Source organism: Typha latifolia, chromosome 2 (genome assembly GCF_019914945.1).
Source record: "Typha latifolia isolate L0001 chromosome 2, TyphaL0001v2, whole genome shotgun sequence".
Classification (NCBI taxonomy): Eukaryota; Viridiplantae; Streptophyta; class Magnoliopsida; order Poales; family Typhaceae; genus Typha; species Typha latifolia.
Genome location: NC_133087.1, coordinates 4884589 through 4952570, shown reverse-complemented (window position 1 = coordinate 4952570; position 67982 = coordinate 4884589). Strand labels below are relative to the sequence as shown.

The window sequence follows — 67982 nt, the reverse complement described above, 5'->3', positions numbered from 1 at the left end:
ACTGCTCGATAGAGACGAGTAGGAACAAAGACACACCTCCAGTGAGCCTAATACATACCGAAATAGGAGGAAGAGGGGAGACATAGCGGGAAAAGAAAAAAAGAATCCAAGAAGGGTCATTTGAATTTGCTGTTCAGCAAGAAGTGATTGAAGAATTCCGGAACAAAGAAAGGGCTCCAAAGACAGTTCTTGCTAGTTTATGAGCAAGATATGTGAAAGATGTGAAATGGAAGAGGTACAATGAATTAAGCAACATAGAGTAAATTATAAATTTCTCTATATCTTCTGTTCTAGTTTTTGGGTTGTAATTTGGATTCATTTTGTAGCAAAATTAAAGTATAGTATATGTGAGATATCTATTGCAGATTTAATGCGTCTTTTTCATAGGTCTTACAATAATAGGTGAACAACCTAATAATAAGTAAAAACATTTTTTAATAGTTATTTTGAATAATTCACAATCTATACTTCATTTCTATCAACCATACAATGTTTCAAAATTTTAATTTATTATTTTATAATCCATGACACACACCACAGTACAATATTATAAATTATAATAAACCAAACACTTATTTATTAGCAAACAATCTCTTAAACATATACCCCTAAATACAAGAAAACGCTCCCATAATTAAGCAGCGAATGCAAGTATGATACGGTACATCGAGACTAGCAGCCATACACTTGATCAGCGACCATTATTTATAAACTCACACCTCGTACATATCTCACGATTTAAAATCCTCTCGATGACACAGAAAACTGCTTGTATTCACAAAACACCTCCGCAAATTGAGATATCTGGATTAACTTATTATTAGAAAACAAGGGTCTTAGCAAGATTAAGTGCTTTCTCCCGTCCAAAAAGCTTTTCAACAATGCCGAGAGAGAACTCCATGGCAGTTCCAGGGCCTCGACTTGTAATCAAGTTGCTGTCAACCACAACCCTGTTCTCGCAATCGCTTTGATCTGCAAGTTTGTTACACATGGCTGGATAAGCCGTTGCCTTCTTCCCCTACAAAGAAAAAAATTGTTGAAGTTAAATAACTGCAATTTATCTTCGTTTTGGGTTGTTAGATATTAAGCTAGTTCTTGCAGGTGTACCTTCAGCAAACCATGAGGCTCAAGGGCTATAGCTGGGGAAGCACATATGGCCCCATAAAGTTTATTTGATTCTGCTTGCTTTTTAAGCAAAGCAATAAGCTTCTCCGAGTTTGAAAATGCTTGGGCACCACCAAGCCCACCCTATAAAAAGAGAAGGGGATGAAATATCAATACATGCACATGTAAAAGAAAAGGCTAATTGTTTATCTGTTGATCAGAACTACTTACTGGCAAAACAATAAGATCATATTGCATCTTAAGAGCATCATCCAACAACATATCAGCTAGTAGTTTCACTTTCCTAGATGCCACAATTTCTAGCTTATCTTCAACAGATGCCACTGTGACATCAGCTTTTGCTCTCCGCAAAACATCGATGATGATAACAGCCTCCATCTCCTCTGAGCCATTGGCAACAGGCACAAGAATCTGGAAACAGGCAGAAAAAGAATAACCATTCAGAGCATTGATATCATGGTCCCTTATGTTACTCCTTATCATAGTTGAAATAAGTTACTTCTCAGAAGTAGGGTAACGTGATTTGTGTTCGAACTTTTAACACTTTTTAGGATAAAAAAGCATGTGCATCATTAACTTTGGATAGAGAACCTAATAATTGCAATCAAATAAAAAATCCATAGAGGCTTAATAATACAGAAGAAAGTACAGGGAGTAGAGTGTTTTTTATCCAAACTAAGAGTAAAGATATATTTAACTCTGAAATATCTCAAACATTTAAGCTCCACAAAGCTGAGGTACCCTCCTTAAAAGTTTCTAGAGAGGAACTCAAAAAGTCAAGAGGATAACTAAATGAACCTAATTATTTGCAAGATTATATGATGAAATATGAAATTTACTATGATTATAGGGTTAAGGATCTAGAGAATTAGTTTAAGCTCTAAACAAACATATATTAGGTCGGGAAAAAGTCAGATATGAAGTTGTGAATAGATTATATGATGTTTAGTATGATTAAAAAGTAAAGGATCTAGAACATTAAGTTTAAGCTCTTACCAAACAAATAATTGAATGGAAAAAGTCTGATATGAAGTTCTGAATGTCATATACTTTAGACAATCTACAACTGAGGCATATACAATTGAATAGTGGAAGGCACTCTTTGAATAAAAGTTAGAGGCTTAGGTGCTTCATTGCATTTCCATACTTTGCAGAAAGGAAAAGTGAGGCATACTACTATCATTTTATCACTTACCTTAGGTGCTCCATTGCATTTCCACTCAACAGAGTTTAGTTCCCTCAGCACGAACTCGACATCATGTTGAGGACGCATAACCTGAAAAACCAATTAGTGAATAGTCTTTAGATAACAAGAATACTACTAAGGTGAGTTCACATGCACAAACATAAAGAGAAGAGGGCATGGCGAATTGATAGCAGGCCAATTACTTATTAAGAATCTTCCTCCAGAGGAATATGTTCTCATGGTTTACAACTCAGTATGCATAGTACTATCAAGCTTCACAGGGAGTTTCATGCCATTTAATAAAAAAAATTGAAAACTAGTGCAGCAGAGTCAAATACCTAAGAGGCTTATGTAGACACCTTCTATGCTTCCCTTTAGAAGACTTGAATTCCTACTTCCTAATGAATTGTTGTCAAATATAGCTAAACTAGATTTTAAAGGGTGAATATGCAAATTTCCATTATTTCGAGTTTTTACGTACTATTCCCGTATGAATTTCTTTATCTTCTTACTTTGGATGCATTTGTACTTTTTTACAAGTTTACTCGTATGTTTCAGGCCTTCAGCATAACTAAATATCTTCCACGGCGAACAGTAGTAAAACAGGTGCTCATTGAAATCATAAATATGATTATCAAATTTACAACACTTCGGAATGCACATATTTGCTCTAATTAGTTAGGTAGCCTAATTAGGATAACCAAGTTATATAGCATTTAGCATCCTCTAATATTAGATGTAAATATCAAAAGGATCTAAAATTTGTAACTTTAAATATATATCATCAAGGAGAATCAATTGGCAGAGATGCATTAGGAGAAGACAACTCTTTTAGACCTCTTTTGTGGTCTCGATTTGTTGAATTGTCTTAACAAATATTCTTAAGATTAAGCATGGAAGATTCAACTAGAAAAATATACTTCTGATATTCAATTCTTGTGATAAATAATAAGGCATCTGGTAGGTCAAAATGGAAGAAGAGGATCAGTGCATCACTCATTTTCTTATCACTCACAGTGATAATCAATGTCATTTAGGAAAGGGACTGAAAGATTTTCTTAAAGGCCACTGAGTGCCCTCTCTAGCTTACTGTCAAATCACTTGAATAAGTCTCATTATATAGTTTTTAACATTTATTCTGAAAAAATATGCCAAATCTAAAGATATCAACCTGAAAAACATAAAACCACTGTGAGAGATGTGCAAAAATAAATGAATCTGTTTACCATAGGCCCGGCAACTTCATCAGCTTTATCTTTCCCATATAGTTTCTCCACCAAGATCAAAGAGAATTCTATGGCTGTTCCTGCTCCACGGCTCGTCACTGCCTTGCCATCCACTTGTACCCTTGATTCTACTGCAGTAGCCTCAGAGGGAAGTTTCTCCATGAATGAAGGATAACAAGTTGCCTACAAAAGAAATTGGCCTTAATTAACCATTTATTAATCAATAATCAATGATCCTAATCTGCCATGTAAATTGAGAACCAAATTAGCTAAATACACAATGTTGAAAATCAAATAGGAGGATTAGTCCCACAAGCAATAGAAAAGTATGAAGCACAATTGATATTCAATAACAGGCGTACAATTTAGATCCACTGTATTTGTTTGTTTGATTCAATGTGACTTGTTTGGTGTTATTTCTCCATGCAGTTCAGAGTTAACAATTATACTTTATCACCATTTGTCTCAATTAAACTGTTCTTCGATCGACCTTTATACCTTTGGGTACTTCTTGGGGGCAATCAAATTTTGGCATCGTTGCCGGGGAGATGGTTCAGTGAGGAGCGCTAAAAGGGACAAGCTTATGAAATTGCCGTACCAAAAAGTAGCTTCTCTACTTTATTATTTCTCTGTTTTTCTCTTTTTTAAGCTTTTATGCATTGTTACCAAAAAGAAAAAGGAAATAGAGATATTTATGGATTTATGCAAAGACATAAGGGCGAGTTAGGTAAATTTGCTAGAAGGTCTGAAACAACATGGTTAAAATCACAACCTTTCACTTGGCTTGGGTTGTTTTTGTTGTTGCCTTTCAGAGTTGCATTATTTGAACTTTTGCACCTGCTCTAACATCTTAGGTGATTTCCTTCTAGTTAGGTTATTTATTTATTATTCTTTATGTTTCATTACATAGAGGACAATGCAATGCTTAAGTTGGGTTAGAGAATACATTGTGTATGTTGAGTATTGAGCTTTATTAGGACTTTATTTTATTTCTACTTGCGTTATCATTTCAATACTATGAACTTGGTTGTATTTATGCAAGATACACATGTGTATCACTATGCAAAAATTTACTTTTCCTATTGATAGCATAGTTAATTGTTGAATTAATGATGATATTGTGATTCACACACTTTCATGTCGTATGTTTAAGGGATCGTGCTAAATTGACATAAACCTAACCTAGAACTTGATTTAAGTAATCACCATGTTGTTATACATTGAAAAATTAAGTAATGTCTTACCAAGTACTGAACCTTGCCGCCTCAATAAGCAGTGAGATTTGCATCAAAAGAGGAGCTTACCTCACATTAGAAAAGCAAATTAATTCTACTAAAGTATGGAGTATCATTGCCTCAAGAAGTGGCAAGCATTTGTAGGATGGTAGGATTAATGAAAAAGAAGGCATTAAAAAAATGATCTCTAGTCATGGATTTAGGTGTTTACCTAAAGGGAGGTAGAAGGCTTTTATACATATGACAATCTTTTGAGCACATCACTTAGTTCTCTTTATTTTAGTGGTTGCGATGTTTAACACGAGGGAGTTGATGATCTTATTATCTAGCATTAAGTTTATATTCCTTAAATTGTTTAAATACATGAGTTTTTGAGTTAAACTGTGCTCCCTACGAAAGTGGCATAAATAGTCTACAAGTTTTGTTGTTTTTAAACCATTTGAGTAGGTTTTTTTTTTGTTTTTTACGCTTGAATTGCTAGAGCCTAGCAATAAGCTGGTTCGAGAGTGTGATAAATGCATACAATATTGAGATAAAGAATTTGTCTTTATGTTCTTCTTCATAATTCACAGTCCTTAATAATATAGAGCGACTCTCAAGTCACCGCTAAAAAATTTATAAGCAATCTCTGTGCATCAGTACCATCACATACAATACTCACTCATTTCTCCCCTCATGTGCTTCTAATAAGGTTTAGCAACATTTTAATATTTGCTCTCTTGTTGAAGTAGTGTAGTTTTGAACATATTGTAGCCAGGGAACACAAATCCAGACATATTATTATTTGTTGCAAATTGAAAGGCTCGAACATAGTAATAGGTTCCTTGTCAAATGAAAAGACAACAAAGCTGAATAAAACATTATTACAATCTCACAATATAATTAAATGTGAGCATCAAAATTAAATGACTTTTCAATATGTGTCATTTTTGTTGCTCTTTTTTTTTTCTTGATGTCCCTCTTATATCAAACCTACACCTCCAATTGAGCTACTTGAAGATGCCACTTGCACAAATTTTAGCAAAGGAATTTATTTAGTTATCAAATTTTAAATTATCAACTCGGGCATATCAAAAACCATTTTTATTTCCATAACATGTTCACTACTCACTTTTATACAACCTCTAATTCCATGCCCACTAATATTTAGCAAATAAGCCTCTACTCTATAATATAATCATTTGTAGATTTGTTGACAATAATTGCATCTAAAATTGTGATTTCCTTCACCTTCTCTTAATTTCTCCATCTTAGTAATATATCTCCACAAATGAGCATTATCATCCACAGAAGATACAATATTTTAACTAGAATCAGTATTTTCAATATTCATTTTTCTTCAACCGCAATAAAACTACATTAGTAGAGAAATATATATTAGCAAAATTGACAATTTGACAAAGAGAGAAGCTTCAATATAATTTAACAATTTAATAACAGATGAAAAATGAAAGAAATCATAAGGGTCTAAACTCTAAACAATTTAACTCTCAATTTTTCTGCCTATCAATCTCTCACATTATTAGTTTATCACACCAATAAGAATTTAAAATAACTAACAAAAATTTAAATTTAAGCCCTATCATATTAAAAAAAATAAAGAAAACATAAAAGATTGAAAGGGTTCAAAGGAGAGTAGAGACGTAGGGAAATAGAGAGCGAGAGAGTGAACGAGAGAGGGAGGGAGGAAGTGAGATCAACCAATTAGAACTTGGAAGAAATGAAAGTGGCTTGCGGGGAGAGAGAGAAGAACCTCACCGTGCTCAGCAATCCGTCATCCTCGCCATGCTCAGCAGCCCATCGCCCTCACTGTGCACAATTGCTCGTCACACTCGCCGTTCTCAGCAGCCTGTCACCCTCGCCATGTTCAATTGCTCGTCGTTCTCAACCAATCATCACCTTGGACTTGCTCAGCCGATCGTCGTCGCCGAGGCACTGCCTTCTTCCGCTCAAGGATTTTAGATGACGTGAGGGTTTAAGATGAGGTAAGGATTTGGGATTTTTTTTTTTAGGGTGAGAGGTGTTGATTGGGGCTGAGAGGTGAGGGGGTTTGATTATTTTGTTTTGGGTTTGGATCCGGGTCATTGAAAAATAATTCAAACCCAACCGTTTTGCCTAATAACAGCATGTTGTGTCCACATCATATCTCATTTTATTTTTTATTTTTTTAAAATTAGAATACTTCTAACCCGTGTTGAACACATGTCCGACACTAGCACCTCCCCTAGATAGAGGTATCTGTGCTTCATTGCTAATGCTAGTGGAAGAAATTGACTCGATCCGATAACCTAACATGATAATCCGGCTCATGATCATATTTGGATTTAGTCTAATTGGGTTCAAGTTGTAAACGAGTTAACCTGCCTAACCCGATTAATAATATGATTGTGTTCGAGTTTACATTACTAACCCATTTAAATATATGGGTCGGGTCAACCCACCAACCCAATAATATATATATATATATATATATATATACTCTAAACATAAGCACTAACTTAACTAACACACTATCTCCTCATCTAGTTCTCTCACCCCATGCGCCGTCTTGAGCTAATTCTCTCCCTCCCTGACCTCAACCTCTCGTATATATAACTTGCCAGTTCATCATGCACCGCCTCGTGGTCAAGCTCCACCTCCTCCTCTCCTCCCTCCCCAACCTCGATCTCCCGCAATCTGGCAACTTGACCCTCGATATCCTCGTCGTCGTTGTCGTCGCCATGCTTACTGCAGGCTATGGCAAGGAGTGCATCAAGGATCCAACCCGTCTTCACTAGATCTGACCACATCTTTATCGAATCTGTCTTCTCCGATGAGAGATCCCTCACCAGATCCCTTTTTTTTTTACTCCAGATCATGATAGTAAAGGGCGGCTTGTGACCGAGGAGTTTGAGAAATTTTACTTGATAAGTGGATATGCTCCAAACTCTAGTGGTGGTCTAAGAACATTGGTAGTTGATCTTTTCTCTTTCGTTTCTAATGGCCTCTCGTTATGTAGTTAAACATACTAAAGCATCTCTAAAGATCTGCTTTTCTTGACTACATCTTGCTTTCAGAGTTACAGGATTAAGGCATGGGATTAATCTCTTAGCAGTCACATGAAAGTAAGTTTTACTAATTTTGACTTCTTTAAGGCAAGCATTATTTCTTTATTGCCATTTTCTCATCTATCCCATTGCTTTAGATCATGCTGGAAAGACCATTCAGTTTCCTATTTGTTCATTCTTATGTGACAGTTGACTGATCAAGTACTATTCTTTCTTTAACACTTCTGCTGCAGTTGCTTTATCTGATAGAGTGGTGCCGAATTGATGCAATTCTTTCGTTCTGTCTAGGAGTTGGAGAAGTCTAAACCTGTAATTCTAACTGGTGACCTTAACTGCGTTCATCAAGAGATTGACATCTATAATCCTGCTATAAGAGATTCATTTTTTGAAAGCCTATTGTTGTTTACCAAGGCTATTAATTTCTGTTAGTCAAATAAATTTTTTTTGAAATGTCTTATTATGTGTTTGTTGAAATGTCTTGACCTCTATTATTCACCTCTTTATAAATATTCTACTTATTTAGAGTGAGCTAGGAAATCAATGCCCTCTTATTTATTTCAAATAGGAACAAATGGGTTAATAGCTCTTATTAATGTCATATGATATCTGTCTCTACTTAATTATCAGAGCTTAATTTATTCATTTGAAAGTTGATATGAGAATATAAGCTTTTTCTTTCTCTCTATCTTCCCTATCTTCTCTTTTATTTATTTTTTCGTAGGGTCGTGATCGGACATGATTTTTGGACGATAAAACAAATTGCTCAATGTTACTTTTGCCTATTTATAGTTTATAATGGATTATAAATTTAATGTTGGACATTAGTGGTAGAGTTGTAAGCTTGAAACTATGTTAGACTTCTTGTATTTGTTATGAGATTATTAGATTTGAAAGTTAAAATTTAGAATTAAAATTAGTACTTGGTTTTATTTAATTAATATTAGTGATTGAATTGTTGTATTGATATATTATGAATTGTATTTATGGTTGAAGGCTTAAGCAACACTTCATCCACTGCCTGTCGAGCCCTACTTAAGCAACACTTTATCCACTAACACATGTTTCTTATGCATATCTTTGAAGTGCAACTAACCTCGAAATAACTCCACGTGCTATCTCCAAACTGATGGCAGTGTTCCCAATACTCTTGTTATAGCAAATTGTGAAGTTGTCAAACCAAGGGTTGCAGCTGCAAATCAGTTTACTTATTTGTTTTACTGCTTTGATATGTTTAATTGGTTTTACTTGTTAGATCTGTTTAATTACTGTAATGATTTACTGCAATAATTTCTCACTATCTATATCTTCTATATTTAATATTAATATTTGGTATGAGAATTTCAACTTTGTCTCTCTTTATCTTCTATCTTAGTTATTTACGTTCTCTTTTTATTCTTTTTGACAACCTCATGAACTTTGGACAATAAAATGGAGAGCTTAATATTGTTGTTTGTTTATTTTAAACTATTTGTAATTTGTAATGGATTGTAAAATTTAAACTTTATTCTAATTGTTACGGAATTGTTAGATTTAAGAGTTGGAACTAAAATTTCTTATATTAATTCTTTCTAAACTTTATTGTATATATTTGGACTTAAGAGTTGAAATTTTGTTCTGAACTTTAAACTTTGTTGTATATATTTGAACTTAAGAGTTGGAATTTTGTTCTGAACTTTACACTTTGTTGTATGGATTAGTGTTTTGATGTATCATTAGAATTGTTATTTTTATGTTGTATGAGTTTTGAGTTGGACGGATGCTATTTATTTGTATAGTATACCATTTATATAATATAATTAATAAATATAAATTTTATGTAAGGTTAAAATTGAATGTTATTCATATCCTGTTAAACGGGTTATCTTGTCGTGTTAATACGACCCATTTATTAAACGAGTTACCATGTCGCGTTAATATGTCGTGTTAAAACAACCGTTTATTAAACGGATTAGACGGATCGTATCGTGCTACCTATTTAATAATATGTCGTGTTCGTGTCTACCAAATACAACTCATTTATTAATTGGGTTGTGTTCGTGTTAAAGTGAAGTTGACCCAACCCAAACCCGCTTTAAACGACCTGATTGCCACCCCTACTAAATGCTAACTATATGCTTAATAAGTGATAAAGAAACCATTAGAATTTCTTTAGGTTTTCTTTCGTATTATATATTTAAATCATCTAATTTTGGGCTTTGAGATGTGAAACCTTCAAATTGAATTATAAAAAGAAAGAAATTGAGTAGATAAAATCCAAAAAGTACGAGATACACCTGACACCTAGTTTCTCTTTTTCTAAATTATCTTACTTGCTTACTGTTATTTAAACTTCTATATAAACAGTGATCTACTCGGTATTTCTTTACCTTCTGTGTAGTGTATCCTTTGCCATAGTCTCCCTATGGACTCGACAACCATCAATTGTTCAACAATTGATCGCTATAGTTGTTGCGGGTACTTTTTGGGCGCAATTGGTCATACTAGTCATCATGCATGTCATCTTATTGTAGCTCACTTGTTGAACAACTCGAATATGAGGTGGAAATCATCGACCTCAGCTTCAGTCCAATATACACTATCATACAAATGAATTTCATGAAATAATTAATCAAAACTTAAGGACTTCAACTTTTCAGGTAAAACTTGTGACTGAGCACAACATTTTCATCTACATAGTCTACTGTTACAATTACTAATTGATTGTTCAGAATTAGAGAGAACGTTTTCATTTGTTGACGATTCCACAGGAATTTACAGCTAGAAAAGAAAGCTGTATCAAATATGACTATAATATTCCAGTAAAGCAAAAAAGATAAGTGATCAAGATTTCACCTTCAGCCCGTTAAGTAGACCCCAGGATCCCAGTGCCACAGCCGGTGCCGCACATATCGCCGCATAAAGCCCCCCTTTCTCTGCGTGCTTCTTCACCATATTCTCCAACACTTTACAATCCTTAAGATTAGCCGAACCAGGCATTCCTCCCTGCATCAGAACAAAAGAACCGACCCAGATCAAGAACAAAACCACAAACAAATCAATCAAACAAGCTCTTCCACGATGCAGATCGAATCTTACAGGGAGGGAGATAAGATCGAAGGCCGAGTCAGCGCAATCGGACACGAGGGCGTCCGCCACGAGCTTAATCCCCCAGCAAGCGTCAACGCGGAGGTCCTTCTCGACAGAGGCGACGGTGACGTCAGAGCCGGCGCGGCGGAGGACGTCAATGGTGATCACTGCTTCCATCGGCTCCGTGCCATTGGCGATGGGGACTAAGACCTGGTCGAATCCAACGAAATGAAGAATGGCATAAGAGACTATGAGGGTGTCTTAGAGAGAGAGATGTAAGAATACCTTCTTAGATGGAGGAGATGCCATGGGCGAGATCGAGGAGGAGCGAAGAGGGGGGAGAAGGGTTTGAGTTCGAGGTGGAAGGAGGGGCTTGAGTGGCGAGAGGCTTTTGAAGAGGGGAAGAGGGAGAGGTGCGAGATGCCGCGTGGCCATTTTTGGAGAATCTTCTGGGACTAGAAAGTGCCAGAGTCTGCTTGAGTGCTGTGCGGGTTTAGTTTAGGCGGGTCACATACTAATCCAAGTCCATATGAGGCTAAACTCAGAGGCAGACCGGATCGGTTAGTAATATACTAATATCATCCGACCCGTTTACCCTACAGTTTATGAGGCCACTAATAAAATACCCTTATCAATAACCCAACCCTCCAACCCACTTATTCTAAGTCTTCAAATCCTTCTCCATCGCCTTCACTGTCTTCAATTCCTCCTCCTCCGTCGCCGTCGCCTCTCTAAGCTCTCTGCTTATATAATTACTTCCAACTTAGTGCATTTTCCGTTCTATAGCTTGTCTGTTAAGTTAGTAGCTTGATTCTTTTGAAACTGGCCTAGCTTTCATCAGATCCGGAAAGCTTTTTTTAGTCAAGCTGGTCGAATCCTTTTGTTCAAAAGGATGTTGGTCTAAAATGTTATCTTACTTGTTCATTATCTCTAGCCTGAAAATTTATTTTTTTTTCTCCTACTATTTGTCCTGATGTATGTCAAAATTTTTGCCTCTTATTCTCTCTCTATTTGTCTCTAACCTCGTAGTTTATTTTAGTTTGTTTTGTTTATTTTCTGTTGGTTGGTTGGGAACGGTGGTGATGCTAAATCATGTCATTTGGGTTGGTAAGTCTTGTTGTAGCTTTTCTTTGGCGCTTTGTCATGCTCTTATTTGAGAATGTGATAGATTGTAAATTTTAAGGATAAAATTTGGAGAAATACGAAAGCCCGAACAATAATCGAATTCTAAAAATAGATTAATACAATGAAAAAGTACTCAGTCTTCAGAGTTCTTACTAATCGAATTCTTAAATTTTTCACAAAATGATAAGTCATCATGAGTTAGACGCTCAGTAAACCCATTCTACTAAGAATGTCTAATGACAAATATCAACACAAGATACTAAGAATGTCTAATGATAAATATCAACACAAGATATATATAAGTTTTATTGGAAAATAGATTTTTTTTTGTCTCTCGTGCTAAATTTCAATATCCAATATATACTAAATTGATCGTATACCATTCATAATATCTCATATTAAATAAATTAATATAATAATAATTGATCTCTTTTAAAAGTGTATGTCATAGAAATCCCATAAAACTTATAAATGTCATATTGTCTTACTTTAACTTGTAACCATATCGTACTACTAGTCACTATCGGAATAACACCTGAAATTTTTTTAAATAGTCGATCCGTCTAGGATCCTAATAGGTGCCTCTATAATGCCCTACTAATTTTTCTACCGGTCATTGAGTAAGATTATAGTCATTATAGACAAAAATCTATGAATTATTTTTCTAATTCCGTAAGAATCACTTGCAAGGTTACATTCAAATAATTTATTCTCTGAACTTATCTTCTTAAAAATAAATTAGATTCTAATTCTCACTAGATATTCATTTATTCTGATGCATTCTGAATCTCAAATATCATAATTATTCTATAATCAAGATTTTCAAATCTTCTAATATTTATAAATCTAGATACCAAATATCTATTTAATATATATATATATTAGCAAGCATATAGCATTACGATATTCTACGTGAGTTAAATCTTTCAATGGGAAACAGTGGCTAAGGTTGGAAAAAAAGAAGAAGATTTGAGGCAAATAGGAGTCTTCGAGAGTAGGATAACTCTCTCTTACCATGATTTACTTATCCAAATTAAAACTAAAATTTTTGAAAAAAATTACAGACTCTCTTAATCATGATTTTTTTTAATCTTAATTGGTTATTAGGTGCTGTTTGGTTGCATCTTCTGCTACAAGTGGTGTTGGTTTTATTCTTCAGGAAGATGACTTTGTATTAAGCCAGCCCTACTTCAACAGTGCATGGCGATACAAAATAAAAGATTAGGAGAGTAAAAGAGATTTTCTTCCAAAATGTAATCGGTAAATTATGATGCCCGATCTATATTAGACCGGACTTAAGCTTGATTACGATTATAATAATCTGATCCCATTCGATCTGACTTAATTAAAGTTGAGAGTAGATTTATTTGAAAAGTACATATTTAACTTATAAAGTAATTATTCCAACTCTAGTCGGGCTCAGAGTAGGGATCGACCCGAATAACGCTCAGTCCGTGGTATATTCCGAGAAATTATACTCGAAGTCAAACTCCTCCTTTCTCGTATTTATAATCTCTGGCCGTAATCTCTTCATCTCTTTGTACAATCACGTAAGCGTGCAGCTTCAAACTCTTCGCAAGTATTTTCTCTTTTTCTCTCTCGCAAGCTTTGCATTTTCTGGGGTTTGTTGTTTATCCCTACTTATATCGTTTAGTTTCTCTTGGAATTGTTCAGGAAGAAGCTGTGTTTTCTTACTTTACAATTAGGTTATGAGATATTGTCTTCCATCAGTGCTTGCACTTTTTTCATGTTTGATCTGTTCATCTTTTTGTTGCTCGATTATTTCCAAGCAGTAATAGTCAGGTGATCGACTTAGTAGAGAAGATAATTATGCATTGTCGGGACAAGAAGATTGAAATTTCATAAAATAATTTTGTTTTATTTGAAGGGAGAATTTTAAGTCATAGAAACTCGGGCAATAATTGGAAGTAGAATACAGTTCTTTTATGATATCTTTCTTGTTCAAACAGAGCTTAGTTCCTTATTGAACGTGTGACCGTGTGAGAAGGTGATTTTCACATGTCTAGTTTGTTGTATTACGTTAAAGATTAAAGGAAATTAAAAGTTTACATATTGCATCTGAATGAAAAGATTATAAGAAATTATACCTAGAGGGTCGAGCACTAAATTTCTTCCATATTTGATAACTATTAGGTCTATGGTTCATTGATTCCCAAAAGACTGTCTTAACTCTTAACTGTTAAGGGCATGTTAGCTCACCTTTATGTGGATTCATTTGCTTAAGGGCTTTGTAGGGCTTTATATCTTTTCTCTTCTTCTATTTTGTTTCACACATCTAAAAGGTCACCAAAGATGCAAAAGGATGATTTTGACATCTCAATATCATTAAATTGGAAAACAGTTCACTGGAAGATATTGATAATAGTGGCTATATGCCATAATAATATTTGAGCAAACACTATTTCAATTTTTCCTGCATTCTTGTCAGTGAGTGATTTCTTGGTGAATCAGTTTAGTTTAGTTTACAGCAAAGTTGCATTTCTTCTGTTTTTAAACAAAAAAAAAATTACTGTTTTTCTCACTTAACAATTTTAGTTATCTGCATTCTTTTTGTACCAATTTTCTTTTTTGTGTTTGGTTTAAAGCTGAATTGAAGAACTGTTAACTGCTGTTGAATAGGACACCACATCTGGAAGACCGATATAAGCAAAACTTGAACAATAGAGGAGTTTGACAGAGATTTTCTTGATCCTCCTCGTTTTGGAGGCATTAGCATGGATGATTCGCTGGGATTGAACAAAATTTGCCAGAATTGGGGAAAGGCATCAACTCTTAAACATATAGTTCAGGTCTTTTCTACTTATCATAAGCTTCATTAGGGAGTTCTTTTGATATGACTTGCTTTTACTCATATTCTGGTGGACTCCAGAGAATCTAATCGCTGATTGTTTTTCTCCACATTTGTAAAGAAATGGTATTTATTTTTTTTCTTTTGCTGTGGACAGATTGGGAATAATGTTTGGAAGCTCGTTGATGAGCTCTCTGATAATTGGTTTGATTCCCCCACCGGTGATAATGGAGTGCCAGCTGATGATGCAACAATAGATGGACATCCTATCACCGACATCAACAAGTTGGAGGATAACAGTTCCATGGAAACTTTAAAAACTTGTGCTCAAGCAAAATCAACCATTTCTTCTTTGGAGGATTCAAGTCAAATAAGAGGTCTTGATGTTTTTGACGATGCTTTGAATCAAAGCGTCATTTGTGATGGCAATGGAAAGGAATCATTTGCAACCCAGGCTCCAGGTTCTAGTTTCTGTGCAGAAACAAGTGAAAACTATGTTAATTTTCTTTTAATTCAATGGGTCTTTTTTGAACTCATTAATGCTTCTTTTACCAGCCAATGGATTCCTTGCATCTGAGGACCGTCAAGATGACATGAGTGTCCAGTTAATGCTGCCAAAATGTACCACACCAAATGGAATGCTGGTTGTTGATGTACCAATTAATGGTGATCCTACTGTTCACATCATCGAAAAGTCAGAAGACAGTCTTATTAATGAAAGTGCAAATTGTTCTTTAGTAGAGTTAGCTATCTCTTCTTTGGAGGATTTGAGTCCGACAATGTCTCTTGACATTACTCTTGATGATTCGAGTCGAAGCATTGTCTGTGATGACGATGAGAACGAATCTCTTGCAACCAAGTTTTATCATTCTAGTTTCTTGGCAGATGCAGATGAAGCCAATGAAGTCCTATCTGATGACCATCAAAATGACATGAATGTCGAGTTGACACAGGACAGATGTACCTTGCCAGATGGAGAGCTAGTTGTTGATGCACTAAATGATGGAGACCCTATCACTGACATCAACAAGTCAGAGGATAATTTTAATAAAAGTACAGTTCGAGAAATATCAACTTGTGCTGAACTGGAGTCAACCATTAGTCCATTGGAGGATTCAAGAGATGACTCGGGACAAAACACTGCTATCGATGATAACAGAAAGGAATCTTTTGCAACCAAAGTTCCAGGTACTTTTCTTGCAAATACAAAAATGGAAATTTTGTTGATGTTTAAATTCAGTGACTATTGAACTCATTAATTCTTATTTGACCAGCCAACTGTCCATCTGAGGATCATCAAATCAATACAAATGTCAAGTTGATGCTGACAAGATGTACCTCGCTAGATAGAGCACTCGTTAATGCACCGATTGATGATTCCACTGTTATGAACAACAAATCGGAGTATACTCTTTATGAAAATACTTTTGAGGAAACTGTATCAAGCTGTACACAAGTGGAGTCAATCATTTCCTCTTTGAAGGATTTGAGTCCAACAGCATCTATTGATGTTGCTAGAGATGGTTTGAGTCAAAGCATTGCTTGTGATGACAATGAGAAGGAACCTTTTGCCATCAACATTCCAGGTTCTAGTTTCTTAGCAAACTGAAATTAAATTTTTATTGATATTTAACTTGCAGTGACTTTTTCTTTAATTCATTAATATTTCTTTGACTAGCCAATCAAGTCCTTACATCTGAGACCCATCAAAATGACATGACTGTTGAGTTGATGCTATCAAGATGCTCCTTGCCAAATGAATCATATGGTATGCATTATGCTCTCTACACCGGGTGTTTACTCATTGTACTATTGGGGAGGATTGTTTTCACTCTTTTATCCTATCATTTTTTTATGTCATGATAGATATCTCGACATCTCGAGAATTGATGTTTCGTGTGGAATCGAATAGGAGTGAAGATGAATGGGAAATTAGACTCAACAACTTAGAGACCTTTGAACAACCACAATATCTTGGTTTGTGCTTATCTATTTGAGGTTTCTTCAATATAATTTCTTTGAAGTGAGATCTTCCATAAATCAGTTTGATAATTTTCTTTAGTGAATTTTCATGACATTCACCACATGCATATTATCTTAGTGTCTGATTTTACTTTTTACTAATGTCAGACTAGGGTATGCTGAATGTTTTGCTCTTGACTGAATGTTCTCCCTTATTTATTGTCCTTTCATTGATAACTTGTAACTTGCTTAATCAGCAAGTGTTTATGGATAGTTTTGAGTTTATTATCTCTATTTCCTGGATAGTCATCTTTAGCATACAAACAAAACTGGTAATTTGTAGGGAAATTCATAATGCAGTAAGTATGTCCATTTGTTCAATTTTTATTTGTCAAGTAGGTCCCATGTTGAACCTCTTAATAAATTGGGCATATTGCCTGCAATTCGTTCTTCCCATTCATAATAAGACATTCTGCATATAGCTTAAGGATTTTCCTAAAAATTTGAATATATAAATGACTAAATATAATGTTCATTGACCTTTCAAGTTCCTGATAAGTTGCTTCATGGTTGCAGCTATTCGGGAAATCTCATACAGCTCCAGAAATGAAGAGATATCTAACAGTATTAAGACCATTGATCTGAACGCAATGCTAGGAGATCTTGAAGATGTAGATCTTGAAGATACTTGGGGTGATGATGAGAATTATGAACTTGCCTTAGCTTCTTCTATGGAAAGCAGGAAAAACCCGTACTGGGTAATTGACTTTGATGCATGACCTCATAACTCATAAGTTTCTGCTTCTCTTTTACATCTGACTGATATTAACAGTTCACTCGGACAAAGTTATGAATCTATACACTTAAACATAATCCTATGTCTTCTGATACACATAATCTCACCTGCCTTACATAATTGTGATACATTTTCATTTAAAGCGGTATGTTAATGTATACACATCAAACTAACTATTATATCACTCCATATTTAACTGTTGTTATGTTCAAGACTCCTCTATCAAATACAAACTCAATTAGTGTTTGCATAAAGGTTCAGTTGTAGATTATTTGCTCTTTTATCTGTTATTCGTTGTTCCAATGATCATTGTTCATCATTGATTAAAGTTAGGTTCTGCTTAAGCTGCACCAGTAATTAATAGTCTTAAGTTGAGAGAAGTTTGAATGCAGCATCTTTTCCCCTTTATGCTAACCCTCCCATAAAGTTGAAGTCAATCTTTGGATCTTTCTAGCTCTAGGGATCAGAAACTACAAGATAACAAGGATCAAGCACATTCTGAACACAACCTGAAGTATCCAAATTAAGCAACACTTATGATGGGATACACATGACAACTCGATTATGCCCTGATGTATTCTGCTTCAAACACATGCTAGGTTTTATTTTCGTCTCAGTTGTAATTATTTTCTCCTACTAGGTTTGGCATCTCGCATATTCTATTACAACTGTTTCCTTCATCATCGTAGACTATCATATAGGTTATCTTATTATTTATATGAAGCATCTTTCTTTCCGTTGTGTGCGTATTTGCTTACATTGTAGCACAATTCCGAGTCTGCATCATGAACTTTATTTATGAAGATCTTCACCAAGTACCTTTTTCACAGGTAAAACTCAAAGCATCCATTATTTCAAACTTGAGATGGTTAAAGGAAAACAAGCAGTTGCATAATGCTTATAGGAGTGTCTATTTACGAAAGCAACACAAAGAAAGAAGTCACCCATCATCAATTTCTACCTTATCACATGTGCATGATTCTCTCTCGTCAGATTGGGAGCTCCTGTGAATTATTTTCTTGTAAGTAGCAAATAATCTTCAGTCAAGCTTAAGCTTTTTCCCTGGCAAACCTGGAGAGAGGTTATGTTGGTACTATGAGTCAGTCTAGTATAACTGATAATAGGCGGTATTGCTTTCTGCAATGTGTTATGTTGCCAAAAGTACTTATTATATAGTTTGTTAGCTCAACATTTTTGGGGTTCATTTTTTTTTATACTTATTGGTGATATTTGATTATAGTCTTTATGGGGGAGATTATATACTTGTGATCTGTACTTGTGATCTAGGTTGCGACAAAGTCATATACTAATTCTAGGTCTTTTATGCCTATGTATCTGTCAGGGCTGTGCTCCTTGTTGTATAATAATTTTATCTTAGAGTTTGATATCCTATTTTACTTTGTTGTGATGCTTACTATTGGCAAATCCATTTCTAGTTAAATGACTACTTGAATCTAGGGCTTAAAAAAAGAAAATTGAAAATAAAAGGAAAAAATTGTTATGAAAATAGCAATTATAATCTTCACCTTGCCCAAACATCCAACCAAATGCAGGGTTAGTAGACCAATTCATGCACTTGTTAAGGCTGGTAATGGATATGCCAATTTGACTTCATGAACAATATATTCTGATCAGATCGGTGACTAGGTTGCATTAATTTCACGATTGGCTATTAGATAAGTTGCATTAGGTCATGAATGCATACCATGTTAAGAGCTATCAATAGATATGATCAATTTGACTACAAAATATGGTCTACAAGGTCTTTTTAGATTTTTTTTTTTAAAAAATTGCATACTATTTTTAGGTCAGGAATTGCATCATTATTTCAAAGAAAGTTGTATGCCTTTTTAGACTTCTGAAAAATAGATCATTTCCGGGGGAAAAAAAAGAAAAATCTCTAGTTAAAGGACTACCTGAATCTAGGACTTGGAAAAAGAAAATTGAAATTAAGTAAAAAAGATTGGGATTATGAAAGTAACAATTATAATCTTAAAGAGGGCCCTATGGAGAATGTGGTCGATTGCGGAGATTAGACTTCCCGCGGGGTAGCAACCTTGTCACATATTTAAGTCTTGGGTTTAATACCGATATTTAAGCTTATCCAACCAAACGCAGGATTGGTAGACCAATTCATGCACCACGGAGAGCTGGAAATGGATATGCCAATATGACTAGTCAACATGAATTATATTAATTCTGATGAGATTGGTGACTAAGTCTTTTCATTCTGATCTAATAGTATATCATTCTTTCAGAAAATAAATAAATCTAATAGTATATCCGAGTGAAAAGATAAGAGTTTTTGAGCAAACTAGCCCTCTCATGTTTTACGGTTCTAATTTTATATCTATGATACTAGGTGCGTTTTTAAAATCGTTGTCTCAATAAAGTAATTTTTAAATATAAGTTGATAATTGGATCAGTAATTTATATGGAATTTTTTAAATTACTCGAAAATTTGCAAAGTTTGACAGAAATTTTTTTCCCATATAATTCGCTTCCCAATCAACAATTTGTATGAAAGTTGCTGAACCCAAAAATAATTTTATATGAAGTTTTTTCTTGGTTCTTGGCAATTTTTTAAGTGGATTTAGAATTTCTATGTAGATTGTTAATTTAGTCAGCAACTCATATTTAAAAATCATTTATTTGAATATTGATTTTAAAACATTACCTAATTTTGTGTATAAATTTTAAAATAAATTAGATGCATATTCAAAGTAAAGTAGACGTATAAAAAATTTAAGAGCAACCATAAAATACTCAAAGACTTTGAAAAGATAGGGTGAAAATAAGCTTGCGAAGTGCAGGTGCAGTGGAAAAAGAGGAAGAGTCCCATAAAAGATAAATAAGGATTTGAGAAAAACCTTATAATTTAACCCTTGTAAGGTTCTTATAAGGTTCAAAGGACTAAATCTTTTTACATATTTATTATTCATTATTATTTTAATGTGAATTATTTCTTCACGTTATTCTTAACATCTTGGACACTTTATACGTGGAAAAGAAATATATTTGGTTAAATATTTTTTGTAGATAATGCATTAAACAGACGCCACTAACAAATAACTATCAAATAAGTATATTATCTTAACGAAGATGAACAGTTCTGTGTTTTGGCATCAGCGTAATTGAATGGATACCAAAATTTATAAGTATATTAGCTTAGGGGATACATCATATAAATTCTATATTTAATTACAATATATATTGAAGCAGCATCTTTAGAAACATGACTCCAAACAACCCCTTAATTTATATAATTTTGATATATAAAGAAAAAAAAAGACAGTTTATAACACCTCTGATTTCCCTAAGATACTCCACAAACCAAAGAAAGCTTAAATTTAATCCATTGAAAATTACTTTTATTCCTTTTTTTTTAAGCATTCCGCTTACTTAAGCACATCATCCTCTATTTAAAGTCATAAGTAACCAAAAATAATATAGAGGATATCCATGCAAAAAACTTTAAAAGTTATGCATCTAAAGATGCAATTCAGAAGAAGTCAGGGACAATTGAAGGATTCGCACAAACTTTTTTTATATATATTAAAGCATTAGGTAGGAAGAGCACGTTATGGTTTACTTCTTCAAACCGCGCTCGAGCACCAAAAAGGACTGCCAACTGTGTTATCGAGGCGGCTACGCCTCGATCCATTGACAAATACGAAGTCTTTCTGCAACTACCAAAAAGATTGACGAGTTCTTATGCAAAAGCCTATGTGTGTCTATATAAACCCCATCTAATAGCTAGGGAGCTTATAACCTCACAGACAAATTAAACAAAAGCCTTCACAGTTCTCATGGCTTCCTCAGTTCGTCTCTTAGTTCTCTTAGCTCTCGTTTGTACATTCTGGGCTGCTTCTCCTGTAGCCTCCTTTGGCCTTGACGATATTGATCAGGGCTCACTCGTGAAGAAGTTTGAGGAGTTCATGAGTAAATATGGCAAGGTTTACAAGGACGCCAAGGAGCAGCTGAAACGCTTCCAGATCTTTAAGGACAACTTCCAGTACATCGAAGCATTCAACAATGGTACCGGAAGGTTCAACCTCACCCTCGCCATTAACGAGTTTGCCGACATGACCAATGGGGAGTTCCTCGCCACTCACACCGGCTATAAGCCTCTCAAGAGTTCCGCACCGCCGACGAAGCCGTTCATCTACAAGACGACGAGCCCGTCCGCAACCATCGATTGGAGGACTAGGGGTGCTGTGACTAATGTCAAGAACCAAGAGCAATGTGGTAAGAATATGGTCAGCTCTTATGCCATTTAATTAATTTACTAAGAAGAGAACTACAGATAATACAAGGCTTTTTTTTTTTTTTCATATGTATACTCCTCTAGAATATCTTATTATGGGTATACCCCTCTTTATGTGGATATATACCCCCCTTATAAACCTTATTTTTCGTTTGAATAGCCCTCAAAGCTAATTTACTATTAAAATTTGGTCAATTTATAAGAAATTTAAACCTTTATTCTTGTTTTCATTTCAAGATTATTTTATATATTATTTTCATCGGTTAAATAATTGATATTTTAATTTATAATTCTAAATTTATTTCTTTAATAATATTTATTTTAAAACTATGACTTTGAAAGCGTATACAACCAAATAAGGATATTCTGAATGCTATACAAGGAAATTAACCCATTTTCCAATGATAATCTACTTTGCAACTAATACGGTTGGGCCTACAGATGTAAACGAGCTGAGAGTGGACTTTATTTTTGAGCCAAAATTTGGTATTGGATGATGTTCAGTTCAACTCAATCCGAGCCCAACCTGAGTCGAGTCACAGCCGAGCTCAATTCGAGTTTAGCTCGATCTAACTATTACATATTATACATTTATATATATATATATATAATTTTGTTGAGCTGAGCCTAAATGAGCTTGTTTTAACTCAACAAATTTTTTTCAAGCATAAATTAACCGCTCAAAATCAGCTCAACTAGCAAGAGCCAAGCTGCTCATTTATTTTGTCAGCCGTAGTCGTGCCTTTCATGGTTCATGCATAAGACAAATATTAGGAATTGGAATCATTACGTATACTATAAATTCTAGTAGTTTTATTTTAAGTAATCAACAACAACGCAAGTAATTATATACATATATATATATATATACCTTTTTGCCTTCGATGCTGTACTAAGCATATGTGCTACATATATAGGAAGTTGTTGGGCATTCTCCGCGGCGGCAGCAATGGAAGGGATCGTTCAAATCAAAACAGGAGCATTGATATCCTTATCAGAGCAGCTACTTGTCGACTGCGATAATACCAACTATGGATGCAACGGCGGTTGGCCCGCGAAAGCCTTCTCTTTCATCATCGAAACTGGTGGTCTAACAACTGAGGCTATCTATCCCTACACTGGAGTTGAAGGCACCTGCGATATCTCAAAACTATCTCAACCTGTAGCTTCTATCATCGATTACAGCATTGTACCTGAAAACAACGAAGAATTGCTCATGAAAGCTGTGTTCCACCAACCTGTATCGGTTGCGATCGATGCAGGCGGTCAAGAGTTCCAATTCTACAGTGGTGGTATTTTTACAGGACCGTGTGGGACTGAGCTTAATCACGCCGTTACAATCGTTGGTTATGGAGAAGGTATCGATGGAACGAGCTACTGGATAGTGAAGAACTCATGGGGCGAGTCATGGGGTGAGGGTGGTTACATACTAATGCAAAAGGATGTGGATGCTGAAGAAGGGTTGTGTGGTATTGCCATGGAAGCTTCATTCCCAGTTATGCAAGGATTCAGTAAATGATTTCTCTTTCTTTCTCCATTGATTGTTTTATTTGTATGCTTGTTTAGTTGGAATAAAGGAATATCGAACTGCTTAAGATTATTGTACGTGAAGGAAATTGTCCCTGTTTGACTAGTAAATAAATGTGCACGTTTATCGTTTTATCTTCCTTTTCCATATTGCTACCATCTTAGGCCTCGTTGACATGTAAAATATGATTAAAATAGAAATAGTAATTTTTATTTGTTATTATTTAATATAGTAATAAATACTTTTATGTTCGCTTATATTCTGAATAAAAATGTAATAATTAATTACTTTTAATATGATATAAAATAAAAGAAAATATCTATTTAATTTTTATAAAATTATGATAAATATTATTTGATTTGATATAAAATAGATTAATGGGATAGATATCATGGATAAATTAATAATTAGTTTAATGTGTGGTATAAGATGTAATTTTAATTAATAATATTTGTATTCTAAATTATGTCTATTATTATATTACTTGTTATTTAGGATAATAAAAGTATTCTAAATTAAAAAAAATATATTATTAAAGTTAACGGGGCTTAAGTTATAACCTCCTCCATTTTCCCACATTTAGCTCTTATCTAGGAGGAGCAAAGATGTCTCTTGTCCTTGTGTGGCTCTGTTTTTTTTCTCTTCCTCTACGTTCTTTTATTTCTTTATTCTTAGATCGCACGGCAGTTTTCGATGAAGGGAGGATTCTAGTGCACCACCCCTCACCCTCATCATTGGTCTTCTCCTCTCTCATCTCCTCCCCCTTCATCTCTTCACCCATTTTGGTCTCGGTCGTCCTTAGTGCCGCTTGTCGATACGATGAGATACAAGAGGGAGTTGCTTTGGGTCTCTCCACCTCCTCTCTCCCTTTGTTCCTGTTGTCCTTTAGCTGATGTGTGGTGGAGGGAGGCAAGAGGAGCTCCGTTGCCTCTTTCGTGGGCTCTGATCGGTTGGGATTGGTCTTAGGTGTTCTATAGGTTTGGAGTTTTTTTGTGGCATTTCTTCCTGTTGTACTAGCAGGGCTTAGAAACTTGCCTTCCTCCCTTCTGATCATTCTTTGATGGATAGAGATTATCTACATTTTTTTTCTACTCTCCGTTGCAGTATGGTATTGTAGGGTTGTTCGTACTTCAGTCAATGGAGGTCACAATGATGCCACTGGACATTGAGCCCTTTATGCCTGTGTACTCCTATTAGGGCCATTGCTGCCTCTCGCCCCCGTAGTAGAAGGTGAATGACAGCTTCAAAAAACTAACGTTGTACAAAGATATGAAACAAGCTAAAGCGTTGTACATAGAGATATGAAACATGCTTACCCTAACACTTAGTACAGGTTTATCACTATGTCATCATAGGAAAGGTGTAGGAAATTTAATTCCTTAGTGATTTCAGAGAACGCCCCCACAACTCGGTTGTCCCTTTGAACCTAGATCTTGGGATCTCCAGTCAACTAGGTTGGGTTGCCGTTGTGTCGTTACTCTAGGTGGTAGGCTTCAAACCCATTCCCCTCGATGAACAATATACTCGATCTCTTGTTAAACCCTTAGTTAATGGATCCGCGATGTTATCCTTTGATTTTACATAATCAATGGATATTATACCATTTGAGATCAATTGTCGCACTGTATTATGCCTACGACGTATATGTCGTGACTTACCGTTATACATCTGACTCTGTGCCCTTCCTATAGCCGATTGACTATCGCAATGTATGCAAATTGCGGACACAGGTTTTGGCCACATAGGAATATCTTCTAAGAAATTTCGAAGCCATTCTGCTTCTTCTCCAGCCTTATCTAATGCTATGAATTCGGATTCCATAGTAGATCTAGCTATACATGTTTGTTTAGAAGATTTCCATGAAATAGATGCACCTCCAAGTGTAAAGACATATCCGCTCGTGGATTTGGTATCTTTTGTATCAGATATCCAGTTTGCATCACTGTACCCTTCAAGTACTTCTGGATATCTTGAATAGTGCAATCCATAGTTAGTGGTGTATCTCAAATATCTGAGTACCCTAACTATCGCCTTCCAGTGATCACTGCCTGGATTACTTGTATATCTACTCAGTTTACTCACAGAGTACGCAATATCCGGACGAGTGCAATTCATGATGTACATCAAACTACCTATTATCCGAGAATATTCTAACTGAGATATACATACACCTGTATTCTTTGTGAGATGAAGATTCACATCTATAGGTGTTCTGGCTATATTGCTACTATCTTTATCAAATTTATCGAGTATTTTCTCAATATAATGTGATTGAGATATAACATACCCTTCAGTTGCCTTAGTGATCTTTATACCAAGAATCACATCTGCAACTCCCATATCTTTCATATCGAACTTTTTAGCCAACATGTTCTTGGTAGCTTTAATGACATTAATATTACTACCAGTTATTATCATGTCATCCACATATAGACATACAATGACATAATTATCTGAAGTGCATTTCACATAAACGCATTTATCACATTCATTAATGTGAAAACCATTTGACATCATAACTAAGTCAAATTTTTCATGCCATTGTTTAGGTGCTTGTTTAAGCCCATAAAGAGACTTAACTAATTTGCACACTTTTCTCTCTTGTCCTGGAGCCACAAACCCTTCGGGTTGTTCCATATAGATTTCTTCATTTAATTCACCATTCAAGAATGCAGTTTTCACATCCATCTGATGTATTTCCAGATTATATAATGCCGCAAGAGCAATTATTAATCGGATAGATGTTATTCTTGTTACAGGTGAATATGTATCAAAGTAATCTATTCCCTCTGTTTGTCTATATCCTTTGACTACAAGTCTCGCCTTGTATTTGTCAATTGAACCATCTGCTTTCATCTTTCTTTTGAATATCCATTTGTAACCCAAAGGTTTACAACCCGGTGGAAGATCCACCAATTCCAGGTATGATTTTGCAAAATGGATTCAACTTCACTATCAATGGCTTCTTTCCATAAAGGAGCTTCAGGAGTAGACATTGTTTCCTTATAACTCTGAGGTTCTTTTTCTAACAAATATGTTAGAAAATCAGGACCAAAAGACGTAGAAGTCCTTGCCCTCTTACTTCGTCTAGGTTCAATATCATTTCCTTCTTGCATAGACTCTTGGTCATGCTTATTTTCATAAGTTCTTTTGAGAGAACTTATTTCTAATGTAGATTTATATGGAAATGTATTCTCAAAGAATGATGCATTCCTAGACTCAATAATTGTATTCTCATGTACCTCAGAATTATCTGATTTGTGAACCAGGAATCGATATGCACTACTGTTATGAGCATAACCAATGAATATACAATCAATAGTTTTAGGTCCAATTTTTGTTCTTTTAGGAACTGGAATTGCAACCTTTGCTAGGCACCCCCACACTCTTAAGAATTTATAGCTAGGTTCTCGACCTTTCCATAACTCATAAGGTGTTTTATCCAATTTCTTATGGGGTAACCGGTTGAGAATGTGATTTGCAGAAAGCAAAGCTTCCCCCCACAAATTCTGGGGTAAACCAGAACTTATTAACATGGCATTCATCATCTCTTTTAGAGTTATATTCTTACGTTCAGCAATACCATTTTGTTGTGGAGCGTAAGGAGCCGTTATTTGATGAATAATTCCATTTTCTGCACATATTTGTGCAAATGGTGACTCATATTCACCACCTCTATCACTTCTTAGCATTTTAATCTTTCTGCTAAGTTGGTTCTCAACCTCTAATTTGAAATGTATAAACATTTCTAATGCCTCATCTTTGCTTCTTAGCAAATACACATAACAGTATCTTGTGCAATCATCAATAAAAGTAATAAAATACTTTTTTCCACCTCTAGTTTGAATAAATTTCAAATCACATACATCAGTATGTATAAGTTCTAGAGGTTCTGTACTTCGTTCGACAGAATGAAACGAAGTCTTAGCCAATTTGGCTTCAACACATATTTCACATTTTTTATTTAAATCAATATAGAAATTAGGCAATATGTTATGATTAATTAATCTACGTAATGTACCATAATTAACATGTCCTAATCTACCATGCCAAATTTCATAAGACTCAAGCAAGTAAGAAGAAGATTCTTCTTTATTTATTTTTGGAGTTACAGTCATTACATTCATCTTAAAGAGGCCATTTGACAAGTAGCCCCTTCCAACATACATGCCATTTTTGATAAGTACAAACTTATCAGACTCAAACACCAACTTAAACCATTTCTTACTCAATAATGATCCCGAAACCAGATTCTTTCGAATGTCGGGCACATGCATTACATCATTAAGAGTAAGTTCTTTTCCTGAAGTCAATTTTAACACAACCTTTCCTATTCCTTCCACCTTGGAAGTTGCTGAATTGCCCATGTAAAGTTTTTCATCTGTCGCAGTTTGATAAGACGAAAACATCCACCTATTGGCACAAATGTGTCGAGTAGCTCCAGTGTCTACCCACCATTCTTTAGGATTACCACCAATCAGGTTTACTTCCGAGACAACAGCAGAGAGGTGCATATCATCAACATCAGAACGAAGGTGTTCTATTTCATTGGCTTGTGGCTTCTTCTTTTCAGAGTTCTCCTTCTTTGAGTTTTCCTTCTTTTTCCTCAAGCGGCAGTCCTGAGCACGATGCCCTTGTTTGTCACAGACGTAACATTTGCCCTTGAACTTCTTTGCATTGCCACTTTTAGAGCCTTCGCCAGTGTGCTTCCTTTTCTTGTCCTTTGTGGACTCCACAACATTTGCCTTTGATACGTACTGGCTTCCAATTTTCTTTTCAGCAGTACGATTGTCTTCTTCAATCCTCAATCTGACAATAAGTTCTTCAAGTGTCATTTCCTTGCGTTTGTGTTTTAGGTAATTTTTGAAATCCCTCCAAGATGGTGGCAGTTTTTCTATAAAAGCCGCCACTTGGAATGATTCATTAATCACCATCCCTTCAAAGATGAATCTCATGAATTATTACTTGAAGATCTTGCACCTGGTTAATCACTAGTTTAGTGTCAACCATCTTGTACTCAAGAAATTTACCGACTACAAATTTCTTTGCACCGGCATCTTCTGTCTTGTACTTCTTGTCTAAAGATTCCCATAATTCCTTAGACGTTTTTACTTGAACTATACACGTTATACAACGAGTTGTCCAGTCCATTGAGGATATAGTTTCGGCAAAGGAAGTCGGCATGCTTCCACGCATCCCTTTGCAAAGAACTACTTGCCTATCAGTTTCCTCCTTTCGGAGTTCAGGCACATCTTCATGTAAGAATTTAGCCAAATTCAAGGTGGTCAGATAAAATAGCATCTTCTGTTGCCATCTCTTAAATTCTGCACCACAGAATTTTTCAGGCTTTTCTCCATGAACTGTAGGTACTGGAGGAGCAGTGATAGGGGAAATAGTACTCTTTACTATTTCAGCCATCTAAAAGAAGGTTGGTCTTAAGATTGTTGGCGATAACAATCTGATTCCAAAAAATCCGATCAAAATAAATTAAAAATAAACTTACAGATTTCAGAATATAAATTCTGAATAGTATCTCCTTAAGACCAATTCGCCCTCCACCGATTGCTTCTGGAGAACCCGTATCAGGCAAAAAATAAAATTGGACTTTGACCCATGCGTGCGAACCGAACCGAACCTAGCCGAGCCGGGCCGGGCGGCGCGCGTGTGTGTGTTAGGTTGCATAGTAACCTTTACCCACAAAATAGGTACCCCTTTTGGGGCCCAAAGCCCATAGGAAGTTTGTTGCTTATATACCATACTAACATTTCTCAAATATCCAATATGGTACTAAACTTACTTTCCTTTATTTCCCATTGCCATGATACCCACTTTAGAGCCAATTATCATTCACTTCTCTTCATGAATTTGATTAAGTGAATATATGACAATAAAGTATGCTTTGAGCTAAATTGATTCCACCATTAAACCATTATAAATAATGTGTGGGCCCCACTTAAAACTTAGCTCAAAATTAATAAAATATTCATGTCAAAATCATGAAATTACCAACATCTACATCCACGGACAGAACAATCTTTTTTATTTTGTAAATCTCTCATTTACAAAGAGTTTAACAATTCTAACCACTCTCAATATAATGGTGACTCAACTCTCATAAATGTTCTTCCAACTACCAAGTCCTAAAAACACACTTTAGTATTTATAGGCAGGTTCAGATTTGAGGGTTTTCTGCGTTGCGTTCGAACGCCTTCGGGGGCGCGTTCGAACGCACCCAATAACAATACAGCAGAACCAAAGGGGCGTTCGAATGTCTGCATCAAAGACAGCTCTCGGGTTGGGATTTGTGTTCGAACGCGACTGGGCCGTTCGAACGCCTGCATCACCTAGTCTCTGTCTGGAACCCGCGTTCGAATGCCCCCAGGGTCCGTTCGAACGCACTAGCATACAAATACTGATACATGCTGAAATTGTTGAAAACTGAATTTAAATCAATTTTTAACAAAACCTAACCCATTTAGTAGGGAGCTTCAACCACACAAACAAACTAAACGAAATCCTTTTGGGCTCTCATGGCTTCCTTGCTTCGCCTCTTAGTTCTCTCAGCCCTCGTTTGCACATTCTGGTCTACTCCTCCTGTATGTAGCCTCTCTTGGTCTTGACGAGATATTGATCAGGGCACACTTGTAAAAAAAATTTGAGGAGTTCATGAGTAAATATGGCAAGGTTTACAAGGACCCGAAGGTGCAGCTAAAACGCTTCGAGATATTTAAGGACAACTTCCTTTACATCCAAGCATTCAACTATGGAACTGCAAGGTTCAAACTCATCTTCGCCATTAACAAGTTGGCCGACCTGACTAACGAGGAGTTCCTCGCCACGTACACAGGTTGTAAGCCTCTCGAAAGTTCGGCGCCATCGACGGCGCCCTTCATCTACTCAACGACGAGCCCATCCATGAGTATCGATTGGAGGGCCAGAGGTGTAATGACTGACGTCAAGGACCAAGAGCAATGTGGTAAGAACATGGGCCTTCCAGGTTCCATGCATTAGTGAATAATAAGTAGAGAATTTTATAATTTACAACCTATACTTTGCTCTTGTTATTACTTCTCATTCGACCCTTGAGGTTTGCTTTTGTTATATTAAAGATACTCTGAGATAAATTTAGCACGATTGCAACCGATGGAATAGAGATATCCCGTCCCTTTCAAAATTGGCAGGAAATAGTAGAAGCATCGGACGTGGCTTCTGAGTTTGACCTTTACTGCTTGTTAAGGCATTGCACTGCCCCTGTTTTGGCCTTAGGAATTGTTTCCTCTTACATTTTTATCCTTCTCCATCCTTTTATCACCTTAGTAGTATGAGGGTGACTAAAACGAGAATATTTAGATCAACCTCGTCTCTGTGCTAACTCTAGATTAGGCAGAATAAGACTAGGTTGTTTCTGCGGAAATGAAAAAAAAATTAAAAATAGGAGTTGAATGATAAACACCAATATAGTATAATGTTAATAATAATAAGAGAAAAATATAAATGATAGTTTTATAAATTTCCCTAAGAAGTATAATTTTTATGTATATATATATATATATATATATATATCGACATCTTGTTCCAGTAATTTTACCATCAGTAATCAATAAATATAACGTTAGCAACATGACATATATGCACCCCTTTTGTCGTAGTTTTGTACTAATTAAGTATATGTGCCATATATAGGAAATTGTTGAGCATTCTCCGTGGCGGCAGCAATGGAGCTAGGGAATTCTCCAAATCAAAACAGGAACATTGATATATTTATCAGAGCAACTACTTGTCCACTGCGATTATACCAATTGTGGATGCGAAGGCGGTTGGCCGGAAAAGGCTTTCTCGTTCACCATGGAAACTGGCGGGCTACTGACCGAAAGTAACTATCCCTCCGCAGGAGTCAACGCACCTGTGATCTCTCAAAACTATCTCAACCTGCAGCTTCTATCACCGGTTATAACATGGTGCCTGAGAACAACGAAGAGCTGCACATGAAAGCCGATTTCGGTTGCGATTGACGCAGGCGGTCAAGACTTCAAATTCTACGGTGGTGGTATCTATCTATGCAGGAGCTTGTGGGACTGAGCTCAGTCACGCTGTTACAATCGTTGGTCATGGAGAAGATACTGATGGAACGAGCCACTGGATAGTGAAGAACTCATGGGGCGAGTCATGGGGTGATGGTGGTTACATACTAATGCAAAAGGATGTGGATGCTGAAGAAGGGTTGTGTGGTATTGCCATGGACGCTTCATTCCCAATTATCTGAAGATTTATTAGTAACTAATTGATGAAGGGCTTGGCTTGAAATTAGGATTTGCAGTGTAGATTGGCAAATTGCATATTTCATTTCGGTTTCCTTCTCTCTCGAGTGATTGTTTTATTAATCTGTATATATCTTGTTTACTTGGTAATCTAAAAAATGGTATATAGGACTCACATGTAAAGTAGTGTTGTGTGCTGGATTAGTAAATAAAAGATGTGCATTATATTAGTATAACGTTCATGTTTGGAGAAAATGTCAAAAAAGAAACTTCTGGGCCCGCGAGCTGCTCAAACTCAAGTTTATTTCTAGACACGGGTGAAAATAGGTAGGATCAAATTTTACTTCATATTTAAGCTTTATTGAGTATGAACTAAAAGAATTACATGTGTCTGAATATATACTCGATGCATACACAGTTTATAGCATAGTATCTGAAGCAATATTAGATTTCAATATTGTTTAAAATATTATAAAAATAGTTTGAAAAAACTATTTTGTATCTTTACATGAAAAATCTTCTTTTTATACATATTTTTACCATAAATTCCTATAGGTTTAAAAAGCAATCAGGGATACGTCTGATTTAAAAAAGTTTCCTACCTCGATCGTTCCAAACAAGAAAGATTAAATGTATTTCATTTTTGTTCCGTTCGGTTAAATTTATTTCTAAATAAAATTAATATAATTTACTCCAAAAGTAATTTATTGAACTCCATTGCCTAAGAAAAAAAGTAAATGAATCAGTTTATTGTTTTCAACTCTTAATTATATTAATAACGTAAAAATTCTACATATGAAACGGTAGCGTCAATGTTCATATTAACCAAACTAGTACTCCAGACATATAAATTAACCATTACTATTCTCACCTTCAACGTATCTAATTCTCTTCCTCATAACCCAAAATGGGATTCGGTTCTCCTCTCCTCTTCTACATTGCTTTTGCTTCTTATGTTGCTTCTGTACAAGGTTCGATGCCAGAGGTCAACATGCCCAGCGGCAGTGGAAAGTGTAACCCTTTCAATGGGAGCTGGGTCTACGACTACTCCAAACCAGTGCTCTATGACTCAAAGAGTTGTCCCTTTATTCGTAAGGAGTACGATTGCGTTAAATATGGCCGCCCTGATAGAGAATACCTCAAATATCAATGGAAACCCCACACTTGTGGACTCCAGAGGCCAGTTTCTTTTCTATCTCTCTCTCTCTCTCTCTCTCTTCTTATTTTTTGGCAGTTAGTATATGATGTGATGAAATAAATGATAGAAAATTTGTGTGTAGGCTTGATGGCAGGCAGTTTATTATGAAGTGGATGGGGAAGAGAGTAATGTTTGTTGGTGACTCGTTGAGTGTGAATCAGTACGAGTCGATGCTTTGCGTGATTTATGCCGTAAATCCACGTGTAAAATATACTATGATCACAGAGGGCGACGTCACTACTGTCAGATTTTTGGTGGTGTCTTTACATCTCTGTACGTAGTTAAATTGATCCATTACTCGATATTAATATTGATATTAATGCCTGGATGCAGAGCTATGACATGAGCGTTATACTCCATCTCTCCCATTACTTGGTCGACATCGTCCAAGAGCCAATCGGACGAGTTCTCAAGCTTGATTCCATGGCAACTGGAAACGCAATATGGCGCAGTGCAAACGTCCTCATCTTTAACACGTGGCATTGGTGGACTCGAGTTGGACCCACTCGACCGTGATTACTCCGACCCCAATTATGTACGTTAATTAACTTGATTAGCTTCGGGATTACTTACTTGTGGTGTTGTAGATGGGATTACGTGCAACATGGGAGCATGATACTCAAAGACATGGATCGCATTAGAGCTTTTTGGATGGCACTAGGAACATGGTCCAGATGGGTAGATACTACTGTCGATACAACTACTACCAAAGTCTTCTACTTGGGTGTCTCTCCCTCACATCCATAGTAAGTTCCCACATACTTGATTGTTATTATTCCATGAACCTTTAAATTATTTTTGTCCTATATTTTTTAGATATCCTATAATAGTTTTTAAATTTTTTTTACAAATTACAGCCTATATTTTATTTCTAATTAACACCCTATCTTGAGGATTTTATAATTTGATCTCTCAATTTTTTTCTATAATTTTCATGTAGAACCATAGCCAAGAATAAGAGTATTAGTAAAGAAATATATTATGTTAAAATATACTAAATAATTTATAAAATATCTAGATTAACTCTTGAGAAAGAGGGTTTAGTTTAGGGAAGGAGATTTTAATTTTGTGGGGGTAGATTTTAATTTTAAGGTAGCGGATTTCGATTTAATAGGGTAGGATTTAGTTTTGAGAAATATAATTTAGATTTAGTGGGACAGATTCAATTTTGGGAAAGAGGATTCAGTTTATTTAGCTTAGGGAAGATGATTATGTTTAATGGGATATGGCTTAGTTTCTTGGGTTAGATTAGAACTTTTAAAAGTATTTTAGTAATATAATATGTACAGTTATATAAATTATATAATAGAATTAATATCACTTAGTTAAAGCAACGTAGAATATTATATAAAAATTATAAAGAAAAAAAAAGTAGAGTTACAAAATCTTTAAAAACAAGGTGTTAATAAAAAAATAAGAAAAATATAGAGACTTATTTGTAAAATTCTCTAGGTTTTATTTTGTTTTCCTTAAAAATCTATTTTAGAACTCCTTTTTTTTTAATTCGGCTCCTATAATTTTTTTTTTTGTTTAATTTCTTGATTTTTATTTGCTCTTCGTTTTATAAAATTTAGTGTACAAACTTGGGGGGAGGCAAAGGCAGGGACATGCAAAGGACAAACACGTCCATTGTTAAACGCATCAAGATACCCTACCGGCCCTATGCCGCAAGAAGCCATTGTGAAGCAAGTGCTGAGGAAGATGGCAAAGCCAGTGCATCTCTTGGACATTACCTTCCTCTCGCAGCTCAGGAAAGATGCCCATCCATCAACATACAATGGAATACGATCTCGCAACGACTGCACCCATTGGTGTCTTCCTGGCCTTCCAGATACATGGAACCAACTATTTCAAGCTGTCCTTGTTAGTTTGGACCCGCGAAGGAAGTAATATTTATAGGAGATCTTAGGAAATAGCCAAAATCTTCCTTCCATTCTTAGATGCCTTCAATTCTTAAAAAAAATTATAAAACGGCAATCTATCTGAATCAAATCATAAATATTATAAAAATAGTGATATAAAAAACTATTTTTGTACTTTTAAAGAATATCTTCGACTAGAGTGTGCTACTTGTTTAGTCTTTTTAAGAGTTATTGAGAGGAGGAGACTGCGTATGCTATAAAAGAGGCCATGTAGCATGTAATGAAACAAATTAATTCCATATATATAATGCACTGAGTTCAAAGTTATCTCCAAGGCTCCAAATACAGCTGCAGGTTGTACATCTCCAATAGCAATTGGCCCTTTACCCCTTTTCTCTTTATTCTTCTGTTTCGCAAGTCAACAAAGACCAAATGCAATGGGCTGTAAATAGGTGGGTACGTCCAAGTTCTTCACATGCTTGCATAAGGGCCCAAAAGATTTGGACATATTAGATATGCCTTAACTAAGATTTAAGCTGTGGGCATCCATAACTACATGACTTTTGCCAATCATTGTTCCATTAGTGCATCTCATATATACGGTATCAGAATAAAGTGAGGACAAATAGAGGAAGCGTATCAATCTTCATGCACTTTCTTCTAAGTAATGTATCTGGCCAAGCAAATCTTTCACCATAGGAAGGAATGGGAAAGGAGATTCACAAAAAAGACAGTGTTTGTCAACATCCCAATCCACGTCGACGAAAGGAAGCAGAGCTGATCAAAGATATTAGATTGAGTAAGTGATGATTGGCTCGCTGTTTGTTACGCCAATTAAATAAAATATATTCCTGCCTTCCACTCCCACATTATTCGCACCTTTCACCAAACTCGCTACGCCCATAAGAATCCAATACCGAATACGTCCGCAAATGGCTACATACCGTAGACTATATATCGGACAAAACCCAGCCAATTTGCCCACTTCTCTCTTTATCTCTCTCTCTCTCCCCTCACCCCCTTCAATTATGAGATCCAAATCCAACATAAGCTTGGGTTCTCTTCTCTTCTTCTGCGGTCTAGTATCTCTTTCTCCATTCTTATTTCAACGTGGAGTTGCTTCCAGGCCCTCTAAGAGCAAGGGAGTGATCTCCGATTGCAACCCGTTCGCTGGAAACTGGGTCTACGACGAGTCATATCCAATATATGACTCTTCAAATTGCCCGTTTATCCGCAAGGAGTTCGATTGCATAAAGTATGGTCGACCAGATAAATTCTATCTCAAATATCGATGGAAGCCCAATTCGTGTGAGCTGACAAGGTTGGTTGCTGATGCTAAACTCGTTGCAATTTTGATGATTTCCGAAGGGGATCAAATTTTGATTGTTTTCTTCTCTCTTTTTTTTTTTTTTGCGGATAGATTTGATGGGAAGGAGTTGCTGAGGAGATGGAGTGGGAAGAGAATAATGTTCGTTGGTGACTCGTTGAGTGCGAACCAGTACGAGTCCATGCTTTGCTTGCTGCACTCGGCGGCGCCGAACGCAAGCTGGACCAGCTCGCCTGGGATGGGAATACTTTCTTCCATAAAGTTCGAGGTAGGTGTAAAGAAACTCTATTGATATTTTTAAGACGTTTTTACCTTAAACCATAAACCTCAGTTAATCTGTGAGTATTTCTATCATCCGATGTCTATGATAAAGTTAAAATGATACATTTAACTAACATCACACTAATTTTGGAGTAATACGTAAAAGGAAGAAAAATATGCAATTGCCACATGAAGCATATATAGAACTAACGCGTCACAAATTTGTGGCTCATATGGACTGCTACATCATCTGTATCACGTCGCCATCCATCTCGTGTGAGCATAAACTCATGATTAGATGATCAGTTAATCAAAAATGTTGTTAAAGATATTACTTATTAGGTAGGAATGTTGGGATATATAATCCTATCCGAATTCACTTATTAGTCTGGTGAGGATCTAGTCACGTCCGAGTTTAAGTCATTATGATGCAAACACAAATATAACCCATATATTAAATATGTTAAAAAATTTAAATATGAATGCAATTTATTTATTAATCAAGTTATACACGTCATGAATTATTCAACTTTAAGTCATTCAAATTATAAGCGAATTTATTTGAACTGTAAATTAGTTTTTTTTTTTTTAATTATAAACATATTTAATTTTATGTTATAAACAAATTAATGGGTTCATAAATATGTCCTCGTGTTATAAATGGGCTGGCCGGTCGGATTTTTGTCCAAAGAGAAATTAAATCTAGGATAGTGACTTCTTAGCAGCCATATTAAAAGGTGGTTTCCACTTCGCACTTCAATGTTTTACATTTAATTTAATTAAGTAGACTAGTAGTTGATATTGTATATTTCTTTGGGACCATTTTTTTCTTCTTTTGAGCATCTTTTCTCAGTCAATTAAGTGGTCACAAGATGTTGCCTCTAGAAGATAATATTAATAAAATAAATACTTATTTTCTCTAAAATTCTATTAGCCTTTCTTTGACTAGTAGTTTGGTGTAGTTTTCTCAAAACATAACAAGGGATTCTTATTCATTTAAATGCTAGATGGTAATAAAATATATAGTGTGTTCATGACAAAATGTTATGAAGCACAGTTCACCATGATTCATGTGTGAATTGGATGTTAGTGTCGGCAGATGTGCATCATATTCCTCCAGCATCCACCAATATATAATCCTTCATGATGTCATCCGGTGCATGAGAAGGACATAGTATATGCATAGTAACCTACTTCATGCACATTTTGTAGATCCATAAGTGTTACTCTAATATTGCGTATATTTAAGAGAAAACATTCTTCTATGGGCTAGCTCTCCTAAAGTATAATCTTATGCTTAATAGCTATCCATAGTTAGGAAGACGAGCCTGAGCAGTTTGTGCTCTTGGTTTTCTTGATCACATATATATATTAAGAGAAGGAATTTACGTTGTAGGATTACAATGTTACCATGATGTACTACCTCTCCCATTACTTGGTGGACATAGTGAGAGAGAAAATTGGGAGGGTGCTCAAGCTCGACTCCATCCAAGCTGGTCATGTATGGCTCGGAGCAGACGTGCTAATCTTCAACACATGGCATTGGTGGCCTCGCCGTGGGCCCTCACAACCGTAAGTACGTGAGCACTAGCTACTACGTTGATACATGTAGAAATGCTTAACAATATGATTTAAATTGTTTCGAGTAGATGGGACTTTGTGCAAGATGGTAAAAACATAATGCCAGACATGGATCGAACTGTGGCTTTCTCCAAGGCATTGCAGACGTGGGCCAAATGGGTAGATTCCAATGTCAATCCTGCCACCACTAAGGTCTTCTACCAGAGTGTCTCTCCAGATCATTACCAGTAAGTGTACATCACCAGTTCAGATGGAATCTGTTGTCTTTAATCAAACATGAAGACTCTGGACTCAAGTTCACATGCCATGCATTTATTATGTCTTAACCTTATACCATATGCACGATTTGTCTATTTCCCCTCCTTTGGTATCTTCCCATATGTTTCAAACAAAAGCCAATGTTAGTTGTCCATTGCCTGCTTTAGAGATCTATATATAAATCGCTTGATTAGTTGTATGCTATATAAAAGAGAAAGAAGAGAACGATGCAGGTATTTACAAGCACAGCAAACCAAACGGGCCTCTGTCTGATACACGATTCTTTTGTCTTACTGCTACATTCCAGTGGGCAAGATTGGGGCGAGCCAGGGCAAAGTTGCGCAGGACAAACAAAACCACTCAATTCCTCAACTTATCCTGCAGGTCCAATGCCACAAGAAGCCATTGTGAAGAATGTGTTGCACTCCATGTCAAAGCCAGTGTATCTGTTGGACATATCATTCTTGTCACAGCTCAGAAAAGATGCTCATCCTTCTAAGTACAATGGAATCCAGTTGCGTGAGGACTGCAGCCATTGGTGCATTGCTGGCCTTACTGATACGTGGAATCAATTATTATACGCGGCCATTCTTTCTTGGAAGTGAGGGCAAAGTTATAGGAGAATATGAATAAGAAATAAACATTCTTATACATCATATATCTCAAGAAGTGATATTATCCGTCTAAGATCTTATGTATTTAACAAATAAATTGGCCAAATCAAGGACGATATTATTGAATGATATTACTAAATTGTTCTTCTTGTTGTTGGCTTTTATTTTTCCTTCATTCAAGTGCAATTCTATGAACGCACCATATGTGCATTAGTATATCAATGTGCATTTGAAGGTCATGATCGCATCCCAAATAAAGTATATAAAGGATTGTAAGATTAGAGTGCGTGCGGTCATAAGCATCATATGCACACGATAGATGAGTTAACATGCCCTCAATAATATGCTCAGATTAATTTGAACAATGTCCACCCACACTAAATCCTAATCCTGTCTTCTAGTTTCCAGGAAAACCAAGTCTAAAGAAAGTGTTAGCCAACAGTGTCAGTTGTAGGATTGTTAAAGAAAAGGCCCAATTATTCCTTTCTGATTTTCTCGGCCTTTTTATCCATCTCTAACTGCAATACGGCAGCCCAGTGTACATGGTATTTGTTCTAAAGAGTAAGCCACCACCTTCTTTATTATCAAATCAAATCACCATATTAAAGAAGAAATCACCCCATTAGTCCAGAACTCAAAACATATTAGTGATCTACTAATATCTACTGGCCTAGCTCTTACTGTAATCAATTTGGAACCTACTAATTAATAGACATGAGTCTCATGCTTAGTCTAAAAGAAAACCACATGTATGCATTGATCGAGTAAGATTTCTGCTACAGTAAGTGGAGTTTATCTTCTAATTTAAATCATGTCAGAAGCTAATGCATCTGTATATATAGCTTAAAGAAATATGCATCCCACCAAACAAAATATGGATTTATATTTGACAATATTCGGATGTAGAGTGGATTAATCCAACCCACCAACTTATACTTCCTCGCTCTTATCATCTGTTCATCTCCATCATGAAATCGTCCACTAGTGAAGTATCCTACGTGATCTCAATCACCCCCATGCGTCGCATCACTCATCCCATGAACACGTGTGCTTCTCCCTCCAACACGTGTCAACTCGGAGTCTCAACAGCCTCTCCAAACAGCTATCGTCCCATCTTCTTAAAACGTCTTCCCATTTCCATGACTGGATCCCATCCTTCGCTGCCCATCCATCAACGTACTACTACGTGAATAGTCGGTAATGGCTTCACAGCAAGAAATCAAGAAGGGCTCTTCGGAGCAAGAAGAGCGCACGACTCAACAAACAAGTATGTCTCCAGAAGAGATCGGCCAGTATCGAGGCCAAGCGCAACAGAACTCTACCGAGTCCATTCGCGCTGCGGAAGAGCGCTACGCCAAAGCCAAGGAGTCGGGTTCGGCTGCACTCCACGACACCAAAGAGACCGTCACCCACGCCGTCGGCGCCACGACGGCGTACGTGGCGGCGAAGGGCACCGAGGCCAAGGCGTCGGTTGTGCAAGGCGTGCATGTCGCTGCGGAGTACGCGGCCGAAAAGGGAACGCAGGCGAAGGAATTGACGGTGGAGAAGGGTCGTCAGGTGTTTACTCTAATATTTTTCTCAAATCTTATGTGTTTTTAATTCCTTTTTTTTTCTTTTTTTTTTGGTGAAAGCTTAACGAGAGTTGTTCTGATCTTTTGCGATAAACTGGATTGTTTTTTTTGTATTGTAATCTTACAAGAGAGCGGATTTGATATCTTGTGTTCTAAATTAGGGATTTGAAGTGGCCAAGGACACTGCATCCCATGCAGCAGTGAAGGCAAAGGATGTAACTTTAAAAACCGGTGGGACTGCTGCAGAGTATGCAAAGGAAGGAGCAGTGAAGGCAAAGGATGTAACTTTAAAAACCGGTGGGGCTGCTGCAGAGTATGCAAAGGAAGGAGCAGTGAAGGCAAAGGATTTAACTTTAAAAACCGGCGAGACTGCTGCAGAGTATGCAAAGGAAGGAGCAGTGAAGGCAAAGGATGTAAGTTTAAAAACCGGTGGGGCTGCTGCAGAGTATGCAAAGGAAGGAGCAGTGAAGGCAAAGGATTTAACCTTAAAAACCGGCGAGACTGCTGCAGAGTATGCAAAACAAGGAGCGGAGAAGGCAAAGGATGTCACTCTAAAGACCGGGGAGACCGCCGCAGAGTACGCAAGGCAAGCAGCCGTCAAGGCGAAGGATGTCACTTTGAGCACAGGCAAGACCGCTGCAGAGTATACGAAGGTGGCGGCTGAGAAAACCAAGGATCTCACCGTGACCGTTGGTAAATCCGCCGCAGAGTACACGCAGCAAGCTGCGGTGAAGGCGAAGGACATGGCGTCAAGCGCCGGGGAAACCACCAGCGAGAAGTTTGCTACGGCCAAGGAGACAACGGGTGAGAAGGCCGGGGCGGCAACGGAGGCGGCGAAGGAGGCGAGTCGTAGAGCAATGGAGTATGCAGGGGAGAAAGCAGAGCAAGCGAAGAGTTCTACTGCTGAAACTATGCAAAAAGCTAAGGACTATGCGGCGGAGAAGACAGAGAAGGCAAAGGATACTACTGGTGAGTCTGTGCAAAAAGCCAAGGAGATTGCTGCACAAAAGGCAGAGGAGGCGAAAGAGGCAGCGAAGCTTACAACTGACAGAGCAAAGGAGACTGCAGAGCGAAAAGCAGGGGAAGTGAAGGAGAAGACGACAGAATTACCTCAGAAAGCTAAAGAAGTTGCTCTGCCAAAACTTAAAGAAGCTAAGGTATGGTCAAAAATATGAAGAATCTAAGGTATTCTTCTTTTGTTTAGACAAAGTTGTCAATTGGTATTATTTGCAACTTTTTTGTTTTGCAAAATTGCAAACTGCATTAAGCTTGGGGAGCAGGAGAAGGAACCAACTGGTCGAGAGGAATACAAGAGACACGAAGAGCAGCGAAAGGAGGAAGGAGAGGAAGGGAAGCAGTGGCAAGGAAAAGAACAGGAGAAAGAAGAGTTGGTTGCGGAGAAGCCAGCAGTAGTGATGGTGGGAGTGAAGAGCACTGAAGGCACAACTATTGCTGGGGATGTATGCGAAGCTGTGGGTGCTACTGTGGTTGGAATTGCTCAAACTGCCAAGGAGATGGTTGTTGGAGAGGACCCTTTGGTTAAGCCTTTCAAGGAGATGGTTATTGAGGAGAAGCAGGAAGAGGCAAAGAAGTGAATAGGTAGTTTGTAAGAAGCTTTCAGCTTGTCTCTACTTTGGCGTGAATGCTTGTTTCCAACTTCGAATAATGTAAATAAAATGGTGGTTTTGGCAACCAAGTGCGGCTGTGATCACGAGTGTAGGAAGCTTCTCCTGAATAGGAAATAAGCTACTTGGATTGGTGCACAACTATAACATGGGTCTGGTTGAATTTGGGCTGAGCCTAGTTTTAAGCACAATTTTGCTGAAGAGGCCCAATCAGACACACCATTTGAATTTATTTCGATTTTTTTTCAGCCGAAGATCAGTGTCCAATGAAACTTAGAAATAAGAGAACTAATATATCAGGAGTGAAAAACGTAAAAATAGGCTTCCCTTTTATATCAGTTTCTGGGCACAATTTATTTTACTCATAGCGTATTATGTGGTATTTCTAGTACATCCTTTTTCATCTCTTGTTCATAGGCTAGCAAGTAGCAACTAACATCCATTAATCATAAATGGGAACCATCAACTATCATCAATTGGCTAAAAGACTAGTTTATGGATCTTGTGGTTGGTGGATGTTCTCTTTGTTCTTGTCCCTCTTTTTTTTTTTTTAAAAATCCATGTCTAATTTTATTTAACTCTTCCAAGTCTTTACATCGTGTATGCATCACGTTAGACCAAGATGGTGACCAAGTAGGAGGCAGGAGGTACACTCGTACATCTGGTATTGCACCAAGATATGAGACCAACTAGGATCCTGAGTCACACGATAAACTTAAAAGCTCAAGGCTCTATATCTTATTATGATCTTATCTTGGGGTAATCTACAGTGGCATTTATTTATTAACCTGCTTTAATCCTTCGTATATTATTCTTTCATCCAATCTCGGGCTAAACCGCAAATGTCTCTGAACATTAAAATTTACCAGCTCATCACTCGTCACAAATGCATATTACAGCAAGACCCACAGCTTCACCTTCACCTTTACCAACTAAACAAGATAAGCATAAGAAAATGGGTCCTTCTACAGAAACAATCCTAAAATTTTTTATGGATAAATGGGCTTGTCGGCATTCTTTAGCGACGTTGTGATCTCATAATAGGTGGATCAGCAAAGGGACCATTAAGCCAACCTTTGGCTATGAATCCATAAGCAGCTTCAGTTAAGTGAATGCCATCCCAACTCCAATGTTTTGCTGGGTCCTCACATGCTACTGAACCTGGGTCACCACATTTGTATGTAAGGTTGAAGTTGTAAATGCCTTGACCTCCTGCACCACAGCAAGCTTTGGGTAGCTGCTTGTGAAATCCTGCAAATGTAAAGGAGAAGAGTCATTTCCCTGCAAGATATTCATGCCAACTGCAAGTATAAATTAGTGCCCTTAGTTTTCCTACTTTTTAAAGATTTTGATTTAGCCTCCGGATTTGAGTTACTACTATTGTTTTCTTCTTTTAATTCTTTGACACACAGAGAGAGAGAGAGAGAGAGAGAGAGAGAGAGAGAGTTTCGTTGACCAATATATACTGTATGTACTACAAGAGAAGATGATTAAAGAATGACCAAGTGGGATCTTCTATATGATAAAACAAACAAGTTAGATGGATTGCAACCACTTAGAGGGCAGATCGTTTGCCAACTGCATTAATTATCTCCAGTTTATTAAAGTGAATTAAGTTAAAAACTTTTGAAATTGGTATGGTAGCTAATTAGTCATGCATCAAGCCCTCCTGGAAAGGAAAGCATCTAAAAGTATGGAGGATAATAGATTGGGGACAAGGCCAAAAGTTTGCCTAGCCATCCAATTTCCTCCCAACAGCCCTTCACCTACCTGAAATGGAAAATTCCATCAAATTTAGGATGGATTGGGCGACCCTCCAATTCATGGAAATCATTGGGCAGATCGATGTACTTAACTCCATCAGACAGGACAAGTTCTGAAACAAAAACTCAGTATATTTCTAGCTACGAGAAAGGGGGAATTGACTAACCATATTTTTCAGGTTGAAGCATGAATTGGACGACCGGAGTATAGTAATCGGCGTAGACTATTCTCGCCGCCGGATACTTATCCCGGAGCCGGTGGATCGCCCGTTGAAGCATCGAATTATGTACCCATGACAAAGTGTTGAACTTTCTTAGGCAGCCACTCTGTGGACCATATCCATCTTCTTTAGCTCTGAACAAGGTAAGGTACACAGGGAAGCATCCTATGGGCAAAACTCCGGGCACCACAAGATCTACAGCTCCTTGCTCAATCAATTTCTATAGAAAAAAGGAAAAAAAAACAGAAGAAGAAAAGGAGAAGAATGAGAATTTATAACCATCAATTTGATGTTTGTTAATTTGTAGAAGTAATTAGTTTAACTAATTAACAACCTCTATAGCACTAGAAATGGACTCTATGACATGGGGAATCATAGTGTGCGCTTCCATCATGTCCCTGCCCGCAAACAGAGGCGAGTTGTAATCGTTTCCTCCGAATTCACCGACAATAAAGAGACATTTCCCAAAGAATTCCTTGCACTCTAGAAAAAGAATTGCAAACAAGGATGTAAGAAACTATGCAGGGGTTTGACCAGTATAGGATTTGTCTCATATATACCTTGAGGTGAGCTACAGACTGAAGGCTTCATTTCCTCAAACCATTGAAGCTGGGTGTGCAAGGACCCAGAATTCCATATGGTCTTGCCCAGTCCCCTCGCCTCGAAGAAGCCAATGTCGAGCGCCGTCGCGCCGGTGATCGCAAAATTCGCGCCGCGCTCAAAGGTCGCGTTCTTCGCCTTTGACGGCGGAAGCAGGGGGAGCCCGAAAGCTTGGGCTACACAGAGAAACACAAAACCGTTTTGTAACTCCCATGCATGACTTCCCTTTTGTGGGCTTTTTGCCAAAACTAGTCATCTACATATTTGAATAGATTTCTATGAGGCTGAATTAAGATTGGCAAATATGTACCAATATAGTCGATCACCAAGCGGCCATCGGAGCACCGCCCAGTCGGGTACCCAAAAAAGGTCATGCCATACGGCCACCGCGCGGTGGCGAGATAGGCTGGGATGCCATTTACACAAAGGTTGCCGGCGTCGACGAGGGAGTCGCCAAAGTTATATATAGCCGCATACTTCTCCGCTGCGAAGGTGTGAGAAAGGATGGAGGAGAGAAGGAGAAAGGAGACGAGGATGGAAGGCTTCATGGTAGGATAGGATGAGAGGAAAGGGGCAGAGGTGTTTGAGACCTGAGAAAGCCTTGAAGGCTCTTTAACTTTGTTTTTGATGCCTTCCCCCAACTTCCACTATACAAGAGCAGCTTTGATTTGGTCTCTTTGCAAGGAGATGGACCAAAAACAATCATTATTTTAACTGCTCAAAGGAGCGCATGATATACAACCACGTCCCAAAGAGTTCTCCGGTTGGTAGGCGATTCCTTTCATGGATACATATTATTAACGTTTGATTAGTAGATTTTTTTTATTTTATTATTCAAGACTCGGAAGTCTAGATATAAGAGAGACAAAGTGTCTCCGTATCACCTTTGGCTCCGTTAGAAAATGGTAATTTTTATATTTTATATTCTAGCAAAGTTATCTCGCAGTTGAGCCAGTGAGCTAAGTCACCAAATAATTTTTTTTACAATAATCATTTAGAGTCAGAGTCATCTTACAACTTTTTTAATTATACGAAATGGTACATATTAATTCTACTAGAATTGATTGATATATTTAAGTACAATAGAATGGAAAATATGAGGAAAGGATTATCTAATTTTATGAAACTTTCAGTTGATCGGTTGCCGAGTCATCTAGGCGGGTAAAGTAAAAGAAGAATTTTGCAGCCAAATCCCAAGTGTATACTTGGACTATGGAAAGATTTATGCAACCATGAACCAGGAAGGTTGCAAACCACCAACAGGGTCCGTGTGCAAGGATGTAGGTGAAGTGAAAGCTGTCGAAGCCTAGTTGGCTTAAGCTCAACAACGATAGAACAGCTGATCCGATGAGCTATCAGGGCGGGGCTGGTGCCACGGTCAGGTTAGATCAGGTATCGCTAGTTGCGATTGCACGATAGGCTACGATGAATGATTCGGCCATCTTAGTTGAAGCATATGGCTTGAGGCTGGGATTCTAGCCGGCTAAAAGCCATAGTGGCAAACAACTAGAGGTGGAGATGGACTCTGATCTCTAGTGTAGACCTTATGTGGTGAAACTACATGCCCAATGGAGGATCAAGTCGGTGATCATTGAGTGTTTGAGTCTGATCAAGGCTTTTGAGGGAGTCCAAGTTAACCATGTGTTTAGAGAAGAAAATAGGATAGTGGATCTCGGGGCGGGAGAGATTTAGGACCTGCTATGGAGTTGTGTCGCAAGAGTCTTAATCTAAACTGAACACACCTTTATTGTCTCCCAGAAAAAAGAAGAAGAAAACCATGAACCATGTGAGTAATATTTGCTTTCAAAGTCAACCATGTGAGTCGTATAAATATAGTTAGTTAATGGGACGTACGGCCAACCGCAGAAAGGGGGTTGAGGAATTCTTCATTTTTTTTAACTACTACGCTGCTAATTTAAATAAATAATGAATGGCATTAGTTGGAGTTTGACCTATTCAATTGGTTTGCAAAGTAAAACCTCGAAACCTCCAGATTCTAAGCTCACAACGTGACGATCTATCTTCAAACAAAGTTACAACTATCCGATAGAATTGTTTATAAGAGAAGATGCGATTAGTCCCTAGATCGGCAATCGAAACTATCAACTGCCATGTACAGTGATCATAACAGTGGAAAATTAATACCGTATAAAGAAAAAAGTTATTCGAATTTGAAAATATGTATATAATATAAGTGCCTTTAAATATCTAATCATAAGGTTATTCACTGTACAAAGAAAAAATTAATACAAAAATAGTGGATAGTTGGTCTAGATTTATTTTTAAATCAATTTAGTGAGCTAAATTGGTTTAAGATAAAATGAGTTTACTACAACCTATTTAAATCTCTTCTTCTCTCTTATCTTATTTTTTTTAAAGTTCTCTTATTGTTTTATCCATCCATTATAAAGATTATTTTAGTGATTTAACGCTGCATCAAATATGATCATAATATTACTAAACTGATTTACAATTAAACAATATATTTTTCTAAACGGATTTAAACTAACTAATTTAAGTTTAAAAAAATGAGAGTGGTGTACTGGATTTAAAAGTTAAAACTATATCCAAATGCCAGACAAACTTGTAATTCCATTTTATTTTCTTCTTGGTTGGCTGTAAATCACGGCATATTATATGGATCACCAATGAAAACGTTAGATCAGTACAAGTGGTACTATAGTAATGTGTTCATTCATAAAAAGATCGTTTTTTTTTCTTCAGATGCCTTTGTCTCACCATCAATTCAGATCAAGCTCAAAAGCTTTGACTTCTCAAATGAATTTTATCTATTAATCTTTATTTTTTGAAAAATAGTCTATTGACTAGTTCATCCCATTGAAGATAGGTTACCGTAAAAGTTGACGGACGGTTTGATCCACCATTTACTACATTTGTGTAGAAATGCAAATTTTGCTAGTATAGCATACTCTTAAAAACGAAACCTTTGAGATCCAGAGAAGGCATTCATTGATAGAGGAGCTATTTGCCAGTTTGGAGAGTTTCAAGAAGGATTGTTGATTGCAGTGACTAGGGTCTAGCAATCACAGAAGATCCAGATCTTCTTGCCATTAGCCAACCTGCTTGCCTCCTTGATTGCGGAGAGGAGAGTTACAGATTCCCCATAAATTGCGTTCTAACAATGGTTTAAGAAAATTGCTTTCCCACACTGATGGGGGAGGGGTGCATAGCTAGGGCAATGCCAATCCCTCTTGAGTTAGAGCCACACCATGAGGCATCTGACCATCCTATAATATCTCCCTTGCTAGGGATAAGGTGATCAGTGAGAGAGACGAGATTGACAGAGGTAGGGGCAAAGACGAGTTTCCACTGAGGGGTTCACGTTGAGGTCCTCAAAGATTGAGTCCGCCATGCAAAGCACACATAAGGGGCTCGACCTTTTTTCTTCAAAGTAATATTTATATCTGCATCTCCGAATAGACCAAAGAACAATAAAGCTGTAACGGAATAAGTCTTTATCAAGAATACTGTGGCGTAGGTGGATTAGCCATTCATCCAATGGAAACCTTCTTATTTTACATGTATTTTACCTTCTTTGCATTCATATACACGAAGAAAACATTTATGTTTTAAGCAAATACTATATGTACCGAAGTGAGACGATTCAAATTTGCGACCATGAGATAAAACTCTCGATAAGAATAACCTAAATTGCAAGTTAAATAAAAGAAATATAAATAAAAATATTTACGTAGTTTGGTTTATTACTAAGATTCATGGGCTGAGACAAATCGATATGATTCACTATCAATATAACAGAGTATATAGTGGAGATAATCACCTAGAACAATGATTTTATTCTAACATAAAATATAGCATACAAAAAAAGAGCTATTATAGAACAAAATAATTTATCCTAATATCTCTCTCAATAAGTTCAAAATCAAAACATATCCATCAGGATCCCAGGTTCTTTCGACCGGTCTTAGAACAGTAGTCTACACAGCTACACATCAAAATACACCGCTTCAAATGGTGTTAATTGTTCTAACACAATATTATTATTTGTTTTAGTGGAGTGGAGAGTTAATGGTGTCCTACCCTTCCAGAGGTTTGAATCTGAAAATATTAATCCAATATAAAATTCTTTAAGTTAAGTTATCTTAGTACTACAAGTAAGGAAATATTATTGGACTGCCAAATCCATGTACGAAGTATTATTTTAATCGTCAGGTCGACACCCAGTTCTGCAATAATTCATTATTCACTATTCAGCTGCGTCCTCTTCTTCTAGAGGCTCTCTAGTGGAATCTTGGAAGTTTTCTTCAGTTGTCGTTCTTATTGATATATTCTTGGCTCTGAACCATGTGCACTAAGTATAAATTGAGTGCAAGACTACAAACTACCAACATCAAGCTACATTTAACCCGTGGAGTTAACCCCAAGGGATTCATTTGACAGCATCTCAATTTGATTGACAAATTAACGCAGAAGTTATCAATTTACTGTTGTGCTAAATGCCCAATGTGAGGGAGGAGGAAGTAAAATCTTTACTCCCAAATGTAACCAATAGAATAGAAATGGCAAAATCAAATAAATTTGGAAAAAACTCTAATATGATATTAATAGTGATGAAATAGCAATAAATAATTTATAATCATGTATTTGACATCATAATACAACTAATCTCAAGAATAGAAATAATAAAGAAAAGAGAGAGATAAGATTTATATGGTTCGGCGATGTGCTTATATTCATGGGCGAAACAATCTTCTTCACTATGCAAATCTTCTAATTACAAAGAGTTTCTCAGCTCTAATCTTCCCTAATACAATGGTGGCTAGCTCTCTTAATTTTCCTTCAAGGATTAAAAGCCCTAAAAAAACCCGCTTCAGAATTTATAGGGTTGGGTTTAAGTTAGGAAATCCCGCGGGGCGTTCAAACGCTCGCGGGGCCCGTTTAAACGCCTCCGAAATTCTGATAGGAAATATAGACCGGCATTCGAATGTCATTGTCCCGTTCGAACGCCTACAGAAATGTTTGATTTTGGAATATTGCGTTCGAATGTTTGCAGAAACATTTGCTCTTGGGATATTGCATTCGAACGCCTCTAGAACTCGTTGGAACACTCTGGCACAGTAAGACTGAAAAATACTGAAAAACTGAATTTAAGCCGAACTTCAATATTTACATGTGAAATTCTATAAAAAGATATCAAAATTTTCAAGGTTGTTGGAAGCCTAATTGGCAAGGTGGTCCTTCTATACCTATTATATGCTGCTGGCTTAGCTAGAAATGGGAGGAATGGAAGCCTAATAATTAATCCATTTGGTTTCTTGCCAGTAGTGCTGTAGTGGGTTGCATTTATTAGTCTCCTGACAATGTATGCATATTTGTATTGATACTAAACAATACGATAAGAAGACAAGTTCAATAATACAGCTCCAGTAGGTTGGCAGTTTGCAGAGAATCCAAAAAAAATGGGGATGCTAATGTGGAGAATCTACCCAATTGGCTTCCTTGGGATCTGCCACCGTGTTGGAGGAATATTATTCGCTATTTGCTTTTACTTACCTAACAAAATTAATAGCATATCGATTTTGATTATATATAAGGAATGAGAGTAAAAGATAACACCACCACAATAGAGATGGATAGAGATAGATAGAGATAGATAGAGATAGAGAAAGAGATTACAATGAAGAGATGCTCTCTCTCACAAAAAAAAAAATTGAAAAGGAAAAAAACAAAAGAAACCGTGACCAGACGTGACAAAGCTAGATTTATTAAGAAAACATGACAAGAAACACTAATCAAGCATGAATGGGCATCAATGATGCTCTATGCTTCCACATGGCCAAGAGGTCTTTACATTATATCTTATAGTGCTAGTCTGATAAATAGATTAGAGTGACCTGAATAGATATATGGGTTATAAGTGCGTAGATAATCTAATGAGGTTCATCTAACTCTTACAGTATATGTTTTACAATATATCATGGATAAATTGGCGTAAGACCATTATTAGGGATGTTGTAATGTCATAATAGGTGGATCAGCAAAGGGACCATTAAGCCAACCTTTGGCTATGAATCCATAAGCAGCTTCAGTTAAGTGAATGCCATCCCAACTCCAATGTTTTGCTGGTTGCTCGCAGGCTTCTGCACCTGGGTCACCACATTTGGCTGTAAGGTTGAAGTTATATATGTCTTGCCCTGCTGCACCACAGCAAGCTTTTGGGAGCTGCCTGTGAAATCCTGCGTATAAAAAAGTAGTCATTTCCCTGCAGGATAAAAAGATGGCAGCACTATTTGCACACAGGAATAAAACATCAGTAAACATGAAGAATGAAACTAAAGTTGGAGAGAAGCAGGGGATGTGATCTTAGATGGAGAAGTTATACCAATTGTTTCTTTTTCTTTGAGAGTTCGTTGACCGATTACTTCTAATATGGAGGCAGGGAAAATGGTAAAACAAAGAAGTAGAGACTTTCCTTTTGATAAAATAAACAAGTGTGACTTTGTTTGCAACAAATTAGAGGGCAGATTGTCTGCAGGTCTAACTGCTTGTATTTTCTACATGTACTTTCCCATTTGGATTGGGTCAACATTTCAAAGTCTATGCATTTATCTCCATCACAAAGGACTAGTTCTGAAACAGACACCGGCATATTCCTGGCTACGAGAAAGGAGGAGTTGTTGACTCACCAAAATTTTGAGGGTGGAGCATGAATTGGACGACCGGAGTATAGTAATCGGCATAGACTATCCTCGCCGCCGGGTACTTTTCCCGGAGCCGGCTGACCGCCCGTTGCAGCATCGAATTATGCACCCATGCCAAGGTGTTGAACTTTCTTAGGCAGCCACTCTGTGGTCCATAGCCATCCTCCTTACTTTTGAAGAAGGTTAAGTACACAGGAAGGCATCCATTGGGCAAAACTCCGGGCACCACAAGATCCAACGCTCCTTGTTCTATCAGTTTCTATAGCAGAACAGAAGAAGAAGAAGAAGATGATGAAGAGAAAATTCTAATTTGTAACCTCCAGTTATTCATGTTTATTAGGTTGCAGAAGTACTTTGGTTAAATTAAAAAGTTAGTAATATACCTCGACAGCACTAGAAATGGACTCTACGACATGAGGAATCATAGTGTGGGCTTCCATCATGTCCCTGCCCGCGAACAGAGGCGAGTTGTAATCGTTTCCTCCGAATTCACCAACAATAAAGAGAGATCTCCCAAATAATCCCTTGCACTCTAGAAAAGAAATGGAAACAACTTCATAAGAAACTATATGAGTTGGATGTCACAAGGTGTTTGATCCAATATAAGGTTAATCCTATGTATACCTTGAGGTGAGCTACAAATGGAAGGCTTCATTTCCTCGAACCATTGGAGCTGGGTGTGCAAGGACCCAGAATTCCATACCGTCTTGCTCAGTCCCCTCGCCTCGAAGAAGCTCATGTCGAGCGCCGTGGCGCCGGTGATCGCAAAATTCGCGCCTCGCCTGAAGGTTGCATTCTTTGCTTTCGACGGCGGAAGCAGGGGGAGCCCGAAAGCTTGGGCTACACAAAGGTAAATTCGAACGTTGCTTTCCAATGTTAATTGGAGGGAAAGGGGGGGCATAAAGATTCGAATTATAAGACATATATTACGTTGGGCCTCCTCAGGAGAAATTTTAGTCAGACTCAAATTAATAGTTTATCAACGTCTTTGATTCTTAGATGGATTAGAATAAATTAAAAGTCCATATAAAGGTAAAGAGGGATATCTTAGGACAGGGAATACAGTCATAGAGGCAGGTGAACTGACAGACGTTGGCGAATAGCTCTCAGATCCTCACATAGAGGCATGGAGAGAGTGATGAAGGCAAGTTTTGAGACCAGAATTGCTTTGGTACTAAAAAGATATGATCTAAGTAGCTTTGATACCAAATTGATGCAATTCAACTAGTTCTAAAGATCCAAACTGTTCTAATAAAAATTAGTACGATTTTAACATCTTTGGTACCACTAATGACGGAGTCGACACAACTTTGATACCAAATTGATGTGATTCGGATATCTTTAATATCAATGATGATGGGACCCCATGAAAGGTTGCAACTAAATTACTCCTAAACTACAAAAGAGCTTCAACGGCCTACTGTTTGGATGCGGTGAGCATGGAACCCGATGAATGCACACCTGATTAAGGGTTGTCAAACCCGATTTCTAAAGGTGATGTGCACTAAGCTCGACAAGTATGCACTATCATAGGACTAAAGAGCTGGTTTGACTGATTTGGCTCTGCATATAGAGTTTTAAGTAGTGCCTCGAGGATTGAGAGAGACAAATTGGTGGCAATTGGACCCCAAAGTAAGACTGTGGAAAGCTTTGCTAGGTGGTATGAAGATTAGGGTTTGGATATTGTAGATGGACGGCTAAAGCTAATATAGACGATGGTAAAAAATAATTATGACCGGAGATGTTATGCAACTAGAACTAGTGATGGAGATTGGTCGTGTGGCTAGCGGATGTAGTAGATGGTTAGCCTGCAGCCAAGGGCAAAAAAGAAAAAATGTATGGGAGATAGAGAGGACTTAAGCAAAGAAAAACGAGGGAAGAAAAGTACCAAAAAAATGACTTAGACCAAGGGAGATAAAGATATAGATAATGAGATATAGAGAGAGAGTGCTAGAGAAAAGAGCAGTCATTTGATAATTCAACTCATTCCTAAGATACAAGCTATAAAATCTTATTCATAAGAAATGAAATAAAGAGTCCTAACATAGCTAAAATCAACTAAAATCTGGTGCAGACTCAGTTCAGACTTAGAACATAACAGGACAAGAGTTCCTGTGGGTTGCCTTAAAAAAAATATTATACTAGGTTGTATAAACATTGTATATATAGTTGATAGCGTATACAAATTGATTTATCAGAGATGATTTAGATTTATAATACTATGTATCTTGCTTTGCTCTATGATTTTCTCTTTTGGACTACAGTTTGCTATGATTATTTTACTTCTCTTTGTGATTTGGCTATATTATATCGTATATGAAGTGCACTTTACTTCTAACTACTAGTTTTAGACTACTTATAATAAGTGCATAACAACTTAGTATCACAGCCAAATAGTCATGCCATAGGATAAGGAGGAATCAAGATAAAGAAAACATATACCAATAAAGTCGATCACTACGCGGCCATCGGAGCACCGCCCCGTCGGGTACTCAAAATATGTCATGCCATATGGCCACCTAGCGGTGGCGAGATAAGATGGGATGCCATCAACACAAAGGTTGCCTACGTCGGCAAGAGAGTCGCCAAAGTTAAATATAGCTGCATATTTCTCCGCTGCAAAGGAGAAGCAAAAGATAGAAGAGAGAAGAAGAAAAAAAGACGTATGAATTAAAGGCTTCATGGTAGGGAGGACGAGAGGAAGGGAGAGAGGTGTTTGAGAAGCCTTGAAGGCTCTTTGATTTTTTTTCGTAGCTTCTATTCCTTCAAAGTCTTCCCCTAATTTGTTCCTTTTAACTTCCACTAATGATATCAGCCTTTGATTTAGCCCTCCTTGTAAGGAGTTGAACAAAAGAAATCACATTTGTAACTACTCCATCGATGGAATGCATAGAATACAACGACGTCTTGAAGAGTTCTCCGGTTGGTAGGCGATTCCTATCATGATCGATATTATTAACTTTTAATTCTGGGAAGTCAACACCAAGTGCAAATACTTGGACGGCAGGAAATATTTACCGCCAATGAGAGAAAGGTCCTCCACTTAATTTAAATAATGGCATTAATTAAAGTTGGTTAATTTGCAAAGTATAACCTCGAAGCCTTTTGTTTCTTTTAAAGATAGATGGGTATATTATATTAAAATAAATAAAGAGATCAAAGCACGGAATAATTTTAAGTAATATTCAATTTTTACACAGCTTGGAAAGTTATTCCATCCTCCAAGCATCTTCTTTGTGTTAATTAGTTAACATATTTAGATGTCAAATTTCAATTGAATAATTAAGGCTTTATCTACAAACACTATAGAAACTTTGATTTATCTACAAACACTAAGTCATATTACTTATTTATGACTTAGCGTCGTTAGCAATAAATCAGAGGATTAATGGCAGCGTAATAATTAAGCCATTTGGTCTCTTGTCATTAATGAGTTGCTTTAATTAATCTCCTAATACTTTTCCACGTCCACGATATCCATCTCTCCAGTGACTACCAAGTCCTAAATATACGAAAAGAGATTATTGAAACAAAATCATATAAGTAGACACTATCTATCATCACTGGTTTTGTAACATAATGTTTTATATTCGTATTTCAAACTTCAAACTAAATGAACACACAAATAAAAACAATCACAGGACAGCATGAAATGGGAGACTCGCAAATCCTTTTTCCTAGACATTAGTTACTAAAATTTGGGTTGAGGAAATTAAAATTTAGTGTAACTATTCTAATTTTTTTTAACTTTAGTTATACCTCTAAAATAGACATTTTCTTCTTGAATGTAAATAGACATTTAGTAATCCTTTTTTTTTAAATTACAAATATAATTTTAATATATTATGAAGTACAGTTATAGTCATATTACATTATTCAGTCAGAATCTAAATCATAATATACCACTACATTTTAATATATCATCAAAGAGCAAATAGGTAATTTAGATTTATTCTAACTAAAATGTGAAATAGAGATATTTAAAAAATAAAAAAATATATATATATATTCTATTTTCCTATTCTAAAACTCACCACACCTATTTCCGAATAAAAAATTAGTTTATTTTGTTTTATAAAAAACTTATTCTATTCGAAGAAACAGGGTCTTCTGTCCTGTTACGACAGCTCTGCTCTCCATTAGCTTCTCGGTACGAGAAACTCGTCCAGTAGTAGTTTGAAATACCATAAGCTGCAACGTTTGGATAGATTAGGACTACCATACCATAAAATAGTGGATAATGCCAGTATGCCACATACCATGTTCGCTTTCCAAGTGCAATCAATTCATGTCTGTCCCTTTCTTCCAACTGTTACAAGTATGGTAGTCAAACACATTAAACAACTTGGCATGCCCACATATGTTAATCAAACTGCCTTTAGATGAATGAAAGAATTGAATTACGTAGCTTTGCAACAATTGTTGATATCCAAATCCAATCTCTATCCAACCTTCCCCTTGTTTCCTTTTTGGCAATGATGCTGCAGTAATAGGTTGTCTATCTCAGAATTGGTGGGTCAGCATAGGGACCTCTAAGCCATCCATTAGCTATGGAATTGTAAGCCGCTTCAGTCAAGTGAATGCCATCCCAGCTCACATAACTGGAAGGGTTTGGGCATGCCATGACTCCCTCCTCACCACACTTGGCCTTCAAATTGAAGTTATACGAGCCCTGTCCCTCTGCTCCACAGCAAGCCTTGAGAATTCCGCCACTAAATCCTGTGAAAAGTTATCGTTTCTTTTTCTGTTAGAATATACAATATAAAAATTATCATTCTCTAATGACTTAAAACTTTTAGAATAATCGGTGATATACTCGGTAACTTTAGAATATAATTAATTTAAGCTTTTAAGGAACGATGAGTTCACCGTAGATAATTAGAGACTCACCGAATCTTCTGGGAGTGAGGACGAACTGCATTGTAGGGGTGTAGTAATCGCCATACATGATCCTTGTCCCTGGATGCTTGCTTTGGAGCCTCTCCAGCTCCTGGCGAAGCAACGTATTGTGGTAGAAGGACAAAATGTTAAACCTTCTTAGGCATCCAGTCCGAGGGTTATATTCAGCTTTATTACTGCTATTATAGAGTGTCAAGTACAAAGGGAAGCACCCTATGGGTAGAACTCCGGGCACCACCAGATCCACTGCTCCATGATTGATCAATCTCTGGGTATACATAAGGACTAAAACTACGTTAAGGTGTGCTCGATGTACATTTATTGTTTCTATTATCTAAACATGTTTTATATCTCATGTGTACCTCAATGCCGCTTGAAATGGAACTAATGACTTGGGACACATAGGTCCTGACTTCGGACATTCTTTTGCCCGAGAACAAGCCAGCATTGTAATCATTTCCTCCAAACTCTCCAACTACAAAGAGAGACTTGCCGAAATAGTCCTTGCAGGCTGTGGTCCATTAAGATGTCAACATGGTAAGTCAAAAGGAGAGCTAAAAGATATTTAATTGGTGATGACCAAGAGGCTCCACAGAGATGAATAACTACACCTTGTTGTGTACTGCAAAGTGAAGGCTTCAAGGACTCAAACCACTGGAGTTGGGTGTTGAAGGAACCAGTGTTCCATATTCTATCAAGTAGTCCTCTAGCTTTGAAGAAGGGGGAATCAAGTGCAGTGGCACCAGTGATGGCAAAATTCGCTCCTCGGTAGAAGTTGCTTCCGCGGGCTTGCGATGGGGGAGGTAATGGAAGTCCGAAATGCTGAGCTACATGATGTTCAGGCAAACACGCACAAATCTCAGTTGATGAAGACTTAAATCTTTACAGCATTTTAGTTGCAGGACATATTTCTTAGCTATAAGTTGCGAAGAATGGAGGAAGAAAAGATGTACCAAGGAAATCCACGATCAAACGTCCATCGGAGCACCGCCCTGTAGGACGGCCAAAGAAGGTCATGCCATAAGGGCTCCTAGCGGTGGTAAGCGTAGGAGGAGTGCCATTAACAATTAGGTTGCCGGCGTCGGAGAGCGAGTCTCCAAAGCTAAATATTGCATGGTACTGTCGAGAAGAGGTGGAGTAGAAGCATGAGAAGATGAGGAGGACGAAGAGTGAACGTTTCATGGCAATGGAAGGGAAAGAGATAACCATGTACATGGACAATGATGTGCTAGTTGTAACGAAGGAAGCCTTCCTTATACTATTATTAGATATATCCCCTTCCTTGACCCATTTCTTTATCACATTTGCAACGCCAACTCACACCATTTTTAGCTGGAAGTGCCTCTTTTGGTCCGATCGTTGATGGTTGCACCTCAATCATACGCCGAAAAGCTAGGCACGAACGTAGCTGTGCATTTTAAAGAGTAAACTTAACTTGGCGGTTTAGTAGTTGGGTAATTAGTTTGGACAAGGTCGATGTAAAAAAAAAAAGAGCCTTTGCAAATAAGATTCTTATCAAAGCAAAAAGTAGTTCAGATTGGAGAAGAACTAGAAGAATTTGGTCAGTTGAGTGCAAGGCCAGCTGGAAAAGAATCCAAAGTGACTTTATTTACATAGCTCAAGCTAGTTTAAGTATATATTCATTGATAAAGTGGAGCCAACCAGGCTTTCTTTCAAAAAGAGGAGAATAAGAATGCTCCAAATTCCTGCAATGCGTGTCCAGTATCCAAGTTGGCGTGTAGGATAAATAACATATTTAGGACAAAGGTGGTCAAACAGACATGATGCAGAAGTCTATCTATCAAACTAGCAGAGAGCTTGATCAAGTTCAAACAATAAACATTGCATGTATTTTGTAACTTATTAGTGTTCAATAATGATCATGAGATCCGCCAGATAACACGTAATAGAGCATTTGAACAGTCTACAGAGACTATTATTAAATGCCATCAATGTATTAATCACTCCATAAGATTTGTGAATGATGTAAAGGCCGATACGAGATCATACCATATAATTATAAGGTATTACAAAGCAGAGCTATAAACAGGAATATTCATGAGATTTGTGAGAGGCAAAGGCTTGAATGCTAGGCTCTTCCGTATTAAGATTTAGTTGGGCTGTTCCACGGGTAAAAAAAGTCACAAAAAAACTAATGTAACACAGTAACAGTAGAAATCCTTTCTACGCACAGCTGTTAACTTTCCATGGGGTGATGAACGAACTATAAGAGAGAATAGCATCACTATATGCACAGTAACAAGTGATTCCTGCAGCCTAGAAAAGCAGAGAACTAAGTACAATACAAGAATGATCTTGCTCAGCTAGTACTCGTCTTACTTAATACCCGAGCATTAAATATCTCATATTTTATGACCCCAAGAGAAAACCAGATCTCTGAGTTTTACCATTCATCTGTCTTTGACACATTCATGTGGACAATCTAACAGTGTAAAAGATTAAATATATTTATCTCCAAGCAGACTGAAATTAAACTATCCTGTGACTTACCATATGCTACATACATAACAGAAATACATTTGAACTTTAAACTTTAAATATTGACAAGTACACAATTGAGATTGCACCTTCCAGTGGCTACTCTAACCACTATTACAGGAGACAGGAGACTTAGCCTCAGTCCTGAAATGGCATAGAACAGTGAGTTTCCTGGAAAGCAGCTCTGATAGAACAATCCAAATCCCTCGCAGGGTGGCATCATGCCAAAATCTGAGTCCACATCTGATGGAACTTGCCTATGAGATCTGCAATTAAGGAGGAAATACAGATAAACAGACAAGGCATTAGTATAAAAGCAGACGAGTATTCACAATTATATACTAAAGTTGCTTTACACTATAATAAGTTTTATACCATTATCTTGCTGGATGTTGGTTAAAATTTTAAACTGGTTTTGTATCCTTTAAAGCATACAATTCTAAGTCCACCACGTTGGCATCCCACCATCACAAGGGCAAAAGTGATGATCAGATTTCAAGACAGAATGATAGAGACAAGGCACAAGTTGTAATGCGCCAATTTGCGGATAATTGAACATACATTGTTTCATTTCTTCCCCTTTCTACTATCTAAACTTTCGTATCACTTTTAGTTTAGCTTCTTCCATCAAGTTCAAAGATATCATATTCAGACTCCATTTTTTGTCAATCATATATGAAAGAAATATAGCCAACATATCTAGAAGTTCCTAGAAGCCATATCATTTAGGCATCATTAAAGAGAAAGAGATAGGGAGATCACTAAAGAGAAAGGGATAGGGAAGTTGCCGGAGAAAGGGATGATAGGGAAGTTGCCGGAGAAAGGGATGAGGTGGAGAGGTTGCCGGAGAGAGGAGAAATGGAAAAAGAAAAAAAATGAAAAGAGAGAAAAAGGACTTACCTGAGGTCCTTGGAGTCAATGTAGTCAAATCTATTAGAGGAGGAGCTTGTCGGAAATCTGTTTTAACGGATCGTCAGAGGACTTTGCTGGGGTGTTTCAAGATATGAGGTGAATCTCGTATCCAGGTAGTTTCAATGGGATAGGGTTGCCTCTGATCCAGTCAAAACGGGTTTGATCTGAATGAGGTATCAAAGGATCCGACTGCTGCCCCATCGAAACTAATCAATAGACTGGTTTTGAGGTGGTATTGGGATCAGTCACTGAAACCTTACACCTAACACCCCTTTCCAAAAACTCGGGTAGTACTCTCTATTTGGCAACTCTTGCACTACGCACCTAGACAACCTTTAAATTGTATTGTTTACATAGACATCACATATCATTCTCATTATTTAAAATTTGCCGAACAATCTTTCTATACTAAATTTTTTTTATCATTCGGAAAACAACTTTGTTAAAGGAACAGTTGGTAATCACCATTCTAGTTCCATGAGAATCTGTTGGTTAAACCCATTAAACCCTACAAATACTTATATGCCCCCTATACTATGTCATTAATAGCAACATGATTTTTTTACTATTACTTCTTAAATTCCTTTACACTAGCATCTAGCTTTCATTTCTGCCTTAGACCCAACAAAGAACCAAGATGTTGCAGTACAGGGAGTCAGATATCGATATTCCAAGGTCCAGATTTTTTTTTTTTTGTGAAATCCCAAGATAACAAATATAGTGCAATATTTTTTTTTATTTCAATTTCTTCCATCTATCAATATGTCAACTCACCAACTACTAAAAATATAACCTAACAGAAAATAGCGATTTTTATTCTATTACCCTCTAACACTCTTCGCTTCTAAGTTTGAGAAAAATTTTAGAGACCTAAGAAATGGACTTGACTTAAATATAAAAAGATTTTATATCTAAAACCGCAGATGGACCTAACAGGTTCGAACTTAAGATCTCCGCTCTAATATCATGTTAACTCACCAGAGTAATAGTAGTTTTTATTCTATTATATTCTAACACAATATAAATGCTGCTAACTAGCACCAAAAAGATATGTTGCTCTAGAAGTACCAACACCCAACTATAGAAAAGAAAATGCAAGCTTGCGAGAATAAATTAGCTGGTTCCAAACTTGGCAACCAAGCAAGTTTGGGCACCCAAGTCTTATAACAATTTCACTAATTTGAAAATCAGACAGCTAATTGAAACAATGAGCTACAATCCCAAAATGCATCATCTGTAAGACTAGATTCTGCACTGTTATAAGTTTTCACTAGCTTGAATTTCTCTCGAAATGCTAGGTCCACTAAACAATCCATGAAAGTCATGCAAAGTGAAGAGGAGCAAGGTAACAACTAATAAGGAGCATACCCATTAATATGGTGTTGCAATGTCTAGATTCAATATCCCCTTTTGCTACGTGTTGTGCATTACTAAGTAGTAGCCTAAGACAATAAGTAGAATTAATGTAATACTTCAATACCTCTCCAAAATTTGCAATCCTAATCTAACGGCTATATAGTCAGTTTTTATACTTGGTACTGATTAATACCACATTATATAAAAAAAGGCATATTAGTCATTCAAGAAGATTACATGCTCCCCAATTGCACGTTCCTTTCTTTCCTTTATAGTTCTTTCTTAAGCTTTAAATGTGATAGATATGATTAGACCTTAATTATAAGATGGAGTTTAATTTAAATTTGATTTCCTATCTCTATAAGAGATATAATTCAATTTAAATTTGATTCTCTATCTCTATAAGAGATTAAGTTCAATTTAAATTTGATTCCTTATCTTTATCTGTTATCAAATTTTAGTTTCAATCAATCTTAAATTAATGAAAAATATATGAAAATAATTAAAAAACAATCCAAGATATAGAATATAATTAAAGTTTCATCAAGTTAACTATAAAAAGACATACCCTTATTCTGGTACATATATTACTCTAAATTAAGGGTATATATGTCTTTTGTCTATAAATTAATAAGAAAATATAATTTTCAAAATATAAGTGAAAGTTATGCATATTAATACGAAATTTAAGAGGATATATACGCAAGTAAAGAATTTTTCGATGGTCTACATGCGATAAAACTCATTAAATAATCTGACTTAGAATGGTGTATATATATTAAATAAGATAATTTTAGAAGGGTATATATGCAAATAAGATATTTTTAGAAGATATTCAACCAGTTATAGCACATAAGTTTTCAATATTCCTATTATATTCTTAAGTATATCAACCATTCGATCTCTTTTTACCCTAAAAAGATAAATAGATATAAAGGATAGGGAAAAAGAGCTCATAGAATTAACATACAGACAAATTCTTAAGTGCACTGTCATTTAAGCAGTATCTCTTCCGAGTACCAATGTAACATATGCTAGATGTAAATAAATATGTCGCTTCAGCCGTAGTCCAGGAATAACTCCATGAGTCTATATATAATTTTGTATTCATGCAAAGAGTAGTTTGCACCGATGTAAGTCTAAAGTCTAAACAACACCGTTGGAATGAAAATGAAAACAAAGGTTATATTCTTTAGTATGGAGAGTGCATCTCAATCATATTAGACTTTGATGGTAATGAACTGGGTAAAGACAAATGATCATAGTCCACTACGAACACACAAATAAGATACATAAGAACAAATTATGTGCTCCATCAAGAGGAGAATAAAGAATAGGTCTGTGGGTTTTTACGATGATTGCTACCATGCAATAATTAAAATCATTCATAATAAATGCATTCATGACCAAATAACTTGATCCAATACACCAACTTAATATCCTAGGTTCAATTAAGGTAAAAGGAAAGCAACTAAAAAAAGTAACGCCTTACAGTTATCCGAAGTCTACCTGCAGTTTACTTCTTCTTAATATAGGTGACTGCAGTATCTGATCCTTATGCAGAGGAACTATCACTGTCAGAATCTGTACCATTCATTTTGAAATAAGTTAAGAGCCCACAGTAAACTCCTAAATGCTTCAATTGGGAATAATGAATACAAGCTCACAAATGAGTATTTCCTTTAAGACAGATTAGTCATGCACAAGGAAAAATTTTACCAGTGGAAGAGGATCCCGGATCACTGCTGGAGCCACTTGGACTACTTGATCGACTGGCATCCTGCTGCATCTTTTCTACTTGATCTGGTGAGACAGAAGCCATGTAGTTCTTGTCACCGACTACATCCAATTCATCCGTAAATATAACATGTGTATGGAAATCAACTTAATATGAATAATTTAGTAGATACTTGAAAGCTAATCTGTCTTACTTATTTTGGAAGCTTCTCCAACATTAAGCTCTGGATTCTGTAAAAGATCACAATAAGCATGATTTAATGAATCTCCCTCAAGTTAATATACTTAGAACAGAAGAAGTAAAACAAGATACTGTTTCTTGTACCATCTGCCGTGGGTTTTGTTCTGCAGCTCCCTTTGCAAGCATGGCAAGCTCAGCCTTCCTCTTATGCTTGCTCAGACTTTTCTTGTAATTAGTCACAAATCTATCAAGCTCCCAAAGAGTCTCCACATCCACGCTATCAATATCAACCTCAATCTCATCATCATGCTGGCTAAGAGAAAAGTTCCTCTTCTTGATAATCTGCACAACGTTATCCAGCTTTTCCGGGGGCAAGTTCTGGAGGTTATTGCTGAGCCGCCGCTTCTCTTCAAACGTCATATCCCTCTTCTGGGGATCCTTTGCCTTCGGCTTCTTTAAAGCCGGTAATCGGCCAGCTTTGGGGTCCACAGGATGCACAGTGGAATCCGACCGCTCCATTATTGCATTAAGAAGGTCCTCAAATTCCGCCTCTATCGCAGACCAATGCTCCTCAAACATCTGCAACAGTTTGTTAGCCATGACGTGCACATCCTGCCCCTTAGGATTATACGTCATGGCATTGTGAAAGGTGAGCCTCACGTCTTCGGCAAACTCTTTCGGGGACTTGTAATGATTTCTGCCGAGCTGCGCCTTCACAGTGCCGAGGTCCATTGGGCGTTTGATGATGGTGAAGTAGTCATGTAACCCGAGCGCCTTGGCGTCCACCGGAGAATTGAACACCCACCCGTGTTTGTGCTTCATCAGCTTGGAGAGCAACAAATCGCAGTTGTTGAACGCCCGGGTGAATTCCTCTTCATGTTTCTTGCCGCAATTGGATTTGGACTTGGGCAATTTGTCCTTCGCAAGGAGGAATTCCGAGTTCTTGTAGTACTGGTTGGCTTTCGGAGTCCGCTTCTCCTTCTCCGCCGCCGCCGACTCCGACACCGTCGTCGCGGTGACAGAGAGCTGAGACTGGGTGTAGCCGGAAGCCGGCGAGGTGAATTCCTCTAGCTTCTTCGATAAAGCTCGAACCTTTTCGAGCTCGGCGGTGAGATGGCGGCGCAGATCTCGGAGGTCTTGCCGGGAGCCGGAGGCAAGGCTGATTGTGACGACGCTGCGGCAGGAGTTGACCTCGTCGGCGATCTGGGGTAACCGTTGGGAAGCAGTGGAGGAGCGTTTGGCAGCCGCCTTGGTGTGAGATTTGCGGGAGTAGACCTTGCTCTCGCCCCACCCGTGCTTCTCGCCGAGAAGTGGGCCAGATGCCATGAAAAATGAAACCCTAGATTGAGATCTCGGAAGGGGAGAGAGAGAGAGAGAGAGAGATTTGTAGAGATGGGGATTTGGAGAGGGGGTAAAGGATTTCAAGGAAATTCTAAATTTCGAAGGAATCGGAGGTCGGATCGGGAGAAAGAGAGGAGGGGAAGGACGAGTGCTTTGGAGCTGAAAGGAATAATAATAATAATAATAATAATAATAATAATAATAGACGAAGTCGAATGGAGAAAGGCGTCAGTTAGAATTAAATTTCGGGTAAATCCACTCTCTTGCGACGAATGGGAGTTTGCAAAAAGATTCGATTTTATCCAAGTCCCAGACATATAAATAAATACCTACCCAGTCCCACCATTAGTTTCACAACTCTCTCTTTTTAGTAAAATGCTCTTTGTAAATACTAAATACTACTAATGAGAACATAAGTAAATTTGTAACTAATTTTATAAGTTTATTAATAATTACTACTCTTATTCATATCACTCGCCAACTTACGTTTTATATCTTGCCACCTAAAAAGACCGTTACTTCCAAATGAGTTTTCTGTTTTATCAAATATGTCCACAAAATAATTTATTATTAATTCTATTAATTATATTTAATTAAAATTTTAAGTCAATTTAACTACACTAAAAACTCAGAATATCATATCAATATCTTTCTCAGAAAATCTTATTAAGAAACTGGAAGAGGAAAAAAATGTAAGAAGAGAAGAATTCACTTTAATTTTTTTAGTCAGATCCAACTTACTAGTCAACTGCACCATTAGTCTCATGGTCTACATGCAAGATGCACACATTTTGAAAGGTTCGTAGTCGAGAAACACACTCGACTACAAGGTTTCGGACCTTCCAAGGATTCTCCGCTTCTCCTAGTAGCAGTTTAACCGTTTCCAAAAAGTCCGATTTGAGAACTAAATTCACCCCAACGTCGACTAGGCTGATCTCTAGCCGCAAGGCCCAAACCTTAATATGGAGGGCAGACACCTTAGGACAAGACTCCCAAGCAGTACAAAACAGTGCACCAGTCTGTCTCAGTGCGGACCACAGCGCTAGCACCAGCTTGATATCCTTTCGTCGCAAAAGCGACATCAGTATTTAGCTTCACCCACTTGGCGATTATTTATCAATCTTGAATATTGTTCTATATTCGTATAAGTACTTATAAACACAAGATAGAATAGAGCAAATCAAATAATGATTCAATTCAAGCACACAAAGGAACCAGCAAACCCGATAACAATTAAACTACCAGAGATCCAATTCGTGGTAACAGCCAGAGAGTTAATAGCCAAATAGTCCAAAAACACGATTACTCCCAGATTATTTACAAAGTTGCACACAAAGGACGAAATACCTACTTGGCCTTCTTGGGTGATTTGGTGGCCTTTGCAAAACTATCCAACCAAATAGTCTAGAGAAGCTACCGCCCCGTCTCTACCAGCGATGAATTTGTACGACCAATTGGAAACTAAACGAGAAAAAAACAAAAATCTCCTCTTTTTTTATTCTCTTTTCTTTGTCTTCTTCCATCCTTTCTTTTCTCGAATCACATTACCCTTTCTTCCCCACTCGCTGATCGAAGCACGAGGGAAGCCGCGAGAACGAGCACCAGAGCCATGGTCACGAAGAATAACTTAGCCATGGCTCTGGTTGCTTCGGAGGAGTTGGATGAGAAGAGCGAAGAACACGGAGAACGAGGTTGCCATAGAAGTCCTAGAGTCGAGCAAGAGAGGAGAGGAAGGAAGAGATGCCAAGCCTAATTCAAGACTTAATCAAGCCAGAGCTTAAATGGAGCATGAACTGAGTCGAGTTTGAACTTCTCGATTATTTTGATCACCCTACTCATTGCCCTCTCGCTGTCGGGCCGCCACCTCTCTCAGCTCTCAGCTCGCTCCACCACCCACCACCCTCCAACCTTCTCCCTCACCCATCAGCTCGAATAAGGGTACGACCCGAATTAGGATTTCTCAATTTAGTCCGAATCTAAGTCCGACCCGAAGGCCATTAGCACCCCCTACCTGAGACTAGAGACTAGAGAGTAGATCGCCTTGTATGGTGTACATTTAATCAGCTTTGTTCCGTTTGAACTATACTACGTACTGAGGCAGTGTCATTGTATATGACTATTTGTGGGGTTGGCAATTGTTAACACTCACTAATGTGAGACTTGAAAACTTGAAATTAAACGTCATAAAATTCGTACGTTGACCTGAACAGGCCTCTCAATCCTGCATCAACTCGCGACTTTCTGCAAGAATGTTGTGCACAATTGGCCCTGTCAACTAAATTCTGCAAATAGTTAATTGCACCCACTTATGACATATCTTCTTCTTCTTCTTCTTCTTTTCACCATGTTGAATAAGTTTTAAATCAGTATATAAAATCACCATCAAATACTCATTTATTATAACCATGCAAACATACCTTGCTGAAACAAAAGGTTCATAAAACCCGATTTAGTTTCAACATTATTCCACACTACTAATTGCAAAATCTCTCTCTCTCTCTCTCTCTCTCTCTCTCTCTCTCTCTCTCTCTCTCTCTCTCTCTCTCTCTCTCTATATATATATATATATATATATATATCACTACATCCTCTCTGAAAGTAACTATGAGGATGGTGGTGAGAGGCCATGGTGCTGAGGATCCGGTCCTCCAGGCACATCTCTCTTCATCTCAGCATCATCCATAGGCCAAACACCTCTTTTACGTGCCAAGGACCCAATGCTTTGCCCATGAAGCGACACCTGCTTATCACCTCCATGAGTATGGAATCGCTGCACTCGAGCTTCCATCATGGAAACCATCACCCCTAAGCTTACTACAAGGACAAGTAACAGCCCAATCCGGATACCCATTTTTTTTATTCCAACTTTACGAGTAGATTAGTTACTCATCAACCTTCCTTCCTTCCTTTATATATAGGTTGGAAAGAGAACAATAGTAGTGAGTGCTATTAATAAGTCAGCTAGGATTAGCTTTTGGAACATGGTATAATGGAGGTCGTTTAGGCAGCGTACCTATCTTTCTAACAAACGCCGCACTCCTCCATGCAGACCAATCCAACACAGCGGAAAGTTATCATGGTATCCTTGAATTTGCTTTATTTATCGGCCACTTCTTATCCATCTTGTATGGCCTCCAAATGTATCTATGGTCACGCCGTGTTTATAGATAAGATCACCCATCAATCACTAACTACAGTAGAAGTGTCTAGTAGCAGTGCAGGAAGACTTCTCTAGTTATTTCTTTTTCTTTTTCTTCTTCTTCTTCCATGCAGCTTTAATTTTAGTTAAGTAGCTAGCCAATCAGGGGCTGTCAAGTACGCCCACAGCCCACTGCAGGAGATTCAGACAGTAGAGGCCGCACTCAATCTGCTACCTCAATGCTGATGACTAGCTTTATCTTTCTTTGATATGATATCCAAGCTAGTTGAGTCTTATTTTGTCTTGGTCCAAAGTGGATTATATGCAATTATACTGATCTATCGGTTGTCACCATTATTGTATATATATATATATATATATATATATAAATATCTCTGTGGTCTCATGTACATGCCTTCTCAAAAGAATTTATATATGAAGATATCTCAATGAGAAAGAAGTGTTAGTGTTCTTCTCGTAAACTGATAAAGGATATATAATAGATATAATCTTTTAAAGATACTAGTGGGGACTGTTGCAATGTACTGTTCTTGATATGGAACCACACACATGCTAAGATGGAAGACAACTAATTAATCCACTATAGTTTGGTAAAAAGGACTTTCCCTTTCTCAGTTGTGGGCTTGCACTATCCAAAATGGCATTATCTACCAGTTAATAAAAGGTCCCACAACTCCTGCTCCAATAGATAACCTTAGTCACG

The 67982-nt window shown here is 37.1% G+C and overlaps 10 protein-coding genes and 1 pseudogene across 16 annotated transcripts; 6 read left to right on the top strand and 5 right to left on the bottom strand.

The window, feature by feature from the left end:
- Positions 1 to 554: 554 nt before the first annotated feature.
- On the bottom strand, positions 555 to 11380 carry LOC140782469 (protein DJ-1 homolog B-like). Its single transcript, XM_073129054.1, has 8 exons — positions 11171 to 11380; positions 10895 to 11095; positions 10652 to 10801; positions 3538 to 3720; positions 2321 to 2401; positions 1336 to 1536; positions 1108 to 1248; positions 555 to 1018 (listed from the first exon to the last, which is right to left on the bottom strand). Exons 1-8 carry the CDS (start codon positions 11318 to 11320, stop codon positions 821 to 823), a joined length of 1305 nt encoding a protein of 434 aa, XP_072985155.1. The 5' UTR covers positions 11321 to 11380; the 3' UTR covers positions 555 to 820.
- A 2061-nt stretch (positions 11381 to 13441) lies between these two features.
- LOC140781169 (uncharacterized) lies at positions 13442 to 18964 on the top strand. 4 transcript variants are annotated; one of them, XM_073127010.1, is made up of 9 exons: positions 13442 to 13560; positions 14651 to 14820; positions 14977 to 15280; positions 15375 to 16007; positions 16094 to 16405; positions 16498 to 16587; positions 16686 to 16796; positions 17358 to 17539; positions 18408 to 18964. In XM_073127010.1, exons 2-9 carry the CDS (start codon positions 14746 to 14748, stop codon positions 18585 to 18587), a joined length of 1887 nt encoding a protein of 628 aa, XP_072983111.1. In that variant the 5' UTR covers positions 13442 to 13560; positions 14651 to 14745; the 3' UTR covers positions 18588 to 18964. The 4 variants fall into 4 exon arrangements, with proteins under 4 accessions (XP_072983111.1, XP_072983110.1, XP_072983109.1 ...); XM_073127009.1 differs by having other exon boundaries at positions 13452 to 13589; XM_073127008.1 differs by having other exon boundaries at positions 13554 to 13632.
- Positions 18965 to 21344: 2380 nt separating this feature from the next.
- LOC140782271 (fruit bromelain-like) lies at positions 21345 to 23506 on the top strand. The gene is made up of 2 exons (XM_073128753.1): positions 21345 to 21825; positions 22762 to 23506. Exons 1-2 carry the CDS (start codon positions 21387 to 21389, stop codon positions 23361 to 23363), a joined length of 1041 nt encoding a protein of 346 aa, XP_072984854.1. The 5' UTR covers positions 21345 to 21386; the 3' UTR covers positions 23364 to 23506.
- A 6532-nt stretch (positions 23507 to 30038) lies between these two features.
- On the top strand, positions 30039 to 31635 carry LOC140781408 (senescence-specific cysteine protease SAG12-like; annotated as a pseudogene).
- A 902-nt stretch (positions 31636 to 32537) lies between these two features.
- LOC140781407 (protein trichome birefringence-like 39) lies at positions 32538 to 33344 on the top strand. Its single transcript, XM_073127356.1, has 3 exons — positions 32538 to 32809; positions 32911 to 33070; positions 33162 to 33344. The coding sequence occupies exons 1-3, from the start codon at positions 32538 to 32540 to the stop codon at positions 33342 to 33344; spliced, it is 615 nt and encodes a 204-aa protein (XP_072983457.1).
- A 2289-nt stretch (positions 33345 to 35633) lies between these two features.
- LOC140782087 (protein trichome birefringence-like 37) lies at positions 35634 to 38881 on the top strand. The gene is made up of 5 exons (XM_073128456.1): positions 35634 to 36011; positions 36111 to 36285; positions 37675 to 37850; positions 37928 to 38086; positions 38425 to 38881. Exons 1-5 carry the CDS (start codon positions 35719 to 35721, stop codon positions 38720 to 38722), a joined length of 1101 nt encoding a protein of 366 aa, XP_072984557.1. The 5' UTR covers positions 35634 to 35718; the 3' UTR covers positions 38723 to 38881.
- A 1068-nt stretch (positions 38882 to 39949) lies between these two features.
- LOC140782417 (uncharacterized) lies at positions 39950 to 42068 on the top strand. 2 transcript variants are annotated; one of them, XM_073128970.1, is made up of 3 exons: positions 39950 to 40288; positions 40464 to 41459; positions 41583 to 42068. In XM_073128970.1, exons 1-3 carry the CDS (start codon positions 40001 to 40003, stop codon positions 41895 to 41897), a joined length of 1599 nt encoding a protein of 532 aa, XP_072985071.1. In that variant the 5' UTR covers positions 39950 to 40000; the 3' UTR covers positions 41898 to 42068. The 2 variants fall into 2 exon arrangements, with proteins under 2 accessions (XP_072985071.1, XP_072985070.1); XM_073128969.1 differs by having other exon boundaries at positions 41571 to 42068.
- A 634-nt stretch (positions 42069 to 42702) lies between these two features.
- Positions 42703 to 45218, bottom strand: LOC140782137 (GDSL esterase/lipase At5g45910-like). Its single transcript, XM_073128551.1, has 5 exons — positions 44822 to 45218; positions 44472 to 44687; positions 44246 to 44394; positions 43858 to 44131; positions 42703 to 43178 (listed from the first exon to the last, which is right to left on the bottom strand). The coding sequence occupies exons 1-5, from the start codon at positions 45057 to 45059 to the stop codon at positions 42946 to 42948; spliced, it is 1110 nt and encodes a 369-aa protein (XP_072984652.1). The 5' UTR covers positions 45060 to 45218; the 3' UTR covers positions 42703 to 42945.
- Positions 45219 to 50241: 5023 nt separating this feature from the next.
- LOC140782114 (GDSL esterase/lipase At5g45910-like) lies at positions 50242 to 54070 on the bottom strand. The gene is made up of 5 exons (XM_073128511.1): positions 53637 to 54070; positions 51819 to 52034; positions 51578 to 51726; positions 51180 to 51453; positions 50242 to 50729 (listed from the first exon to the last, which is right to left on the bottom strand). Exons 1-5 carry the CDS (start codon positions 53875 to 53877, stop codon positions 50497 to 50499), a joined length of 1113 nt encoding a protein of 370 aa, XP_072984612.1. The 5' UTR covers positions 53878 to 54070; the 3' UTR covers positions 50242 to 50496.
- Positions 54071 to 55457: 1387 nt separating this feature from the next.
- LOC140782323 (GDSL esterase/lipase At1g28600-like) lies at positions 55458 to 57436 on the bottom strand. 2 transcript variants are annotated; one of them, XM_073128830.1, is made up of 6 exons: positions 57307 to 57436; positions 57047 to 57212; positions 56705 to 56920; positions 56456 to 56604; positions 56085 to 56361; positions 55458 to 55913 (listed from the first exon to the last, which is right to left on the bottom strand). In XM_073128830.1, the coding sequence occupies exons 2-6, from the start codon at positions 57108 to 57110 to the stop codon at positions 55693 to 55695; spliced, it is 927 nt and encodes a 308-aa protein (XP_072984931.1). In that variant the 5' UTR covers positions 57111 to 57212; positions 57307 to 57436; the 3' UTR covers positions 55458 to 55692. The 2 variants fall into 2 exon arrangements, with proteins under 2 accessions (XP_072984931.1, XP_072984930.1); XM_073128829.1 differs by having other exon boundaries at positions 57047 to 57424.
- A 993-nt stretch (positions 57437 to 58429) lies between these two features.
- Positions 58430 to 64326, bottom strand: LOC140782322 (transcription factor GTE4-like). Of its 2 annotated transcripts, none has more exons than XM_073128826.1 (5): positions 62923 to 64326; positions 62792 to 62828; positions 62580 to 62699; positions 62370 to 62444; positions 58430 to 58858 (listed from the first exon to the last, which is right to left on the bottom strand). In XM_073128826.1, exons 1-4 carry the CDS (start codon positions 64102 to 64104, stop codon positions 62416 to 62418), a joined length of 1368 nt encoding a protein of 455 aa, XP_072984927.1. In that variant the 5' UTR covers positions 64105 to 64326; the 3' UTR covers positions 58430 to 58858; positions 62370 to 62415. The 2 variants fall into 2 exon arrangements, with proteins under 2 accessions (XP_072984927.1, XP_072984929.1); XM_073128828.1 differs by having other exon boundaries at positions 62580 to 62663.
- Between the last annotated feature and the right edge of the window lie 3656 nt (positions 64327 to 67982).

Bases quoted from the DNA above. Each gene is read 5' to 3' on its own strand.
- LOC140782114 (XM_073128511.1), bottom strand. From the start codon at position 53,877: ATGAAGCCTTTAATTCATACGTCTTTTTTTCTTCTTCTCTCTTCTATC. The intron at 51,454-51,577 runs GTATATTACTAA...GTTCTGCTATAG, and splicing joins CCATTTCTAGTGCTGTCGAG to AAACTGATAGAACAAGGAGC. The intron at 50,730-51,179 runs GTGAGTCAACAA...TTTTATACGCAG, and splicing joins GCTCCACCCTCAAAATTTTG to GATTTCACAGGCAGCTCCCA.
- LOC140781169 (XM_073127010.1), top strand. From the start codon at position 14,746: ATGGATGATTCGCTGGGATTGAACAAAATTTGCCAGAATTGGGGAAAG. The intron at 16,008-16,093 runs GTACTTTTCTTG...TTATTTGACCAG, and splicing joins TTTTGCAACCAAAGTTCCAG to CCAACTGTCCATCTGAGGAT. The intron at 16,588-16,685 runs GTATGCATTATG...ATGTCATGATAG, and splicing joins CTTGCCAAATGAATCATATG to ATATCTCGACATCTCGAGAA.
- LOC140782417 (XM_073128969.1), top strand. From the start codon at position 40,001: ATGTCTCCAGAAGAGATCGGCCAGTATCGAGGCCAAGCGCAACAGAAC. The intron at 40,289-40,463 runs GTGTTTACTCTA...GTTCTAAATTAG, and splicing joins CGGTGGAGAAGGGTCGTCAG to GGATTTGAAGTGGCCAAGGA. The intron at 41,460-41,570 runs GTATGGTCAAAA...AACTGCATTAAG, and splicing joins CAAAACTTAAAGAAGCTAAG to CTTGGGGAGCAGGAGAAGGA.
- LOC140782469 (XM_073129054.1), bottom strand. From the start codon at position 11,320: ATGGCCACGCGGCATCTCGCACCTCTCCCTCTTCCCCTCTTCAAAAGC. The intron at 2,402-3,537 runs GTAAACAGATTC...TTGGTTTTTCAG, and splicing joins ATGAAGTTGCCGGGCCTATG to GTTATGCGTCCTCAACATGA. The intron at 1,019-1,107 runs GTACACCTGCAA...TTTTCTTTGTAG, and splicing joins AGCCTCATGGTTTGCTGAAG to GGGAAGAAGGCAACGGCTTA.
- LOC140782087 (XM_073128456.1), top strand. From the start codon at position 35,719: ATGAGATCCAAATCCAACATAAGCTTGGGTTCTCTTCTCTTCTTCTGC. The intron at 36,012-36,110 runs GTTGGTTGCTGA...TTTTGCGGATAG, and splicing joins AATTCGTGTGAGCTGACAAG to ATTTGATGGGAAGGAGTTGC. The intron at 36,286-37,674 runs GTAGGTGTAAAG...TTTACGTTGTAG, and splicing joins TTTCTTCCATAAAGTTCGAG to GATTACAATGTTACCATGAT.
- LOC140782137 (XM_073128551.1), bottom strand. From the start codon at position 45,059: ATGAAGCCTTCCATCCTCGTCTCCTTTCTCCTTCTCTCCTCCATCCTT. The intron at 44,132-44,245 runs GTTGTTAATTAG...TTTTTTCTATAG, and splicing joins CCATTTCTAGTGCTATAGAG to AAATTGATTGAGCAAGGAGC. The intron at 43,179-43,857 runs GTTAGTCAATTC...TTACATTTGCAG, and splicing joins GCTTCAACCTGAAAAATATG to GATTTCACAAGCAGCTACCC.
- LOC140782271 (XM_073128753.1), top strand. From the start codon at position 21,387: ATGGCTTCCTCAGTTCGTCTCTTAGTTCTCTTAGCTCTCGTTTGTACA. The intron at 21,826-22,761 runs GTAAGAATATGG...CTACATATATAG, and splicing joins CAAGAACCAAGAGCAATGTG to GAAGTTGTTGGGCATTCTCC.
- LOC140781407 (XM_073127356.1), top strand. From the start codon at position 32,538: ATGGGATTCGGTTCTCCTCTCCTCTTCTACATTGCTTTTGCTTCTTAT. The intron at 32,810-32,910 runs GCCAGTTTCTTT...ATTTGTGTGTAG, and splicing joins CACACTTGTGGACTCCAGAG to GCTTGATGGCAGGCAGTTTA. The intron at 33,071-33,161 runs GTCAGATTTTTG...GCCTGGATGCAG, and splicing joins CAGAGGGCGACGTCACTACT to AGCTATGACATGAGCGTTAT.
- LOC140782322 (XM_073128826.1), bottom strand. From the start codon at position 64,104: ATGGCATCTGGCCCACTTCTCGGCGAGAAGCACGGGTGGGGCGAGAGC. The intron at 62,700-62,791 runs GTAAGACAGATT...AATTGGATGTAG, and splicing joins TGGAGAAGCTTCCAAAATAA to TCGGTGACAAGAACTACATG. The intron at 62,445-62,579 runs GTAAAATTTTTC...TGAATGGTACAG, and splicing joins TCCGGGATCCTCTTCCACTG to ATTCTGACAGTGATAGTTCC.
- LOC140782323 (XM_073128829.1), bottom strand. From the start codon at position 57,308: ATGTACATGGTTATCTCTTTCCCTTCCATTGCCATGAAACGTTCACTC. The intron at 56,921-57,046 runs GTACATCTTTTC...AACATCATGTAG, and splicing joins TTTGATCGTGGATTTCCTTG to CTCAGCATTTCGGACTTCCA. The intron at 56,362-56,455 runs GTACACATGAGA...ATGTATACCCAG, and splicing joins CCATTTCAAGCGGCATTGAG to AGATTGATCAATCATGGAGC.